Source organism: Daphnia pulicaria, chromosome 4 (genome assembly GCF_021234035.1).
Source record: "Daphnia pulicaria isolate SC F1-1A chromosome 4, SC_F0-13Bv2, whole genome shotgun sequence".
Taxonomy (NCBI): Eukaryota; Metazoa; Arthropoda; class Branchiopoda; order Diplostraca; family Daphniidae; genus Daphnia; species Daphnia pulicaria.
In genome coordinates this window covers 4,615,667-4,685,028 of record NC_060916.1, presented here as the reverse complement: position 1 = coordinate 4,685,028, position 69,362 = coordinate 4,615,667, and the positions used below count along the sequence as shown (strand labels likewise).

The 69,362-nt window shown below is 37.9% G+C and overlaps 7 protein-coding genes across 10 annotated transcripts; 1 reads left to right on the top strand and 6 right to left on the bottom strand.

The window, feature by feature from the left end:
- Positions 1–21,772: 21,772 nt before the first annotated feature.
- Positions 21,773–27,796, bottom strand: LOC124336750 (probable RNA-binding protein 46). The gene is made up of 7 exons (XM_046790538.1): positions 27,719–27,796; positions 23,805–24,038; positions 23,576–23,666; positions 23,374–23,484; positions 23,069–23,310; positions 22,788–22,996; positions 21,773–21,827 (listed from the first exon to the last, which is right to left on the bottom strand). Exons 1-7 carry the CDS (start codon positions 27,794–27,796, stop codon positions 21,773–21,775), a joined length of 1,020 nt encoding a protein of 339 aa, XP_046646494.1.
- An 11,867-nt stretch (positions 27,797–39,663) lies between these two features.
- Positions 39,664–48,640, bottom strand: LOC124337993 (flocculation protein FLO11-like). Its single transcript, XM_046792024.1, has 4 exons — positions 48,448–48,640; positions 46,149–46,278; positions 45,355–45,525; positions 39,664–42,241 (listed from the first exon to the last, which is right to left on the bottom strand). Exons 1-4 carry the CDS (start codon positions 48,475–48,477, stop codon positions 40,080–40,082), a joined length of 2,493 nt encoding a protein of 830 aa, XP_046647980.1. The 5' UTR covers positions 48,478–48,640; the 3' UTR covers positions 39,664–40,079.
- A 3,706-nt stretch (positions 48,641–52,346) lies between these two features.
- Positions 52,347–55,082, bottom strand: LOC124337959 (fidgetin-like protein 1). Of its 2 annotated transcripts, XM_046791988.1 has the most exons (12): positions 54,836–55,082; positions 54,600–54,742; positions 54,363–54,541; positions 54,129–54,311; positions 53,845–54,058; positions 53,588–53,776; positions 53,465–53,509; positions 53,287–53,404; positions 53,116–53,230; positions 52,944–53,050; positions 52,660–52,873; positions 52,347–52,586 (listed from the first exon to the last, which is right to left on the bottom strand). In XM_046791988.1, the coding sequence occupies exons 1-12, from the start codon at positions 55,006–55,008 to the stop codon at positions 52,464–52,466; spliced, it is 1,803 nt and encodes a 600-aa protein (XP_046647944.1). In that variant the 5' UTR covers positions 55,009–55,082; the 3' UTR covers positions 52,347–52,463. The 2 variants fall into 2 exon arrangements, with proteins under 2 accessions (XP_046647944.1, XP_046647943.1); XM_046791987.1 differs by having other exon boundaries at positions 54,129–54,541; positions 54,836–55,081.
- Positions 55,083–55,257: 175 nt separating this feature from the next.
- Positions 55,258–55,860, top strand: LOC124337987 (NADH dehydrogenase [ubiquinone] 1 alpha subcomplex subunit 6-like). Its single transcript, XM_046792019.1, has 2 exons — positions 55,258–55,443; positions 55,523–55,860. The coding sequence occupies exons 1-2, from the start codon at positions 55,308–55,310 to the stop codon at positions 55,765–55,767; spliced, it is 381 nt and encodes a 126-aa protein (XP_046647975.1). The 5' UTR covers positions 55,258–55,307; the 3' UTR covers positions 55,768–55,860.
- Positions 55,861–56,120: 260 nt separating this feature from the next.
- LOC124337976 (tRNA (adenine(58)-N(1))-methyltransferase catalytic subunit TRMT61A-like) lies at positions 56,121–57,463 on the bottom strand. The gene is made up of 4 exons (XM_046792006.1): positions 56,984–57,463; positions 56,632–56,898; positions 56,386–56,570; positions 56,121–56,322 (listed from the first exon to the last, which is right to left on the bottom strand). The coding sequence occupies exons 1-4, from the start codon at positions 57,336–57,338 to the stop codon at positions 56,191–56,193; spliced, it is 939 nt and encodes a 312-aa protein (XP_046647962.1). The 5' UTR covers positions 57,339–57,463; the 3' UTR covers positions 56,121–56,190.
- Positions 57,464–57,767: 304 nt separating this feature from the next.
- On the bottom strand, positions 57,768–64,606 carry LOC124337949 (brefeldin A-inhibited guanine nucleotide-exchange protein 2-like). Of its 2 annotated transcripts, none has more exons than XM_046791972.1 (21): positions 64,292–64,606; positions 64,046–64,233; positions 63,841–63,987; positions 63,601–63,780; positions 63,402–63,531; positions 63,048–63,336; positions 62,745–62,979; positions 62,134–62,678; positions 61,755–62,072; positions 61,537–61,684; positions 61,368–61,476; positions 60,759–61,307; positions 60,542–60,664; positions 60,353–60,480; positions 59,873–60,278; positions 59,695–59,804; positions 59,504–59,633; positions 59,014–59,428; positions 58,573–58,949; positions 58,109–58,494; positions 57,768–58,046 (listed from the first exon to the last, which is right to left on the bottom strand). In XM_046791972.1, the coding sequence occupies exons 1-21, from the start codon at positions 64,416–64,418 to the stop codon at positions 57,906–57,908; spliced, it is 5,181 nt and encodes a 1,726-aa protein (XP_046647928.1). In that variant the 5' UTR covers positions 64,419–64,606; the 3' UTR covers positions 57,768–57,905. The 2 variants fall into 2 exon arrangements, with proteins under 2 accessions (XP_046647928.1, XP_046647927.1); XM_046791971.1 differs by having other exon boundaries at positions 60,759–61,310; positions 64,292–64,605.
- Positions 64,607–64,956: 350 nt separating this feature from the next.
- Positions 64,957–68,142, bottom strand: LOC124337962 (transmembrane protein 104-like). Of its 2 annotated transcripts, XM_046791992.1 has the most exons (12): positions 67,905–68,142; positions 67,620–67,770; positions 67,450–67,557; positions 67,263–67,384; positions 67,014–67,176; positions 66,756–66,944; positions 66,660–66,690; positions 66,387–66,592; positions 66,227–66,320; positions 66,021–66,160; positions 65,718–65,946; positions 64,957–65,643 (listed from the first exon to the last, which is right to left on the bottom strand). In XM_046791992.1, exons 3-12 carry the CDS (start codon positions 67,486–67,488, stop codon positions 65,183–65,185), a joined length of 1,674 nt encoding a protein of 557 aa, XP_046647948.1. In that variant the 5' UTR covers positions 67,489–67,557; positions 67,620–67,770; positions 67,905–68,142; the 3' UTR covers positions 64,957–65,182. The 2 variants fall into 2 exon arrangements, with proteins under 2 accessions (XP_046647948.1, XP_046647947.1); XM_046791991.1 differs by lacking the exon at positions 67,620–67,770.
- Positions 68,143–69,362: the final 1,220 nt, after the last annotated feature.

Below are 69,362 nucleotides of genomic sequence, written 5' to 3'. Positions count from 1 at the left end.
ATCGAAAATACGACATCCCTAAGAATACAGTGATGAGAAATTTAATTTCTTATTGCTCTTCTAGTTTTCTGATCCAGGCGATCCTGGATTTGGATCGCTGCCTGGGGGTCTGGTCGAAGGCTTTCCTGAGACCCTCTGGCGAATACATGAGTAGCCCCCTCCCTCGTGAGCGGCCTTGCCGTGTTGGCTCTGCTTGTATTGGTGTTGGCGGGATAGGGGCTGGTGTCTGCTCTTCTAGTGACAGGCTGTCGCAGAGCACCTGCAGAGTGTCGTCGTCGCTGCTCTCACCTCCAAATTTTCCTTCTTCTGTTTCCTCTGTTCCGCCAACGGCTCCCTCCTCTTCCACTTCGGCGGCTGCTTGGGCTGGCTCGATCGTCCGATGCTGTTTGGGGCCGGTAAACAGCCCCCTGGTGATCCTGTAGTCTTGGGCGGGACGTTCCGAAATTTGTTGTTGAAATTCGGCCACCTGGGCTGGCGTCGGGAAGAAATTTCTTGGAGGGGGTGTAGCGGCGTTGAGACGGTCTAAGACTCGACGGAAGTTGGCTGCGTCTTGTTCCGGTGATGGAACCGGAAGGACCGGGTCGTTGCTTACGACGGCGCAAGGGACGATTGGTCTTCTTTGGTATGCCTCTCGTCTTCCTTCTCTCGTATTTTTAAAAAGCGGGTCTTGAATTGGGCCCGTCCATGGAGCGATCTTCCCCTCCAGGCGGAGCTGGTGCCGCTTGCGTTTCTGTTCGGGCCTAATTTTTGCTTTGGAAAAGGAGCCCGCTTTTGGAGCTCCGCTAAAGTGGAGCGTTGAGAAAAAAAGACGAGAGGGTTAAGTTGTGGAAAATAAATGTGGAGAGAAAAAAGGTCGAGCGAAAACAGAAAAGGGAAGAATTTATCAACGCAAGAGGAGCTGGGAGATTAATCTACGATTTGAATTTAATTTTGATTTGAGCTGAAGAAAGAGTTTCAAATGATTTTACTCTTTAAGAGTTATATATAAAAAAGAAAGAGTGAGATGCTTTAATTTTAGAATAATCAAAGGGAGAAGAGAGTGAACAATGGAATGCTTTTGCTTAAGAAGATGAGAAAGGACTTTACTGTTGAGTGTGTGTGTGTGTGTGTGTGTGTGAGGCGCTCAGATTTTCTGACGCCCCAGGCCGCCACGCGGTTTCTCAAAAAAATGGCGATGACGGCTAGACGAAATGTCGGAATTCACACACACATACACACTTAACTAAATTGATTGGATTTTTACTAGAAAGGGACAGTTTGAGTTGATAGGGAAGCAGAGTTTTTAGATTGGAGTGTCAGTGGGTCTTTTGTTGCCAAAGAGACCCGAACGCTTTGCTGAGAAGTGTTCTCGTTACAATCAGTTACACAGAAATTTTGGTTCAAAAAAATGAGGTTACGAAGGACCATGTTCGGCAGGAAAGTAGTGTGTCAGACTTTTTACCTTACCGAATAGTTGAAATGATTAAAGATGACACTGATTTTAGATTTGCAAGACTGATTGTATTGAGCCTGACTCGTTGTACGAATAGATTAAGACAGCCGGGGCCCGACCCCCTCTGGAACATTACATTGACACCAGGGGGGGAAGGGGCACAAAGAATTTACACAGTCAGGCGGGTAACAAGGGGCCACCTATCGGGGGCCCCGAAGATCGAATTCTCGTAGGTGAGCTGGAATCCGGGTCGTCCGGCCGGATCTCGTCGTCGGCCGTTGGGGATGCCTTTCGTTCCCAACAATCTGCCAGTTTTTCGCTCTTCTTTATTATCATACTATCTCCGCCGTAATCAACGAGTCTATCGAATTAATTTTTTGTTTTTAAAACTTGAGAACCCACATGCGACCCCGACAGTGACCATACACATGATCACGCGAAGATAGATGAGGTTTTAAAAAACACAAATAAAACAAGAGCATGAAGTGTGGGGTGCAATAAAAACACTACATTAAGGAAATTTTCTGGAATAGATGGGTTACCAATAGAATTTTACAGACATGGCCCTTTTTAAAAACCGAAATTACCAATATGTACAATTATATTTCTTATAAAATTATCCTCAGAAAAAATCAGAAAACTGGAATAAAATATCTCTTTTTATAATAATATAATATAATATATACTTTTTAGCTGTGAACCAATTCCAAAGTGAAAAAATTCAAACCCTATCCTTTAAACAATCCCCCAACGGAGGGAGGTTCAATTTTTTTTTAAATGCCAAATTAAAATATCTTTCCTTATTCTTTTAAAAGAATTTAAAAGAATTAAAAAAAAAAACACAACAGTGAAAACAGTAAAATGATGTTTTATTGGATAGGACTAAAACTTCGAAACATATTCCATCCAGTGAAAAAGTACCAAACTGTGAAAAAACACCAAAATTCTTTTTTAAGTTTGGACTCTTTGTCCAGGTTGATAGGTTGTGAAGTATAGTAGTTCGGTTTTGAGTCTATGGGTGAACTTGAAGAAAAAGATCTTTCACTAGCATTGGCTGCAACGACATATCACATTGGACAGCACCTATAGGAACAAAACCCTGTAACCAAAGTGAATAGTTTCACTTTTTTGTTTTGTGTCTTTGGTTTCTTGTTTTCCTCGAACATCGCCTGCGGATCTCGTGAATCAACTTCACCCTTCTTGTTCCAATGACAACAGAATAAGCCGCACGAAACCACCTTAGGGAAGTCATTGAACTTGCCTCATCTAAACTGGGTGTGGTCAACAACAACACTTAAATAATAATATCTCGATTTTATTTCGATGCAATCATTTCCATGTACGAAAAGTAAAATAGATCTCATAATTTTGATTTGACTTGATTGAGCACACTTGGAATGAGGATTATCAGAGTACAGAAAAAGAATCTATGTAATGAAACGGATCAACGATTTCATCGAGATGGACACACGGGAATCAGGTACCCTCTGGCAGATCGTTGTTGGCAACGTGATACCAAAATGACGGGCGGGAAGTTGAAACTTCGTTTAGTGCCAGAGAGATGTCCATTTTCGTCTCAGAATAAATCGGATAGAGGAAACAGAAAGCCACCAATAGAGTCAAGAGATTGGTGAACAGATCTTTGATACATTCGGGCAATATCAATTGAAAATGTGAGCTAACGATGTCCAACTCTTCTTGATAAATAATCAAACTCTCCGAAATCGAGCAATATCCAACGCGGTTGATCATGTCCAACAACAAAAAATTCACACTTAGCAAAAATTTTACCTATTTCAAAGAAGTGCATAAAAAAAATTCAACAACTTTAGGACACAACTTCTTTGGCAGCACAATAGAAATTCTTCCTAAACATGAGCTTTATCCCCCAACGAAGGAAGCTTTAAATTTATCAAATACCAAATTAAAATATCAATCCTATTTTTCTTTAAGAAGTTTAAATAATTTCAACAAAAAACACAACAGTGAAAACAGTAAAATAATGTTTTATTGGATAGTACTAAAACTTCGAAACATATTCCATCCAGTTAAAAAGTACCAAACTGTGAAAAAAACAAAAAAAAATCTTTTTTAAGTTTGGATTCTTTGTCCCTTATATTTTTATCAGTGTCTCAACTATGAAAAATGCGTTCGACCTTCCACAGCATACGAATGGCAAAAGCCGAAATTGTTCCAATTTAGAAACGATATTCAAGCTTCACGTAAGGAAATCAAGATGAGAATTATGAGTATTCTCGAGAATAGATAAATAGTGTTAAAAACCATAAATAAACCATATGTTAAAAATGATCAGCGTAACGAGATCTACAACCCTGCATCAATCTTTTTTCGATATTAGAAAATCTGTCTTGCTAGGGAAGAGCAAAAAACAAATAAATAAATTTTTTTTTCATTTCACGGCAAAATAAAAATAAAAAAAATTAAAATTCTAAACTATTAAAGCGATAATTCTGAAAATTTCAAAATCACTTTTTTTGGCCCATCTTTACCCAACCCCCAATAATGAATCGAATCCCAATTTTGACGGCGCCATCGATCGGCAGATTTCGCGTGGAATGACCCAAATATCTTTTCATGTCTAGCGTTATGCCACAGACTAAGAATTTAAAGACTGAAATCGGTCCCATAAGCCCTAGAGGAACAGCTTTGGTGATGCCTTAGCTTGCCGCTAGGGCGCAATACCATAGAGTTGGTGGTGTTTTTATAGGTATTTTGACTTTTTTCCCCGTTTCGCTACTGATTACGTGCTTCACCCTCACGGGATTTGCGATGTTCTATTAGGTGAAATTTTTTGAAAATTGCACCATTATTATCCATTGCCCTTCACGATGACCCGTGAATTATTTCATAATATTTGAGGAATTTGAGGGTTATTTCAAAAAATGTTTCATTGAACCCAATTTTTCCTGGATTCTAGGGCTATTATGAACCCATCGTGCACCACTGTATGGATCTTCCTACTTCTAAGACACGAAAGAAAGACGCGCCAAATACCCAGCGCCTTCTGTTCTGTATTTCAACAACAAACAGTTTTTCACGATTTATTCTAAAGATCCAAGAAAAAGAACGAAATAAAACATTTTTTTAAGTAACCCTCAAATTCCAAAAAAATTATGAAATAATTCACGGGTCATCGTGAAGGGCATCGTGACGGTGTCACATTCAGAGAAGATAGAGGAGTCGGAAGAAGAGGCCTGGCTCTTCTGATAATGAGGAACCTGAAGATTAAGTAGACAAAAGTTGATCCTCTAACCTGGGTGTCAGGCCTTTTGGAGCTAAAAAGAATCGAAGCAAAAGGCTCATATGTTAATTGAGAGTTCAGAAGACAAGTCTGATGATTAGTCCGATGAAGATGTGCCATATCATGTGAGAGGAAAACATCTTGGATCAAGTTAAAAATATTCAACCAGTAGTCAAATTGGAGATCCTGATGCATCTTACCAAGTAATTCAAGCTGGAAGGCGTCAAGCAAAATTGGTGATTCGAAGCTCTGGAGAAAATTCTGCTGAACCTTCTGACATTGAAGGTTTGGCAATTCAGAAGACCAATGCTTCGGATAGCTCTGACAAAACCTCACTCAGCCCAGAAAATTATTTTGGTTCCTCCGTTAAGAAGAAGCCAACTCGAAATCCAATCGATAGTGATTCCGATTCTAGCGGACCACCAGTTAGAGGAAAAGCAATTGACACTGACACTCGTGAAGAGTCCAATTCTAGTGTTGAAGCAACACCGCGAGTCTATCGTGAACAAACTCGAAGGAAAGCTGCATCATCCACTGAAAGTGAAGATGACTCTGAGGAAGAAGTAAGGGCTAGGATAATTCATCGTATCCGAGATCAAACAATCGACAGTGACGTATCTACCGAAGGTGAAGTTGAAGCCATTGCCCCACGGCTCCCTTTGTCCTCTCGTATCCCTACACCACAAGCGATTCAGCGTGCTCTTCTTGCTACCAATCTTGATAGACATGACTCAGAGAATGATTCAAACATGGATCCTTTTAACGCTACTCATGTAAGTTTGCCGTGATTAAAGCTGCCTATGATTAGACCTTTAATATATATTTTATTTTATTTCAGAAAATATCGAGGAAATCGGCCGATAAAAGATTTTTGCCTCCAGAGCCTCTTGAAGAGGAAGACCAATAAAAAAAAGCATACTCTCGGCTGCAGAAATGACGTGGTTACGTGAAGACCTTCTGTCATGGAAGCGCGTCCGCATAATCAAACCAGGAACTATGAGCCAGGCCGTTTTCCCACCCGGCGTCAAAATACCCGACGCCCTTCGACTGACGGTTGGCAACTGGTCGCTGTCGTCGGCCAAAGACGGAGAATTGGTCATTCAGAACTTTGACAGGCAGCAGCAGGCCACCATTTTGCGCGAGGATCTGCCCGGCTTCCTTTTCCAATCCAATCGAAAAACCAAACACATTTTCACTGCCGAAACGGCCCTGGGACCAGAGTTGTTGGCCGCTTGGGCTCCCGTCTGCTGCCCGGGATCGGGCGGAAGTGAAACCGGACGCTCGGGTCTAGTCAGCAGCGGACGTTTCCCTTCGTCGCAAGTGGAAGCCACGAAGCAGAAGGTGCGGGCTCAATCCCAGGAGATTAACCAGCGCTACTTCCAGGTGGCTCAGGCTCAGCCCAGGGGCGTCGTGGCCTGTGTGGCCACCACCGCAAGGAGGTGGCGGAGCCTGGCGCGATCTCCTCCGCTCGGCCCTCAACGACTTCCGCTCTCTCCTGGAAGGTGAAGACACAACTTTATCGGCTTTCGAACTTCAATCCAACTGCCTGGTCCAGGCACTCCACCACCTCCTGTATGTCATCGGCAGGACTGGACGATTACCTGCAGGAAACTCGACGCGGCAACCGACTGCTGCGCCAGTGCCTGGCGTCATCTATTGGCTGGGCACCAACGGCGAAACGGTTCCCGATTGGCTCAATGCCGTTCAGGTAACTTGATCATGATTCATTTATCATTACTCATTATCGGACATTGATTGGTTGACGACGATTCAATTCAATGGATTTGCAGGTGGATCTGGTGGTTTTGACGTGCTCCGGAAGACGCATATTGCCTTACGACTATTTGGAAAACATCCTGTCGCGTGAAAGCGCGGCCCTCAATTGCCACACGAACGACGACAAGCGCTCTTGGTTCCCCGTGGATCTCGGCCTCCACCTCCTGCCCACGACCTACACGCTGCGACACGCCCGAGGTCCGGCAAATCAGCCCTCCGTTTTCAAAGACGGTCTCTTGTGGACGACCCTATTCACCCACGTCGACAACTGCTTCCTAAACGAGCCCGGATCGACGACCACTTGGCCCCTGGATCCGCCCGGGATGCGGAGAGACCCGACGATGGAACAACATCCGCATCCAGCAGATGGGCAAAAACGCCTCGAGAAAGACGCACTACCTCAGCATCAGCGGATTGGAACTCTACGGAACGGTGAAGATAGAGCTGCACAACTGACAACGGCTGAATCGACGTCACGCGGTATCACGACGGTTCCAATTCCTACCGGATGAGAGCAGAAGGCCAATATGATTTGTGATTGAGGCTTCGTACGATCCCGATACCGCCCAACAAAAACAGCAGCAGCAGACTGCAGCCACCGCTTCGTGTCGTCGACCTTGTCGGGCAAAATTACGTAATAATGTAATTTTACCCCACGATGCCTGTCCAAAATAATCTCCGACGACAGTCTTCATGCTAAATTAAAATATTAAAAACAATCTGAATATACAGTACCTTTTCTTTTCTTGTCCTTATTTTATCTATCCTTCATATCAGTCTTGACAATAAAGTGGTAACATTCGCCATCGGCGAATACACACCCTTAAAAAAAATACAGCACCTATCCAAATTTTGGGAACACGCGAGAGAACCTTATGTAAAAAAGTGATTTTCGTGGCTTCCCAAAAATCAAATTTTGAAAGGAAGACAACGAATGTTTTTTTTAAAAGTAGCCATGGGGGTTGGCTACTTCCTGATTTTTTTAAAGTTTTTTATTGTATATGGCAGGGCATCCATAAATGGATGTAAAAGTTTAGGAATGCATTGTAGAACCCAATTGCAATTTGGTTACTTTGTTGGTCTAAAAGAAGTGAAAGAATTTGCTAAAAACAACGCGAAAAGATTCAAAATAAAGAGCTTCGAAAGCTTTATAAGCTATGCTAATTTTTTAATTAATATTAAATATAATGAATTAAAAATTGACTTTATCATTTTAGTCCATTACCCCCCTTCAATCCCATCCCGCGGTGTTGTCGCGATTTCTCATGTTTTCATTTTCGTAGGAATGAAAACTTTGCCTTTGTTCTATAAGGAGATATTTACCCCTCATACGAATATTTTGAACAAAACCTATCTATTTGTTCATTTTTACAACCCCTAGCAATGATTTCCGTAAAATAAAAATAAAAACCCAAAACCGTTTCTTTGAGTAATCGCTTGTTAAATGCAAAGGGTTGTCAACTCTATTAACACAAAATTTTAAACCAGTTTTTGAGGTAAAAAAACATTGCAAACAAAGGAAAACCTGGAAAAAGAGTAGAAAACGTAAAAAAAGGGTAAAAAAACTTAAAGCATTGGAATAAAGGGTACGAAAAGTCAAGCGTAACACAAAGGAAAAGGCCATAGCGAAAGTGTTTGAGTTTTACGGAATGTTTTCACGGCCATCGCCGCAGCAATTCCATATATCCCTAATCGTATTTAAATCTCTTTTCGGCCAAATGACGTTGTTGTAAAGCTAAACTTGACAATGCCGTTTCATTGTTTTCTTTAAAAAAAAAATTGGGAAACGCAGGAAAAAGGGAACATTTGTAATGAAAAGAAGGATTTGGCCACAAAATTCTCCAATTTTTCTTTGAAAAGGGGGAATAACACGGAATAACCAAATTTTCAAAAGACTGCCTCGGCCCGCCTCGCCCCTTGGTTAATTCCACGCTTTGTAAGTAACAATTTTTAGAAAAATCTGGAAAAATTAGAGTAGACAACCCCTTGGTTAAATGGCTTAAAGAGATAGTGACTGACGCGTTTGTGAACACACTTTGCGGAATCCGCATTGTTTCTTGTGAGTCCGTTTTCCCCTGTGCTTTTGTTAAGAGGAAAGAGGGTGTATCGCAAAACTGATAATTGTAAGTTAACAGGTTACAGCAGGATCCCGGAAATAATTGAAATAGAAAGGTAAGTTAACACGTTTCATTTTTGTATTAATTGATGTTACGCATTTTAATGAAATTACGTAAAATTTAAATGTTTTCCCTAATGCTTACTGTCTTAGAGACCCAATTCCCAAGAGACCCAAACAGACAATCGGCCGGAAGGAAGAAAAGGGGGAAAAGGAAAGTATGAAAAATGGGGGTCCATACTTTCCTCCTCTTTTTTTCAGTGCATAGTTTAGAGCGGGGTTGAACCGTACAAAATTCGTAAAATCGCTGTAGATCATGAACATAAAAAAGTATTTTTTTTTTTCAATTTTTAAACGTCAAATGTTAACTTACCCCATCAGTATTTTTTCAGATATTAGTTTAATAGCTATGGCTGTACGCGATTTTTAAGAAACACCAAAAACCAGCAAAAAACGGTGTCAGAAGATTACATGAAGTAAGAAATTATATTGTAGTACGATGGAAAAAATTACAGTATTTTTTGAAGGGGGGTATGGAAACAAAATTAAGGACATGAAAAAATTCGCAACCCTTTATTTACTTTTCCCTACCTCCTGGAATTGGCATCAACTCTACCAACTTCGCCGATCTAAAGTTGGGCTGTTTGCCGTACATTCATTATGGCACTTCCCCAAAAGGGTCCTGTTAAAAAATATATAAAAAATTAACAGTGCACCAACTTTGCCGGCAGGTACTGTATTTTAAAAAATAACTAATTAATTATCAAAATGGGCTATGGGGACATAGCAATTGCGAACAGACATTGGCTATAACAAGTGCTGGCTGCGCAATGCGTATCCTCAGTATCCGGACTAACTCCACAAAAAATTATAACAAAAACGACTGAATCAATTTTCATTTTCTTTCGGGCAAAAATTACGTAATTGAATGAGCAACTGCTGGGAACATTTTTATGGTAATTTCGAGTACCCACCAAAGGTATTGGATTACCCCCGTCCAAAAGTGGTGTTTTAAACCACGCGAGATAGGCCTAACGGCAGAGAAAAGGGGAGATTGGTCAGTCCAATGGTAAATTTGAAAAAAATGGCCATCGTGCCAAGCCACTAGTGGTTGGTGATATAAAATCACAGGGCTAATTGTGGTAAATTTGAAACTTAGGAATATTTTCAAAATTTCCAACTTTGCCATTGCAATTAAAAACACATGGTTTTGTTTTTGTCCATCTGACGAGGGGCCGTACATAAAGGACGTCCACCGTTAGGGGGAGGGGAGGGGTCTGGATTTTTGGACGGAAATGGACGGGGGGGGGTTAAAATTTATGGACATACATTCGAATATAATACAATTTTTTGAAATGTGGTGCTTAAAAAAGCAGAAGAAAGCCTATTTAACTTTCTCGAAACTCATTTCAGCTGTTTTTGTTTCATTGTTTATTCGTCGTCTGCTACTCTTCCTATAGAAAAGCTGTAATTTACTTAAAAAATAATGCCAATCAAACCAAATGTAATCAAGTCGCGAAATACAGAAAAAGAAATCTAATTTTTACATTTAATTTCGGGGGGGGGGGCGTCACTGTTGGACGTCATTTTGGGGAAGGGATATGAACGTTTGGACGGTTTTTGGACGTAGGGGAGGAGGGGGGGGGGGGTAAAAAATGCGGAAAAAATAGTGGACGTCCTTTATGTACGGCCCCCGACGTGTAATCATTTACGTTTGAAAAATGGAAAATGTCGAACTGTACAGCCACAAGTTGTGAGTAAAAAATTAAAAATAGTGGAATAATTCATCTCAAATCAAACCCAAAAATACTAGGCTCTGTGCCAAACATTTTGATAATGAAAGTTTTTTCCCATTCCAAAGAAGAGAGGCAAAAAGTTGGTTGGAAATGCGAAACCGAATTGTATTAAGCAGGATAGTAAGTTAGAAGAATGTGTCATAGTTGGTCGTCGTAAGAAAATTTTAACGATCATGAGTTTTCTTCCAAATGGTCTCCTTATTCAACAGAGTTAATAGAAGTTGATTTTCATCCAAGAGGTAACTAAACATCTTAGGAAACATTTCTTAGAGTTTTACAAACCCAAATTCTTTATAGTTCAAGATGATAGGTATAAAGGAGATTTAGTAGCTCAGAACAGCGTTGATGAGTGTTCTTCAAACAATCCATCAAACTCAACACAGATAGAAGATAACAGAATGTAAAATAAATGTAATGCAGTTGTAAGAAACCAAAAAGTTTGTTAACAGCTGAAGTTGATTTCCCTACACAAAATGCTGCTGCTGAAGACTTCTTTCATGATGAATTACCAAACTATTCTCACTGCTCATCATAGCTACAACTTAATATGAAGCACGAGTTATCAGAGAACAAAAAGCATGTTATAAAGTTTAAGAAACATAATTTATTTCCAGGTTCAGATGATAATGAACATAATAAAAAAAAGTTACTCGTCAATAGTTGATGACATGAGATCTGAGACGACTTACGAAGATTAGTCTATGAACGATTCACGTACTAAAAATATACCAGAAAAGCCAAAAGCAAAGAGAAAACAGAAATTAGAAGGTAGCAAAGGTGAAAAACGTTGAAATTCAAATTCAGCTACTGAAAATCTACCTGAGAAACTAAAATCAAAGAGAAAACAAAAAGATAAAGGTAACAAAGGTGAAAAACGTTCAAAGAAGAATATAACATATTAAGCTGAGGTTGTTAGCTCATAACCTGACGATTAAGAATAACAAACTGAAACGTGACATCATGAAACCATAAAAATTACATTGCTCCAAAATGGTCAAAAAGAATTTGAAAGATAAATTAAAAACAGTCGAGTCAGTGAAAATTGCTGCCCAAAATGTATTGTTTTTGGGGATGGAGAGCTAAATCGTACGGCCAAATAAAAGATGGACTGTCTCTACCTGCTTCAAGATCAATTGGAAGATACATGTACCCAATTTAATGAAGACCAGGTCATCTATTCCAAGTTTTAAAAATTATCAAAGAAAATATTGCAGCAAGGAAGCATGGAAAACGTTTTTCTTTAGTTCTTTATGAAATTGCAGTGCGTCGCGCTATCGGAATGAACCGTAAAATGAAAGCCTACATGGGCTTATTTTTTTTAGTCAGTGTAGAAGGCGACAAAGAAAAATATGCACAGAAATGTCTGGTGTTTCTCATCGTTTTTCTGGATAGGAGTGGCACTAGATACATCGTGAGCTATTGGCTCACCGAAAGTGAAGCAGAATTTACTGTTAGTAAGCGTGTAAGTAAATGCCTAACACTCGCACTCGAACACGGAATTGAAATCCGCGTAATGGTATTCGATGGTCTTCCATTTAACATAGCAATAGTCAACGTGATGGGGGCTAATATTGGATTTGATAACCCAAGACACAGGATTTCTCACCCATCAACTACTTTATGTGTAATCTATATCTTTCTGGATGCCTGCCATATGCTAAAACTAGCCCGAAATGTCTTTGGAGACTTTGAAGAGATTTTCTTAAACGGATTCGAACATCCAGCAAAATGGAGCCAGCATGTAGTTGAACTATACAACGACCAGGTAGTAGTGGGACTACGAGCAGCTAATAAATTGTCTCTCAATCATATGGATTTTCATAAGCATGAAATGAAAGTTTCGCATGCAGCACAACTTTTCAGCAGATCGGTGGCAGAAGGAATCGATGATGGAAAAATCGAAAGTCGGCCTGGATTCGAAAATAGTGAACCGACTGCTCGAACTATTGAGAAGCTGTTTGATTTTTGCAACTCACGATCACCGTTGGCTGCTAGCCAAAGAGAAGGTCTGTCTCGCCACAACTAATGGCGTTTTCACGTGGACATTTTTGAGCGCTCGAAAAAACAAATGCAGCTACTTTTTGCGAAAATCCGTTTCAGTGGGCGCTAAAGTGTCGCCCAAAATTAACGAGCGTCCAGTCACGCCATTCCACTGGGACGAAATTCGCTCAAATTTGGAGCAAAAATCACAATCTGGATTCAAATTTCGACTCCTGGGTCTAGGGCCGGAGTCAAAAAGCAAATCCAGATTCGACATTTTTTGCTGCAAGTAGAAGGAGACGATGTTGTTTTTTTCTTTACAGACGTTTGGATCATCTGACATTCTGTTCCACTGGTCGAGCAAAATAATTGTTCTTTTCCAGATTTCGAGGCGCTCCAAGTGGGATTTTCAGGAATCCAGCTCCGAGCTTGGTCATTTTTCAGAGCGCTCGAAAAAGCCCACTTGAAAACGCCATAAGAAAAGAAAAAATAAGATACTGTGAAAATATCTACTTTCGGCTCTTACCTAGCAAGACAACAAACAAGAGGTTTTCTAATGTCGAAAAAAGAAAGGTATAGGGTTGTAGATCTCGTTACGCTGATCATTTTTAACATAGGGTTTAGGGTGCAAATGAGCGGAAGTGCCCGTAAAACGCGTTCAAAGTTTGAGTTTTACGGAGCTGACGCGCTGCCCAATCCGTCCAGAAAGGGGGGTTGAGCGGAGGGAACTGCGCGTACCCTTGGAAGAGGGGTGAGTGAAAGGGGGGTTTACCTGGGCCATACTATGAGGTCCCATGTTCCTCCCTTGGCCATCATATCATCGGTGGTCTAATGGTCAGCATCCCGGGTTGATTTGTTGAAGGACCAAGGATTGAATCTTTACCAAATCGAAAAAGAAATTTCAAATAAATTGAAATCTTAAAATTTTTAAAAGACTATAGCACCTGTCACTGCTCTATCATGCGATCACATGTTGCATTGCATAAGTCAATGTCTAAGCTAATGAACGGCTAGCTACCATGCGGCTCTTGCCTTCCTTATTGGCTCATGTCAACGGTATACTATTGGTCAGCAATCCAGGTTTACATGCCAAAGGCATGAGGTTCGAATCTCAATCAAGTCGGTTAGGCAAACTAAGTTCAATTTTTTTTTAAATTAAACCGGAAAAGCTTCCGGTGTCATGGTAACTCATGGTAACTCATCTGCATGGTGTATCATGCATCATGGTAACTCTTCACGACCGCGAAAATATCGTGATGACTGTGGAGAGGACATCAGAAGAAGATAGAAATGACGAAGGATCCCCCTTCAGGGGATGTCAATTAACAAAAAGAGATTCCAATTAAATGAAAAGAAAGAGAGAATTACTATTTGAAAAAAGGTATTAGTTAAAAATGGTCGTCGGCAAACTTGTGTTCTAGGATTTCATACAACTCTTCTATTGGTTTTCGCACATGCTAAAGACCTTTTTGAGACGGACGACAAGCCAGTTGACAATTTGTTGACATACTTCTTACTCCAAGATTACATTCAACACTTGTTTGCTTTAATAAGACTACATGGAAGAGGAAATGACAACACCACACCAGAGCAGTGCATGTGTAACATCAGAAAGAGGCAGAATTTTAATGCCTAGGTGATCGCAGGGTGGGTCAAACAAAAAAAGAAGAGAAGAAAATTAAGAAATACAAATGATTGAATCCTCGTTGTAGCTTTCGTTATTATCTTTATCTTTGAATCTTTCATCTAAAACGAAAAATCTAACTAGGAATTTAAGTTTTTGGTTTTTATTGAGTGTACGGTGTGTGTAAGTTAACGGTTGGTGGTGTGGTATATCAAATGTTGGGCAAAAATAATTAGAAACAGGAAAAATAGTCGAACCTTTGTCTTTTCAATTGGCTCGTCCGCCTGATGTCAATTGATGTTGACTTAGAAATCTGTTGGAAGTTTCAACACTTCAAAATGTAATTTTATTCCAATTTTCCTGGATCGGGATTCGAACATTGTTCCCCTTTCTTGAGAACGCCATGCTGCTGTTAATTTGACCAACCGTTGAAACGTTATTCAAAGGGATAACATCGGTCTGTATGGTATTGCGGTGCATGTTGGATTTGAGCTTTTCAACGAGTAAAAATTTATTTTTTTAAAGATCTTTCACAATCTTGATCAAAATTCGAACCTTTTGGTCCCTTCAAATGGCAATACAGGCCATTGCCCATTAGACAAATAAACAGATTCTGACAATATCCGAATTCGAGTCGACTGTGTAATAAATAGAGCTATGCCTAATGTAGCTACCTTAGCCTTACACTTAAAATAAATTTGACCAGCATTTTGAAATTAAATCAATTGTCAAAAGAGGTATCGAGAAAAGCGGCTACATCAGTATTCGAGTGCCATACTACTGCATGTGGTATGAATAGGCTACTATAAGCACTATTCCTTCGTTATCCAACAAAACTTAAAAATATGAGATACAATAAATGCCATTGATTAAACAATCAAAATCCGAATTTATCCGTCTCGTAAAAATATTGGGTCTGAAAATCTTGTAGATAAAGGGTGGGCCTGAAAGAAGTGGGCATGAATGACTTTGCCTGAATTTCGTGCATCTGTTTTTATTATAGAATACCTGTGTTGCACTGCAAGGTGAAATATTCAGTTTCATTTAAGTTTAACTTCTTATTCTTTTGGTTTGAGACCCACCTTGGCTTTCTGGCCTTCTTTTTCTGCTGGTGGATCTTTTCTTTCTCTTTCTCTTCCTCATCCTCATCATCATCACTTCAGATCATTGTTCGACATTTCTTTCAATTTCAACATCCCCCGTTCGATCTATTAATTAAAACAAATTTCATTATATTAGGTTGTTCCACGTATAATAGATGATTTGGATGGTATTAATTCCATGATAGCCAATGATACGTAAACTAGAAAATTTTAAAATGAAGTGCACAATTGCTGGTTTTCTTAACGACGACTAATTCAATTTGTGTGATTTTTTGCGTTGGGAAAAATACAAGAAAGTTGAAATTTCCAATCACATGAAAGAGATCCTTTATCTTTATTAACAAATGGTTGTGGTGACCACCATTTGAGTTAAGGGAAATGTAAGATTGATAAAAGTAAAAATTTATTAGTAAAATTGATAGATTTGAGGTATTGCTTGCTGTCGCTACAAAATAAAATAAAATTTTTCCTTTCAGGTTAATTCCTCGGCGCTGTTATAGTTACTTGAAAACCGTCGAGAGATTGCTGGAATTTAAGACTGATAATTGGTGTAGAAGTAGATAAATTAAAAGAAAATATCTTGGCTCCCTTCTTTTCTGTTGCCCCGTTTCCTAACTAACCACTTACCAATGCCCGCCGTGGTCACTCACCCACTGTGAAACCAGGAGGATGAGGAGGGTTCTAGACGAACGGGGACGTATACATTTGGAGGGTCATTGGTCTAACCCGAAAGCCAACTATGACGAATCCCTCCCTAGCAAATGGCCTCGCACTCTTCAGTTACTAACTAGTTATATTTGTCTACAAGCTTCATCGCCTGCTTACATAAATGAAAATCGTTTGGCTCTGTAAGTAATAAGTAAATTACAATAAATATGTGGAAATTCCACTTACCTTATCTTTTAGAAACCCAGATTGCATTAATGTAATCTCCAATGCCCTGAAAAGGAATGTGAAGAAATAGTTCTGGAATAGAAATAATAGAAAAAATTAGGACAAATATTATAACAATCATTTTTTTTAGAATATGAACAACTTGAAGAAAATAGATCTTATACCAGGAAGATTCTGAGTAAAAGGATTCAGAGGAGGAAAGGAATTCTAATGATGACTTGGAGGGTTTCTTCGTCGGCAAGAATAGCGAATAAACCCAGATGAAATATAGCTCTGCTATTTTCTGACAAACCAATTCGGCATATTGTATCACCCTGTTATTTGCGGTTGCAACGGCAAATGCTAAAATTTGCGTTTGCAACAGCTAATCGAGATAATCAGGTTGCCACTGCAACTGAAAATGCTATCAATTAGTGATTGCAATCGCAAGTAACAACAAGTATTTAAGATATTTGATATTATATCGCTCACTTATTGGCTCCAATCGCCATTAATTTAAATTAAATTATTTATTTGCGACTGCAGTCGCAAATTACAAAGTGATAGGGCTATTACGTAAGACTTCTGCTTATTTGCTGTTCCAGCCACCAATAACTTTAATTGCGACTGCAATCGCAAATTACAAAGTGATAGGGCTATAACGTAAGACTTCTGCTTATTTGATATGTTCAAACTACTAATATATTAACTTGCTGTTGCAATCGCAAATATCGAGGCGATATAGAATACTTATTCTGGAATAATTGTGTTTATTTTCTGTTCCACCACTAATAAATTTATTTACTGTTGCAATCGCAAATAACAAGGCGATATAGAATAGTTATTCTGGACTACTTGTGCTTATTAGTTTTTACAAACGCTAATAAATTTACTTGCTGTTGCAATCGCAAATAACAAGGCGATGTAAAAATCAAACATCTGGAATGTTTGTGCCTATTCGCTGTTCCAACCACTAATATGTTCAATTGCGATTGCAATCGCCATTAACCATTATTTGCTTTCGAAACCAACATAGACTACGCGGAGTGTGCGTTTATTTCCCGATATTTTTGTTTGTATTAGAGCTAATGAACATTTCACTGAAAGCATGGCTGACGCTTTTCCGAGAGGAAAACAGTAAGTAAATTCAGCAGTATTTAAATAAGAATTTAAGAAGAATTTTTAGGAATTTCAACGATTAATCATATTGTCTCGTGTATATAATAGAGTATATCCATTGCTTGAAAAATTCTAATCAAAAAAAATTTGGAGCTTCTAACTTTTTAACTCCTCACTCTTCGTCAACTGTTGCAAGATCGGTGCTACCAGCCAAATTTATTCTTCCCGAAAAAGGTATAAATTTTAAAACAGACCAGCAGATTGGAAAGGTTGAATCTGCTACAGTGTATGCAGGCATCCTTGGAATAGTGTCAGTTGCTGTTATGGTTTACAACTTTGACAAATTGTCACACATACATTACATGCTAACCAATTTCTGTTGCAAAAGAAAACAGAGCTTGTTGCATTACATCATCCTAATATTGTAAGCTGCTTTGGCTTGTATATTGAAAAAAACTTTTTGGTTTTTGCCCTCTCAAGCAAAAAAATTACGGTTGATGGCATCTGCCATTCAATCAACTGGTTGAGGCACTTGGTTGATACTCTACCTCCAAATTTTCTCCAGCTAGAATTGAAGTACTATTATTCCTTCTCTAGTTTCCAAAATTGTTTCTAATGATTTCATATCACATTTCAGATATGAAGCAATTTTATCAAATTGCATGTGGGCACGAATACTTCCATTCTAAACAACTCGCACACAGTGATCTAAAGGCTACAAATGTTCTTGCGCATGCCCAAAATGAAAACCACAGTGACTAGACATTCTGGTTATGTGACATTGGTAACACACACAATCAAATAACGGCAAAGCTCAACAGTACGATCAACAAGAATCGTCAAGCTGTTAGAGGAACCGTAGCCTTTGTCCTGAAGTTTTTTTGTGTCTAAAAAAAACATTAAAAGCCACATAATTGCGTTTGCTACGGTTATAAATGAAATATTGCGTGGGCATCTTCAGCACAATTGGTCGTCAGATTTCAGTGTTGGAACTTCAGAAAAAATTTCGTGTTTCATCATTGATGCTGTGAAACACAGTAGATGACAAGCAGTTTAAGAATAATAAGAAAATATAACTTTGTGCACCCTATTGCAGAAGGCGTGGCACCAAAAGAGCCCGACAAAAGGCCACGCGCAGAATTCATTCGTATTTTAATCGAGAAATTACTTGTAACTTTGTACTACACTGAGTCTCATAAATACTACATTCACAATTTATTTATCAAATTTAGACAATTGTGGATGGCGATGACGCTGTTGGTAGTATAGGGAAATCGGGCCCCAAAAGTGGGTTAAACTCTAACAAATGGCTAATAGATTTCTTTTCGTAAGCTTTGTTTCTACCTGTGTAATTCTCTTCTATGTAAAACTCTCGTGATAAAAATTCGCGGGAAGTTATAAAAATACTTGTTGATTTTTTTTATAATTCTTGTATCTCTTTTTTATTTTGTAAATAAATTAATTTTAAAAATAAATAATTGTAGGAAATCTTTTATTATTTAGGCACACAAATTTTGGTGCAATTCTGGGAAAAATAAATGTGTCAAATAAAAAAAAACGTGATTCCGTTTTTGACAAAGTGCTTACGGGAAAGTGGCAAATTTTAAAAACTGTACAGCTAATAAACTAATGCACATACAAATTCCCCCCTGGTTTGATTGGAAGTTACTTAGTAATTCTTTTACGGCCATATTTGTTTTAGCAGTGGACGTTTGTGCCGTTTTTGACCATAATTTTGCATATTTTCCCAAGCGTTCCGTAATAGTGATTACTAAACACTGATTAACACATCCGCTTGGTTTTCTGCTATTCAAGCCGCTTTGGCTTCGTTTACTTTTTTCAAAGTGTCCCCTTCAAGTATTGAAATTTGTGTTGAAAAGTGTAGAGATATGTGGTTGTTTCAATTAATAATTTCAACATGGAATCTGGCACTTCAACAGCCAAAAAATGTGCAATTTCTGAATTCATTTAAGAAAAGGATGTATTAGTTTGTGTTACAAGAAAAGGTTTACGAAGTCTAATACAAGCAGCAACCAAAAAACCATCAACCAAAATACTTAAGAATATCATTGAAAACTGTAATGCACATGAGAAGTGTCGGAAGAAATATGTGACAAAGAATAAAGTTGTTTTGTTAAAAATAAATTGGATAACCACAGAGAAAACTTCTGAAAACTTTGTTTTATCACCTTTCGTCTCTTTTTATTTTCCCCGTTGGCTCCACCCTAACCTAGGCATTGGATCTATTTTCAATAAAATTACATCTACTACATTACACTCACATTGTACACATCACATCCCCAGGGTAAAATTAGGGAAAACCGTCTTTAACTGACATCAATGTGGTATATTCCGTGTTATGTTGAGATGAGTTGGCAGTCGTCGAATCATTATGATGTGCTCGAGGTGGTAACCGACATAGTCCTTTGTTTGGTGCTGCTGCTGGGCTGATAAAAGCAGCTGGCAGCCGATTGGTTGTGGTAGTAGTAAGGGTACTGTAGATAGTGGTGATTGAAATGGAGGCTAGTCGTCCAATTGATGTTGGAATGTCACCTCCAATGCCCTAACAAAGGAATGTTTTGGAATAGAAAGTAATAGAAAAAATAGGATAAGTATTATGAATGTCCGACGTACGACCCGTTATCTATTATTTCGACACACTATTAAATGACCCTTTTATTATTTTTAAAAAAGAAACCTAAGGTGTATTTATATTTTTTAAAAGTTGATTTAGTCTGATTAAATTGATTGAAAAATTACAACTCAATCAATCAAGTTTCAGGTCAAAAGCTTTCCTTTAAAAATGACGTTGGAAATGATCGCGTACGGCGTAGTGGTTAGCGCGTCGACTAGACTATGATGAAGTAAAACAAATTGATGGATGGTATCACTAAGACAGTCATCACTTCCCCAATGCGCGAATGTTAGTATCGAGTGTGGATAATTCTTATCACACCCTCTGTGAGATTGATAGCGATGAGAGTGAAGCTCGAGTTTACTACTGTAGCCTATTAGGATACGGTAAGCAGCAAGGGAAAGTTATCGTCAGTTATTTATCTCATGGAACATAAACCGGAAGCCACTAAAGTCCCATCATGTGAAGAGGAGCAGCATATTTTACCTCCACAATCCACCCGCCTTTCTGATTTATTCCGCCACCAAATCCCAATCAGTGGTCATTCCTGTCACCATTTGTTCCAAGGCTAGAAGACAAGGAAAAAATTCTAGGATTTACTAACTCCACCACGATGTCAAGAATCGGAAATGGACTTCTTTCTGCCGTCTTCCATTGAAGACTGTGATATCCTGAACGTAATAAGCACCTCCGAGGAAGAAAAGCTCTTACCCAGATCCAGTTGTTTCAGTCCAGCACAGAGTCTTCCCTATCCATAAAAAGTGAATTGGCGTCGTTCGCCATGCAAGAATCGGGGAGCTATTTCGGTGCGGAATCTAACGATCGGATTTTAAGGCAGAAGAATAAATTTTTAAACGGTGATGTTCTGCTCGCTGCCTTGTATTGTATTGCCCTTCATTTGTGTTCTGTTCTACTGTCATTAAAATTAAAATAAATAATCTAATAAAAATCTATATGCTCGCGATTTATTACGTTTCGCTGTCGAGAGAGTGCCAGTAACATTATTGTTTTTTGGAGACCAAACACCAACACACAAACCACGACCTCACCAACACTAAAGCAAAAAAACACAAACAGAAGAATAAACACAAAAAAACAGCTGCTGGCTGGCTGGATCCGTTTAGGAATCCTCTGTGCACGACTGAACGGACTTTTTCTTCAAATTTTTTTATGGCAACGTCGGCGATACACCCAAAAATGTTATTCCATTTTCCTCACTTTCCCAATTTTGACAGCTAAACAGCTGTCGGAACTTAATGTGTATATCGAGGTATCAGAATCCATGAAGAAGGTTTCACCTTTGTTGGGACGTGTATTTCATGAAACCTTTGTAATTACATATAGTAGTAAAGACATTAAATCCTATAAAAAATTAATTTTTATTTACTTTTAATATTATTTGACTTTTCATCCTAGGAAACAATTAAGGAAAAGTAAAATATCATACCAACGCAATACATATATGTCACGGATGAAGTGAAGTATGAAGAATAATTGTATGAAGAACATTGCCAGTTCTATGAAACGACGTTTTGGTGAAAGTCCACCAACATCACAAAACAGACGACTGTCGTCATGGAAACATAAATTTACGGAACTTTCACCAAAACGTCGTTTCTTAGAACTGGCAATGTTGGGTCTCAGGTCCAGTTCCCGAAATCTGGTAACTTTTTAGAAAGGGACACTGGGGTAGTCACTTTTGTAAGTAGTCGTTCGTGTTCCGTTGGTCGTGTTCCTCCTTTATCTCTCTCCGTGGGTCCGGGAAGCAAACGGAAACTTATTTTTAGATCCCGAATTAAAGAGAAAACACCTTGGACTAAGCCCAAGGGGGTGCGTAACGCAAAAAGAAAAAAAAAGATGAAAAAATCAATTTATCAATCTTGTCCAGTTGTGTCCAATTACTTAAAGGACACGACCAAACTCGTCCCGTCGACTGTGTGGCCATGTAGAGCTTCTACTGCCTTCACGGGATCATCCCTGTTTTCGTAATGAACGAAAGCGTAGTCTTCAAACTTTTCGACCAGCTGAATGGGGCCGTGCTATCCGAACAATTCTTTTAGATGTTCCATGTTGCTTCTGTTCGAAATGTTTCCGACATGGAGTACCTTTGTCTGAAAAAAAGTACGAAAAACATTAAGAAATTAATTGACAAAAATGCTTTTGGAACCTAAATATAAATTAAGAAATTTTCTTCTAACCTTTAATGATGAGTCATTTTTTGTTTTTCGCGCTGCTTGCGTACCCGCACCGTGAACGATATTGTGATGTTTTTCTTCATTGAGATCAGCCCAATCGACGATTATGTCTGAATCAAAAACTTTGATTGTGCCATTTCTTAGATGTTGTTTTGCAAAAGCAGCGGACTGGATCGAGTCATACTCCAGAAGACAGAATCTCCAGTTGGGCTTAGTTTCCGCCGAAATAGCATTCAATATGCCTTCTGATGAAGGGAATTAAAATTATTCAAACGTGCCGGGTCAAATTTATGCCAACCAGGATAGTTGAACTCGGGTACTAAAGGGCCCTGATTGGGGGTTGCCAAGAATAGTGCCTATGGTCGTCTCGGCGCCACCGATAAAAAGGTCAGAAACAAGCCAAAGTAATTGTTTTTCTGTCGGTATTCAAGGTGATAGTCAGAAAGATGTTTGCGAAATATTTTTAGTTGTTAACGACGTACCGGAGAAATGCGTCGGTTAACCCGAATTTTTATGGTCTTCCATTTTAACTAAGCATCATGGACTACCCTGCCTTGGAATTTGTTGAATTTTTGTGGTGCTCCTTAAACTTATTGATGAGTTCCTTAAAGTAAACTAACCTCATCAAAGTAATTGTCAGGAAGTTCAAAAAGTTGTGCCACACCAAAAAACACTCAGTTTTTTTTAATATTCTGAAAGAGTCATTTACATTTAAACGTTGTTGTAAGATTTATCCAAAACACCACAAAGCGTAGAATTTTAAGATAGATCTGTACGATCTATGAGATCAAAAATTTTAGGGGATGCGTAACGCAAAAAGAAAAAAAAAATATGAAAACATTCACTTGTCACTCTCGTCCAGTTGTGTCCAATTACTTGAATGACACGGTCAAACTCGCCCCGTCGACTGTGCGGCCATGTAGATCTTCTACTGCCTTCACGGCATCGTCCCTGTTCTCGTAATGAACAAAAGCGTAGTCTTCAAATTTTTCGACCAGCTGAATGGGGCCGTGCTCTCCGAACAATTCTTTTATACGTTCCATGCTGCTTCTTTTTGAAATATTTCCGACATGGAGTACTTTTATCTGAAAAAAAGTACGAGAAAAAGTAACAAATTAATTGGCAAAAATGCTATTATAATCTAAATATAAATTAACCTTTGATGATGAATCGATTTTTGTTTTTCGCTCTGCTTGCGAACCCACGCCGTCAACGATCTTGTGCATTTTGGCTTCATTGGGATCGGCCCAATCGAAGATTATGTCGGAACCAAAAACTTTGATTGTGCCATTATTTAGCTGTTGTTTTGCAAAAGCAGCGGACTGCATCGAGTCATATTCCACAAGATAAAATCCCCAGTTGGGCTTAGTTTCCGCCGAAATGACATTCACTATGCCTCCTGATGAAGGGAATTAAAATTATTCAAACGTGCCGGGTCAGGATAGTTGAACTCGTCATGTACCTGATACTATGCTGAATTGCGTCTTAATGTCGTCTTTATCCTTGCTTTTCGGAATATTACCGATATAGAGGCAATTCGGGACGTTTGCATTGGCCTGCATAGCTCCAGTTCCTTTAATAATCAATCAGTTTAGCTACGAGAACATGCAAAAATAATAATTGTTAATCGTTAATCGTCTTGAAAATTGATAAATTAATTATACCAAATCGATTGATACGGCTACGGCTTCCATCGTGGTGAAATTCACGTAGCCAAAACCACGGCTGAGGGTCGACAATGGATCCATTACTAGTCTTAGACTCCAAATTGATCCACAGTCTTCAAAAAGTGGCTTCAAGCATTAAATCACTTGGAACATTTCAAAAGAAAACCTAAAGAGAAGACATATTTTTTAAATAATAATAACAATTAAAATGATTGGGCCAACTTACTTCACAACACTGAGGTGGCTGGGGACCGATCCAGGTCAGAGGAGGACCTCCAAATGTTGTTTGTGCTTTGGTCACTGTGACAACGTATGAAAGAACTATATCCAGTTCTTGAACTCCACCAGTTCTCTTCGGGATGACTGAAGTGGCCAAATCTTGGGAATCCGTCTCCAGAAGGGGGATACATGTTTTGTATGTTTGGGAAACAGAATCCAGGACCTTAGGGATAATTTTATACTATGACAAATTAATTAACTAAAATTAATTAAGAACTAAGTAAAACAAAGTAGAACACCAGAAACCACCCCCCGCAGCATCTCCCAATCGTAGGAATTGAGAGGACAAAAGCATCTTCCAGTCGCAGCCTTCCAAGAAACACTCTTCCGCCCACTACTCCCACCAGAAACCACTTCCCGCAGCACCTTCCAATCGTGGGAATTGAGAGGTTGAGTCAATGATGGAGTGGGGGATTTGATTTTGGATTGATTGGATGGGAAACAGTCGTCAACTTTTTTCGTCTTTACAATTTGAACGAATTACAGAAGAGGATTCGGAAGAAGAAGAAATAGCCTAGTTGCTAATTCCAATTTGGACGTATCACCACATAGAGGAGCAAAATTAAATGTTATTTTTTAATTTCGAGAGAAATTATCACATTTTATTGTACTATCAAAGATTTTTTTTATAACGTAAATTCAATAATCTATCGGACCAGTCCGAAACAAAATTCCACGACCAAAAATAGGATAAATTAAATTAAATTAAAACAAAATTGAAATGAATGAAAAGAAAATAGATTTATTTCAAAACAACGAAAAATGTTTCACCTGGAATGTGAGAAAGCAGTACGAGCCCGACGATTTGACGCTAATGGATTTTTGACGCTTTAGAATGGATTTTGTGAGGTACTCGATACATTCAATCACAATATCCACCCCACCCGAATCATATTCTTTTTTTTCCAACAGTAATAAAAACAACTCAGAAAAAAAGAAGGTGACCGTTTTAGCACGTCCCACTGGAGAAAAAAAATTCCGGGCCTCAAAGCATATCACAAAAATGTTTTTTTCTTTTTCTCTCTAGCCTATAAAAAAAAGGAGAAGATATGGGCGGAGTGTTTTTTACACACACACAACAACAAGCATAGAAAGAAACTGTTGTCGGTTTCTGCGGCCGGGCGGCGGCGGCTTTCGTCGGCCCTTTTTTCCATTCACTCGATACATACGGGGATGGACGGATGGATGGATGCAAGAATAAGACACAGTTGTAACCCAAAGAACGTCTCCAACTCTATGACGGAACGGTTTTACGAGGCTAAGAAGGAAGGAACGTTAGACAAGACTAACATCAGTCAACCAATCTACCTTTTTTCTTTTCGTGCTTGAACGGATTTTACTGTTACGTTTTCGTGGATTATTAGCTTTTAGCGGATTTCATTTCGAACTCAAGAAAAAATTGACTGTGCAACAAGTGGCCGATGACTGGACAAACTATAATAGTATAACGGGATCAACATAACATCCAAGACGAAAATAGCCACGTGGTTCGTGAGCAACTGTAAAACGTCAATCAATCGAGAGGGATGACACAGAAGAATCATGAATTCTTCATCGAAAATTGATTGAAAAATACGTAGCTGGAGCTATTTTGCCAGCTAAGGAGCTTTTGATAGATTTTTCAGCTGGGTATATGTATTACCAGATGAAATCTCTCTACCCTTCTATATGCAGCTGGAAGAAATTGGAAACATCAAAAAACCTTATTATCCCTTCTTTTGGTAGGTCTATATGATCATTTTTAAATGGGATTTCATGTTCAATATATTGAGTATTTTTCTTATCACATATTTTTTTTGTTATTTGGATACTTTAGGATGCTGAAAGATTTTTAAAATAGGCGTTTTCAGAAAAACAACTACATGCAAAAGCCTCACCAACCCTGATCCCCTCACAGAAACACTTTTGAAATATGTTCGGATAAAATCCATTTTTCAACACTACACATACAAGATGTTAGGGTTACAAGTTTACATCTTACTAAAACAATGGATTTCAAAGTGAGCTGCTGTTTGAGGTAGATGGGCAGTACACTGACGATACCTTTGATTCAGGGAAAGAATTTAGTGACTCAGTTATTTTGTTATCGATTGATTGTGCTGATTATACGTCGATCATGATAGGCACACTCTGTACGAGGATTCTTCAGTTACCTGTAAATAGCACAGAAAGAAGGTCTCGAGATATTAAAGATTCTTGGGTCCAAATTCGAGATTAAATAAACAAAAAAAAACATTGAAGACTTTTGAAGGCATTTAACAGAATAAGCAAGTAGCTCAAGAAGTCGTCAAATTCGTCTGTTAAAGCAATGGTGTGAGTTTTCTTTGTTTTGTTAAGGTTAATAGTCAGCCCATATAATTTGCTTTTTTCTTTAGGTTGGGGCGATTGCATTGATCTGATCAAAGGACGTCGTATAGGCAACCAATTCGTACCGATTATCAAAATGGTTCAGTACTTTCTTGGCGTCAAATGCGTGAAAGGAGCTATGCTTGTTGGAGATTGTGTAGCGTCGTCGATGGCCATCATTGACTAGAAAAGAGCTGCCGTTCTTAAACAGTCAGATGTATATACGATAGATATATACGTGCTGGATTCATTCGTTTCTTTGGAAGCCTACCCGGAAGCCTCCAGTCAAGGAAGACCGCTAGCATCGTTGGCCTCTGTCTTCTACAAGCTGATCTTACATAATGCCGTTTGCTGCTGTAATTGGATGCCCATGTCGACTCGCGCTTTATGGATAATGAATCCTGGTGATCGTTATCACCAACATTAATTTTCGCATTTTATGTTTTATTCAATCTGAATATTCTTCAAGTTCTAGTTGTTAACAATTGCAGCGATATGATTTTACAGGAGCTTTAGTTCTTTTCGGCGAAACTGTCCAGGATGTCATATTTTTTTTAGAATATTTTTTCTTCGTAACTCTCCTCAGTCACTATCTCTAAATAAGATTCCTCTTTGGAGTCTGAGGATTGTGCCCCGAAGTAATGTTCCCCAGATTCTTCTTTAGAATTGTTTTCATCTTCTCTGTAGGAGATCAATTCTGGGGGGAGTTCGTAATCTAAAGAAATATTTGAAACTAAAGGTAATGTTTGTACCAACAATTTTGTTTCTTTTGCAATATTGAAGCAATCAACATATTTTTCGCTAAGAATAGTATAAGGTTTTTAACAAGATTGCTGACGTCGTCCACGTTGTCTGATTCTACTTCGGAATTTTTGTCTGCAAAAAATGTTGCTAGGGAAAATTAATTTTTTACTATTTTACTATTTAAATTATCTGTGCTACATTTTTCAGCCAACTCTTCTGACAATGAGTCAGTATCCAGTTTCATTTTCTTCTTTCCTTGGTTATCTAACCATCTCTGCTTACGTGATTGTCTCCTCAGCTACTTTCTTTTAGGTTTCTCCTCCTACCTCTGCGTGCCTTCACTTTCCTCATTTCCTTTTTCACTTTGCTCACCCTTGTCGTCACCTTGCTCATCCTTATTGACTTACTTATCATCTTCTAAACCTTCGTTATCCACCTCTAAACTTTCCCTTCTTCCTTAGATGATTTAAGAAACTATCTTCTTCGCTGAGAACAGTTAAATAGTATATTTTTTTAACAAGATTAAATGTTACTTCAGTATTTGTAACATATCGAGGAATAAAGAACATTTTCATTTTATTTTACAATGTGATACAGGATTGGTTTAATGTGCTATACTTTCAACGCTCTCTCTTTTTTCCACCTTTACCATTATTTTTGTTACCTAATATAGTAAAATTATTTATATTATCATAGTTTTTTTGCAAATTATTAAATTGGTATTTTCCAAATATGTATGAGTATAAACATTCCCAACATAATCTCTCTTACCGACTTATTAATGTTGAATTTGCTTTTTGATACAGTATCAATATTCACACCTTTTTGTTTAAGCGTTTCAGATACCATATCTTGCAACTTTGATGTCAATTTTTTTGGACACAAGTAAAGGAGATTTGCAGGAGATTTCTTAAGATTGATATTTAAAAAGCATTTATTATTATTTGTTATTTTTACTCTACTATACTACTTTATTTACTAACATCTAACTCTTTCACTTCTTCATCATCATCATCACGATCATTATCGGCGAGAAAAATGACATGTTCTGTAGGTGAGTGTTTATCAAAGACCTTTGAGTGGGGGGAAATCTAAATCAATAAATGTAAATGTATTCGAAATGACTAGATTTTGCTATAGAATTGTCTTCATTTTCAGCAAATGTAACACAAAAATCTGCGAGGGGTATATCATTCTCGAAAATTTATTTTTCCGACTATAAACAGTCACTTTCCCACAATGTCCAAATTTTGTTGGGCAGAATGGTTGAGATTCCTTTGTCTACGGAAGTATTTGTTTTTTCTGTTAACAGGTGATATATAATTGTGTTGATTTCCAGCATTGATTTAATAACAATTTTGTTCAAATTAAGAATGTCTGGTTGAAAAGCGTGCCCACACGATTACGTTACTAAAATAGAAAAGCTTGTCAACAAAGCTGTTTCGTAAGTTTACAATTTCATTAAAATTACGTTTACAATTTATATTTACATATTTGTCAATTTGACTAGGGATGGAATTATGTAAAAAAAATTCTTTAAAATGCCAAACACAGTCGGCATGGGTAGTGGTCGCTCCTTGCAATCAGCTATGAATTTACACGTCGATAAAACAGAAGAAAGATGCTATGGGTTCTCAGGGTGGTTATTACACCCCTTTAGTGACGCTTGTCCATCGCATTGCTTACGTATACACTAAAGGGAAGCCAATCTTTATCTGCTGTCTTCACCCAAGTGGATTTGTGGTTAGCAGTTTCGGGCTGGTAATTTTTTTCCTATAACCATCATATTTTGCAATTTTCCTATTAATTTTTTCTTACACTCTCTAATAGATGGAATGTTTTAAATCTGTTGAATCATATTTGATTGACCTGCAAGACATTTATTTGCTTTTCCATGGGATACGTATTAGAAAAATGGGAACAGAGTCCGAGACAACATGCATATCCTGTCAACTTTTAAAGAATGTGGTAAAAAAAATATACGAATTAAATAAAATGTCAACATTGAATAAGACTTTTCTTTCAGATTGATGACCAAATTCCTATAGTAGATGGAGTTTGTGGTACGAGAGGTGTTTTATTTTCTTTTAAGGAGGATTTTTACGAACGGAAGGATCACGGTACTAATGCTATTAGGGGTAGATCTAACGCTTGCCCAGATGAAACGCTTGACGAGTTCAGTGACGAATTCTTCTTAATGAAATGAAATAATTTTTATTTCTGAAAATTTTTCCTTTATGAAGTCACCAATAAAATATGAAAACTTTGGAAGTTATCTAACCCACTTCAAAACATTTTTCTTGCAGTCCTTGTTGCATTCATTGTTCATCTTCATCTTGCCCAAGTGATGTGTGCCAAGCTGTTGGCGAATCGACGGAATGTAAAACAATTTTAACGAGCAAAAATGACTAAACAATGATGGCACACAGCGACTTAAATGATGATGACACACAGCGAGATGGCACACAGCGACTTAAATGGTAATGGCACACAGCGAGATGGCACACAGCGACTAAACACAATCTACGTTCGTTTTTCGTATTTTTGTCAAAGAGATTGGAGGAGATAAATGGGAGAAGACATTTGAATGTAGTGGGAATTGATAACCAGCGTTGTCCGAAAGGCCTCCATATTTAGACGAGGCCAGATGGCCAGCTAAGTGGACTCCTTTCAAACAGGCGTTGGTAGCTATCTCCAAATTCCTGGCTCCTATGATCAAATAGAATTCGTCAATAAGTTGGTTAACGAATCCCGCGTTTGAGGAAACATGTGCACGGATGAATTGGCGTTGACTTCTCGCTCGGCAATGATCAGAGTAGGTCCGGTTAGAATGGAAGCAATCACACCAGCAATCCGAGTGAAACACTTGTAAATGGAATTTTCGGCTTCGATTAGGGAAAATGATCAGTTGTTAAATTTAGTAAGTAATCGATATGGAAAAAAACGATAAACTCACTAAAAGTGGAGTAGATGTATAGATAAACGATGCCCAGTTACACCACTGCAACAATGTCTTATGGAATGTCAAGAAAAGAATTTTAGCTTACATCACGGACTACGTTATCAACGAGGAAACCCCCTACATTACAGACCATGCTCTTGTGATAATCTAAGAGTTCTAATACAAGAGTCTTTTATTAGCACTGTTAGATTCAAATGAAGACAAGCTTGATAGCAAGCTAGCAAAATCGATTGAATTGCACAATCAACGGGCAAAGGAACAAACCAATACCAGAAGTAGCAATGAAACCACTCAATTAAATATTCCTAAAAAACGTCAATAATCTAAAGACAGAATGTCAGTAAACTTGGTTTTTAATATAAATCTGAAAATTCCATGTAGAAGCTCGTTTGAGATTGTCTTGAAAGTGGAACATATCTTCCAGCTAACTGTGGTGAACCAATGTTCACCTCCAATCTCTAACAATCTAATTGGATACCTGTCGAACAAAGTGATTAACTTACTAAACGTACTTAAACTTTTCCTTACATTGCAATCATATGTTACCAATTGTGGAAATCCTGGTAAAATGGAGCTACCTCATACCTGTCTAGTCAAAATTCTTGTATCTCGCCATTTCAAAGTCAGATTTCTTTCATACTGCAGTACTGCAACTGAACAATTTTGAAATGAAGCTTCTCACAGAAACAGTAGAAAAAAAATTAACAGAGGGGAATGGTTTGTAGGCAAAAATTTAAAGTCAATGAAAAAAATATTAATAAACAAGAAAAGAATACAAAGAATCCATTTCTACTCACTTTAAAATATATTTTATTAGTTAAGACTAGGCTTCAGTCGGTTAATTGACGTATTCAAAACAACCTGAAGACTCTTGTTCAAGTTGATTCAAAATGTGTCCTATTATTCTACGTATCATTAGAAGTTGAGTGTTTGTTAACTGATCATGTGCTCTATTGCTAGTACTGGACAATCTATGTTTATTGACCTAAAAGTGCCTTTGTTAACAACTGTTATGGGCAATTCTTCTCTTGCAGTTGCCATCAAACAGTCACAAGTAAAAATTCGACAAATAAACTATCAGGTAATCATGTTTAGTTACACTATAGCCAGATATTGAGTACAATGCTAACATTATTAACATGTTTGTATAATTCACAGACTATTATTCACTTCCAATCAAACAGCATACACACAGCAAGTCAATAGTCAACAAAAAAGTACTGCCGGGTGATCATGTGCAGTTACACTAGCCAGATATTGAGTACAACGCTAATTTTATTAACATGTCTTTCTTATTTGCAGAGTCTTATGCATTTTCAATTCAACATATACACGCAGCAAGTCACAAGACGACAAAATAGTTAATCTCAGGTAATCATGTGCATCTGTGCCAACCAACCAGATCCAGCTATGCCAAGCTCTGAAATTCCTGTCATTTTTCAATCCTCTGTGATGTGCTGATCTGAAATCTATCTCAGGTAATTCATTGTTTTTCTACATTTCATTTTCTAATATTTATTGTTCTCATCCTTTTAGGTTTTATACCTGCAGGCTGAATCCAAAATCCTGTTGACAGTGTTAAGAAAAAAGATAAAAACCAGTGTTATAATGTTTTCTACACACAAAGCCTATATTCCGTGCACTGCTCATCGAACCATTATTACTGAAGATGTGTATTTACTACGACGACTACTGGAGAACGGCATAATCCTTGACGTCAGTTAGCTCTACGAGTATCATCACATTAATGGAGACGTCATCAGAAAACATGTAATTGGCTTTTAGTGTTAGACAACGTTAGAAAGAAATCAATAGAACTGGTTGGATCTGAACAGAATCTATCTTTTATTCAACCTAGACATACAATAGTTAAATTTGTTGTTTATTTTGGCATCCGTTGGAAGGTTAGGATTACTTTCAATAAGGAAGCTATTTTAAGTAATGAGTAACGCGTCTGATGGTTCCATGTCCGTATTGTTGTGGGCTAAGTCTTGCAGGAACGCAGTGTACTGATCGGCTACTTTTTCTGTTTTCTCACCGCCTCCCTTTTTTGGACGTTTGTAGTTTTTTTTTAATGTAAGATCTTAAATGGTTTTCGGAAGGAAGACAGAATTCCTTTGGATGTTGGAATTGAATTCTTTCCAGCATTTGGGCGGGACTATTTTTTTTGTGTTCTCCGCAATTGTAGAGATTTTTTATCTCAACTTTATACGGCTCAAGATATTACATCTTAACTACTTGTGGTCTTTTTTCCCACCCTTCGTTGAAAACAAAATCAGGTTCGAAATCTTCCGGGCATGGGGGTAGTGGTAGGATGCCTCAATTTTTTCCGAAACAGGACTGAAACAAATTTTCCCGTCGCTCTGAAGTTGGAGGGCTCTCTTAATGGCGCAGCTCTCAATGTTTCTTTTTATTTCTTTCTCTCTTCTGAATTTTCTGTAAAGAGTTACGGAACAGTTTTCGAGTCCTCCATCTAGCTTCACGGTTTTGAATGTCTTTGTCACGCATCACAATTATTCCAGTTGTTTTACCGATAGCTGTAACCTCACTATAATCCATTTTTATTCCAGTAGGTGACTGGATCTTGGTTGACAAATCAGTAGAAGCAGCCTCGTTTGATGTTGTTGAAAACGCGAGTGTAGTGTCGTGTTGTGATTCATAATCATCAGTTTCTTGTCTAATAGGCGCGGTACTAAACTACTACTGCACGTTTTTTTTTCAGCAAGACTAACCTTAACCGTGGTAACTTCTCCCTGATCTGAATAGAACAACAAAATTATTATTGCAATAGAATCTTCCATGTAAATATTCACTACCCGAGTGTTTGAAGACTTGTATTGAATAACTAGCATGTTGCTGTAGTCAGATGCGTAGTTGGTTTGTAGAGATGTTAGGTTATGTGGAGGTTCGTCATACTTGAAAAGAATATTGTTTGACCGCCCCACGAATTTCTTCAATTTTGAATCGAGCGAGGCAAAATCTGAATCAATCCTAGATAATTTTTACCGATTTAGCCTGACGAGCTCAACGCTGCAGTAGTGTAGCCCTTCATTTGACTTTAGCGCTGTCACAACTTGCAAAGGGATGACACAATCGTGACCTAAAAAGCAGGCATGCGAGTTCTCTGCACCTATGGCTTCATATTGCTGCCCACTAGACTATATGAAAGGGCCTACAGTATGTCCCTCGGTCTAAAGTGAAGGCCAGGAAAGCGTAGCGTTGACTGTCATCCACCAGGAACTTGAGGGAGAGTGATAGAAAATGGCGAAAGGCTGGGTGAGATGAAATTTGGTACAGCGTACCAACTTCGCCCACTTTTAGCATGGCGTCTTATGGCGCTACGCGACTTCAGTTTTTATTTTTTAATTAGCAACCTAGTTACTGTAATGTAAAGATTTTTGGAGGGAGGGGGGTCGAAACAAAACAGGGAACATGAAAAAAATGCACCACCCCTTTATGTACATTTCCCTGCCCCCTGGAACTGGCGCCAACTGTAACCGCTTCGCCGAGCAAAAGTTGTGGCAGTTGCCATGCGTTTCTTATGGCACTTCAAAAAAGGGCCCTGTTTAAAAAAAATCACAAAAAAAAACGCTAGGCCTAAGCCCTTATAGTTTTTAGGAAAAGTTGAAGAATAAGTTCATCTACATTTTAAGTACTTTAATTTCTAATCTAGTTAAAGTTTAAGGGTATAAAAAATAAACAGAAAAACGGCAAAATTTCCCCACAATGTCTACCACTAGAGAGACTCATCATCAGGGGAAAATTTTGCATTTAGTATGTAATGCAATGTCATGTAAATAACTACTGATGTAATATAACTACAATCAAATACTTCACATTCCCTCAAAATCGGTGACACTCGTTATATCTGGATGTATACAATTGCTCGTTGCATTTTTAGTTGGTGGCCTAGCACTATAATCTAATTCACATTCTGAAGAAGTTTTATTGATTGGCCTTGTTACAACACTTGGGATTTCACAAGAATCTGATGAACCCAAACTATCAAATTGATTGGCAAAGTTAAAAAATGAGACTTGTATTTTACTCTCCCAAGATTACGTTTCCTGGTAGCCATAGTTAAAGAAACAATGTTTGCGATCCCTGTTTTAACAACAATCAGTTGAGTGAAAAAAATATAATTTTAATTTTAAATACCAGGTCTGAACGAGATATCTGCAATTATGATTTTTCCAATAAGAAAACAAAATTCCGGAAAATAAACCTAAGGTCACTTTTCTTCTTTTTGACTGCTGTTTTTATCTGTTTTTTCGTCGCGTGATGCGTTGCCATATGCATTTTTTTATTTTGTGAAAAAAGATGACAAATGGCGTACACATAATTATATTTCTAAAAATAGCCATCTTTTATCACGTAAACTTTAATGTGGTACGCAGCTCACATTGAAATAAAATTGCGTTTGCAAGCATGATTCATGACCTTCACATGTTTCAAGTTCATAAAAGTAAGGAAATGGTAAGAAATGTTTAAGTTATTTTAGAGAAAGGGGACAGAGATAGAACGATTAAAACTCAGTATTCAGTCGCATTTATTAAGCAGTACTACACGTGTTTCACAAAGTGCTAAAATTGGAATTCGTTCTGCGTCCATAAAGCCAACATTCGTTAGTTATCAAAATTTTTTTTTGGTCATGAAATTTACTTGACTCAGCTGAATTTACTGAGGATGTTCGCAACGAAGTGATTCCACAATGTTGGAAGTCGAATGAAGGAAAATGTTACTGGCCAACGAAAGATCCTCAAGGAAAAGTTCGTAGAGGTGAATTGCTGAAAACTACTTGGCCTCAACATTCCATACACAAAATTTTCGCACACTGTAAGTTTTTATCGTTTACGTTTTAATAGTTCTCATATAAATAAGATGTGGTGCGATGTGATTTGCAAGAGTCTTCCGAATCTGAGAGTGTAACATAAGCTAAATCAGGAGAAGAGGAATTTGGAAGTCTTCATGGGAAACGGCGTTCAACTCAGGCTTCATGTGGAAATAGTATTTTACACAAATCCCTCCAACCTTGGACAGCACAGATAGTGAGATTCAGTTAGTTAAGCCGCCTTCCGTCTCACCAGCAAAGTAAGTTCGTCCGGCTCCGAATGCCTGTTCAAATTTCTTTAGACAAAAGTGTGGAATCTGAGGAAGAAGACAATCATATGTCCAAGTAGAAGAAAACTAAAGGTTACCCTTTAAAATTCTTTTATAACAACACAGCTATTAATTTCCATTATCCTGCCATTTCAGGTACGGATAATGTAACAGAGACAAAGGGGAAACAATGGAAAAGAAATGTCATAGTTGAAAAAGAACCCGAATGTGAAATGTGTTGCCTCTACTCACAAGGAAAAATTGTTCATAAATTACTGAAAAGGTAACTTTTTTCGCCTTGGTCTTAGGACAACAACTTTTTCTCTGTTATTCATATTTGATTCTTTACTCTTGGGCATTAAACGTTATGTCCGAACTATTGCAGAGTATGTTGTTGATGTGAAGCTAGAACAGCGAGATCAATGGAAAATTCTCGTAAGTCTTAAAGATCAAGAACGATCATGCTCCCAGCAACGATTCAAACGATGCTAGACCTAGTGGTCATAAACGGCGCCTTGTAGTCAATAAGGATTTGAATATGCCACCTCATAAGATGGAAGATTAAGTATTTGAACAACAATTTGATATGTCTGAAATAAGAAAAAATGTTGTAAGCCGCCGTGTGTCTTTGAATGCCATCAATGTATTATAAAAATGAATCTCTTTTCCTATTAGATCACTGTGTTAAGAGCGTTTGGAGGTGTCGACATAAAAAATAATAATGTGTCATACGTTGGGCATGGAGGGAAACAATGGAAGATTCCCTAACGGTTGAATTCACATGGGCTTGCCAACTGAAAAAAGGAAGCAAGAAGGAGACGGGTCTGTTTCTCTATAAATCTAAACTGCCGAAAACCATCTTCGGTAAATTATTTTGTTTTCAGCATTTATGTTTTAAATAGTTTTTTTATTATGGTTTTCTTATCGTGATTTCTTATATATATATATATTGCTCCAATTTTTTATTTAATTAGAGACTATGAAATATGGTGATTTTAAGGACGTCAAATTCTTACACTAGGGGGTATCAGCCGTGATTACGTAAGAAGAGTGGGAGATCGTGTGTGTTTGTCTGTTACCGTAAGCTACCGGCTTATTTGTTTTTGTTAATTTGTGTGTGCGGAATCTCCTGGCTGATTTATTTTTTTTAAATGTGTGTTTATGTGTGGAGTCAAAAGACGGATTTATTTTTTTGAATGTGGGTGTGTGTGTGTGTGGATTCCCTCCGGCGAATTTTTTTGTTTTATGTATGTGTGTGTGAATTCCACCGGCGGATTTTTTTTCAATGTGAGTGTGTGTGAGGATTCCACCCGGTGAATTTGTTTTGTTGAATGTGTTTTTTGGCTTGCTGGAGTAAAACTCCCGGGTGGCACTGGGAGTTTTTTTAAAATTGAAAGTAGGAAAACTCCCTTTGCTAGAGTTTTTTTTTTTAAATCGAAAGTAGTAATACTCCCGGGTGGCACCGTGAATTTTTTTTTAATTGAATATTTAGTTTTGAATGTTATTTTGAATTTACTTACAAATTCTAATTTAATTTTTTAATCGGACTCTATCTCTTCTTCTGCTAGTTCTAACTCCCTCCACTGTTGTTTGGAATGCTTACGGCTAACCGTTCCCAATTTCTCCAATAGTTCTGCAGACGTATTTTTTCCCCTGGTAATCTTTCCAAGCTTCCCTGAGCTCACTCTGCCATGTGGTAGTATTTAAAAAAAATATTTTTATGTTTTTTACCTTTGCCATGAAGTCAATTTTTCTCGCTTCTTCTTACATTTGATCAGATTCGGGGAATTATTAGCCCCTTCCAGCTTTATTGAGTTATGGTAGCCTAGTATATCCAACCGTAATTCAGATTTGTTTCTTATTTCTTAACTGTACTTCTAACCTTCACCGTTGTTGTTTGTTCGGCGATGTTGCATGCACATAGACCAACTGCGTGGTGGCCACACGGTGCTAGTTATCCAGGTGCTAGTAATCCAGTACAAGCTTCACGAGGAGATCGATGTTGTTGGGTTGGCTCCTGGTGTAAAGTTTACGCAATTTCACTAGGAAATTGCCTTGCGGAACGTGTCACTCGAGGAGGGTGGGTAGGATCTGGACGAACCCTTTTGGCCAAAGGCTCGGTTGGCTGAGTGTCTACTTCCTTCTTTGTTTTCCGTTTGCGGCCAACAACACCAACCTGTGTTGACACAAAGAAAACTTGACACTTGAAGTCAAATACTTCATTGTTTTTCTTCATCTGAACGTATTCGGCAGGAGTTAGCCTCGAAGGCAAACAAGAACGATGAACCAACCTGTTGCAATCGAAAATTATTGAATACGTTTATTGACATAAGTTTTGTGACATAAATTAAATATAGATCCATAGTTTTTTATGTGGCCTGAATGTCGCCGGACAGTTGCCTGAACGTCTCCCGTGCAAAGGCACTTTCAGGCCCTGGCCTGAATGTTGCGGGCCTGAACGTCACGGGCCTAAACGTCCATCATCCATCGAATCAATAGTGCGTTAAAGAGGCAACATAATAAAGACGACTCTGACAATCAGCAAAGAGACACCGAATTTGACAGCTGAATTCAAATTTTTTGAAATTTCTTGTCATAATATTGGCATTTGTTGACAAACAAATGAAAATAAACTCCATAGATTCTTCTAAAAGTTAAATTAATGAAACTAACAATATATCACATAATAGTCTTATATCAGGGAATATGGTTGATATGAATGACGACTAAAGAAAATCTTAGTGATATCTTTTAGTTTGCATTATGTAGTCATCTTATAAGCCAAGGGTTCATATGAATGACGAATAAAGGAGATCTTAATTATAAAATTTTTAGTATGAATTATGGTAGTCACCTTATAAGCCAACCATATGAATGACGACTACAGGAGAGCTTATTGATATCTTTTAGTTCAAATTAAGTAACCATATTCTGGTCTTAATAGTATCTAAAAAGTCATCTAAAAAGGTAACATAAAGACAGATTTTGTCTGGACACAGCTGTCTAATGAAGGACATTTTTCAGTCGAAAAAAGCGAAGTCGAACCAAAAAAAGTGACATTTAGGTCATCTTTTTGCTATTTAAGCCGCAAGTTAAGCGCGGAACGTGGGAACTGTACTACAACTGATGAATTGTGCTATAATAAGCTTAACGCCGGCTCTGACAGAAAAGATTTTATATTGCAAGTCTACATACTTTCAAAATTGTTACGGCCGACCTGGCCAACCTTGGTTATATTACACGCACACGATGCAATACAGAAATACAACGCGATACTTAACCAAATGTTTACAGTGCAACACTGTACAATGTTTAGTTCTCTGGATCTGGTTCCTTTCTCTATCTCTTTCTTTCGACTCGCCCGTTTTCCATTCCTGCTTGTACAACTTTGCCTTCCCCGAACTCTCTTCTTTCTCGTTTTTTCAACGTTTAGTCCTCGACGTATGAGCTGCGTTACTTCACCCGACCAATCTAGTCATCTCCGGTCTCCTTTATGCGACCTCTCTTCCCGGCGCGTAACACAATGTAACAAGGAGGACGTTTGGTCTGTCTCTTGTTTGGTATACAATATGGGGTGTATATATGTTGAAGAATCCCACCAAAACGGGTCAAGAAAGCAAATGTCTACAGTGGCAACAGTAACACAATACAAGACAAATAATGCGCAATAAATATATATATCATTCGTGTCTCCAGAGGACTTATATTTATATTTGCGGCACTATTCGCCTCCGAGTCTAAATCCAGCTTCTCTTGCGGTTCAAGAAAGCAAAGTCGAGAGATTGGGCGGATTGAATATATTGATTAATATAAAAGACAATTTGATGACGTAGTACTTCGCTCCTTCGGGTCTCTAATGCGGGCAATGTGACACAGTTCAGTTTGTCAGGCAAATCGTTAAGACTGATAGGACGACATTCTTTTTTATCAGGGCTGCACTTCACTAGAAGCCGGTCGTTCAAAATAGCTGCTACTTCACACAAAAATTAAGCGTACTTGCAATCACCTCCTCGCTGGGGAAGCGTAGCTTTACTCTCTCCTTTGAAACATTCGATAAAGAGACATGAAGCTCATTCACTCTTATTAAACTCTCAAGAGCCCCTCTCATGAACCCCAAATGCGAAGCACATAGCTGCTGGAATTTCCATTTGATGACAAATGATAAAGTAGTGATAAAGTAGTGCTTACTGATAAAGTAGTGCTTCCGTGAGGGATAAATCTTGTCTGATCTAACTTACAGGCAAAACTAAACTCTTTCTTCACGCCTAAGAAATTGGCCCCATCATCAAAATGAATAAATTCTGGCTTGGAATTTAAGGAAAGGGATCTCTTTAGCATCAGTAGAAAATAATCAATTGAAAAAGATTTCGCTAGGTTGATGACTTAATAAAAACACGGAATCCAGGAAACCAAGCTTCATTTCTGCGTCTTTTCTCGTCTTGGGCCAGAGCTCAATTACTGTTTCGTCCATTCGAGGCCTCACCCTGCCATATCAAGGGCCCCGTATGGAAGGGTCCATACTTATCGTATATAAAACGTAGTAACCCATATTATATGGCAAGCACGGCGGTGTTATCGGGTATAATATTAGTCAACAAACTCAATATGCTGTCACAAAGATTATAATTCGTTTTAACAAATTTTGAATCGTGACTACTTTTACACAAAATAGATTATCATTTATCATATATATCCCATTAGGGCAAATATTCTCATTATTTTATATATATTTTTTTGTTCATGTAAAACTAATAAATCTTATTGTTTTTCTTTACGGTAGTGTAAATTGTTCTTGCTTCTTTTATAAATTGCAGTTAGAGATTTACAGATATTTAGAGTGACTGATTAATTGATGATCCGCGATGTTTTTGAGAATTAGCAAATTATTTGACGATTGTTAAATTATTTTTCAAGGTAACTACGTTTCAATCATTTAAAAAATCAAATCGTGAAAATGAAATTGGTATAATTTAAATCTTTTGTGTTCTTTTCATTAACCCGTTTCCGTGGTCGATCTGGCCGTAGTTGATTCGGCAACAGTCGTTAGTGTGGGGTTGGAGTGGATTCAGTTTATTCCGTAGTAGAAGGTGGAACAGTTGTAGTGTATTCGCTGATAGTTGTTGATGTTGGGGTAGAAGATGCAGTTGATTCCAAAGTAGAGGATGAATCAGCGGTAGTTGATTCAGTTGTTGATAAAGTAGACGATGAAGCAATGGTGGTTGATTCAGTGACAGTAGTTGACGTCGATGAAGTGGATTCTGTTGATTCTGTAGTTAATGATGGAACAGTGGTAGTTGATTCGGCGACAGTCGTTGAAGTTTGAGTAGTCAATTCTATAGTTGAAGATGGGACAGTTGTAGTTGATGTTTGGGTAGTGGATTCAGTTGGTGACATAGTAGACGATGAATCAGCGGTAGTAGATTCAGTGACAGTCGTTGTCGTTGGTGTAGTCGATTCACTTGATTCCGTAGTTGAAGATGGAACAGTTGTAGTTGAGTCGCTGGCAGTAGTTGATGGTGGGGTAGTGGATACAGTTGATTCCATAGTAAAAGATGAATCAGTGGTAGTAGATTCAGTGACAGTCGTTGACGTCGGTGAAGTGGATTCTGGTAATTCTGTAGTTGAAGATGGAACAGTTGTAGTTGGGTCGCTGACAGTAGTTGACGTTAGAGTAGTAAATCCAGTTGATTCCATAGTAGAAGAGAGACCAGTTGTGGTTGATTCAGTGACAGTTGTTGACGTCGATGAAGTGGATTCTGTTGATTCCATAGTAGAAGATTGATCACTGGTAGTTGATTCGGCGACAGTCGTTGAAGTTTGAGTAGTCAATTCTATAGTTGAAGATGGGACAGTTGTAGTTGATGTTTGGGTAGTGGATTCAGTTGGTGACATAGTAGACGATGAATCAGAGGTAGTAGATTCAGTGACAGTCGTTGTCGTTGGTGTAGTTGATCCACTTGATTCCGTAGTTGAAGATGGAACAGTTGTAGTTGAGTCGCTGGCAGTAGTTGATGGTGGGGTAGTGGATACAGTTGATTCCATAGTAAAAGATGAATCAGTGGTAGAAGATTCAGTGACAGTCGTTGACGTCGGTGAAGTGGATTCTGGTAATTCTGTAGTTGAAGATGGAACAGTTGTAGTTGGGTCGCTGACAGTAGTTGACGTTAGAGTAGTAAATCCAGTTGATTCCATAGTAGAAGAGAGACCAGTTGTGGTTGATTCAGTGACAGTTGTTGACGTCGATGAAGTGGATTCTGTTGATTCCATAGTAGAAGATTGATCACTGGTAGTTGATTCGGCGACAGTCGTTGAAGTTTGAGTAGTCAATTCTATAGTTGAAGATGGGACAGTTGTAGTTGATGTTTGGGTAGTGGATTCAGTTGGTGACATAGTAGACGATGAATCAGAGGTAGTAGATTCAGTGACAGTCGTTGTCGTTGGTGTAGTTGATCCACTTGATTCCGTAGTTGAAGATGGAACAGTTGTAGTTGAGTCGCTGGCAGTAGTTGATGGTGGGGTAGTGGATACAGTTGATTCCATAGTAAAAGATGAATCAGTGGTAGTAGATTCAGTGACAGTCGTTGACGTCGGTGAAGTGGATTCTGGTAATTCTGTAGTTGAAGATGGAACAGTTGTAGTTGGGTCGCTGACAGTAGTTGACGTTAGAGTAGTAAATCCAGTTGATTCCATAGTAGAAGAGAGACCAGTTGTGGTTGATTCAGTGACAGTTGTTGACGTCGATGAAGTGGATTCTGTTGATTCCATAGTAGAAGATGGAACAGCTGTAGTTGATTCACTGACAGAAGTGGATATTGGTGTAGTGGATTCAGTTGATTCCATAGAAGACGATGAATCAGTGATAATTGAATCAGTGACAGTCGTTGACGTTGGTGTAGCAGATTCAGTTGATTCCATTGAAGAAGTTAGAGCAGTGGTAGTTGATTCGGTGACGGTCGTTGATGTTGAGATAGTAGATTCAGTTGATCCCATGGTAGAAGATGCATCTGAAGTAGTGAGAGCGGGTGTAGTGGTTGAAGGTGAATTAGTAAATCTGTTTGTTGTGCTTGAATGGGGTATTGTAAGAGTATTTGGAGTAGTAGTTGGAGATATTTCTGCAATTGTAGTGGGTCTAAACTGCTGTATAATGTTTTTTATTAAATTTGTGATAATTGTAGCTAGCGATCGTGGTTCAGAAATTAATGTTGATGGGTAAAATTGTGCTCCATGTTTACCTATATTACGGAAAAATTAAATTAGATTTGAGGTAAGATTGAATTTTGACAGAGAATACTTTTAAATACAAATTTTGTCGTGGTACAATTCTCACCCTTGGCAATTCCACCACCCACCCCCTAAATTATTGTTTAAAGCCTATTAAAGACTATTATTAGCCTAAACTACAGCCTGTTTTAGCGTTACAAAATAAAAATTATGTATTTCGGTTTAAGCAACCGTTTTGTAGAGAGCAACTAGTTTTTCGTAGTAAAAAGCCGTTGATTAAACAAAAAAAACACGTTAACGTGAAAAACTCTAGCGTAGTCTAGGTTTGCATTTTTACACGAGATTTACAGTAATTAAAAACAATTTTCAGTAAAATTTCGCGTTTTTTCTTAAGAAAGATAAGCCCGCTGTATCTTTTTGATTTTTAGTTCACAAATTGCTTACAATCCTAGATATTATTTTTTCCATGAAATTGCAAGGAGGTAATTACAGTGTTTCAAAAAACATGGCTGACCAGGTAATTCAAACCAATATTTTTTTATTTATACTTATCTGAAATAATTGACAAAATCAGAAAGATACAGAGAATCTATTAAAAGTTTCCAAGGTGAGACACCACAATGTGTATCTCGTAGGGGATTAGCCAATACTTGGTCTATGGAGTGTAGTGGAGAAAAAGAAATCATTAAAATAAATAATATTGTTTAAATAAAAGTAAGAAAGAAAATTGTAAAACAAAGCCATTCAAATAAATAAAGTAGAAGCAAATAAAGCATAAAGAGAGTAGTGCTTTTCCATGCCCCTAAAAAGAATTGGAAATATTCTGAACAACCTTAATCCCTGAGGGTAATATTCATTCTTATGAATATACCGAAGGTTTAAAGTTTCTAAAGGGCCTTTAGCCACTTCTGGTATGTATAGGGCTTATTCACATCGCGAAAATCCGACTTCCAGAAATCTGGCAACGCATGATATTTCTAGTTTTTTTCGTTTACATGGCAAAGGCCATAAGAAATCTAAGTGGCTTCAATAAAAACAATCTAGTGTTTTTAATTCGGAATATTTCTTCAAAAGAATTTCACAGTGCTCTAGGTAAGATATCGGTCGTTAATTTGATGTATAATTTACTAGGACTTAAAAATTGTTTAGGGCTAAAAATTTAAATGTAAAACTTTGTTTTGGTTTTTTTGAGGGAAGAACGGGGAGAAGAGGGAGAATGGGAGGGAGGAGGGCGTACGAAAAAAAAGGGGACCCACGTTTCCTCTTCTCCCCCATTCGTCCCATTCTCTCTCTTCTCCCCGTTCTTTTCTCAAAAAAAACAAAACAAAGTTTTACATTTAAATTTTTAGCCCTAAACAATTTTTAAGTCCTAGTAAATTATACATCAAATTAACGACAGATATCTTACCTAGAGCACTGTGAAATTCTTTTGAAGAAATATTCCGAATTAAAAACACTAGATCATTTTTATTGAAGCCACTTAGATTTCTTATGGCCTTTGCCATGTAAACGAAAAAAACTAGAAATATCATGCGTTGCCAGATTTCTAGAAGTCGGATTTTCGCGATGTGAATAAGCCCTATAGCACCTTTAGAGTTTAGCAGCCTGGAAAGGCTAAAAAAACCTTTTTCGGATAAGAATCTTCAGATTGGTCCACTTTCATACCAACTGGTTTGCTTGTATGTAATTTGAGTTTTCTCTGGAAATAGTTATAAGTTATATCACTAGTTTTAAAAAACTTTTTGTAAACTTCGTGGCGTATTGAATTAAAATTCAAGAAAGGTTTTTTTTTACTGTGTGATTATATTACTCATTTTATCTTTTAACATTGGGTTAAGTTTTATTCGCTCGTCCATCTTATTAAGCCACGAAACCCTTTCTGTGGCTGGGGGAGGTGGTGGCGAAGCCCGGTTGCATCCAAAACGCGCTAACATTCGTTCAAATTTTAAATGTTAAAGTTTGATGTGCTCTTTCTATAAGGTATTTTCCCCATTTTTAGCAGGTTATATTTTCCCGCTTTTGTTTGGGATCGTGGAAAATTATTACAAAATTTTCAACTTTCAGCAATTTCAAAAACATTTTTCAGAAATATTTATTACTCATTAGTCATTACCTAATGCCAACCTGATCCAAATTTTAACCCTAGTCCATGATTGTGGCATCTCATACTAGGCCAATAAGGCTAAATAATGACACTAAAATTAATAAAACTAAAGGCGATGCAAAACTGTAGTGTTTTTGCGAACCTTGACCGGAGGCTTAGCCAGAAGGCATCTAGTTTAATGTAGGCTTGTGCTTTTCGATTGCTTTTCCATCAACGGAAAATATACTAAATACGAATTGGGTGGTATTTCACTATTCTCCTATGAGTGATAGAACTATCAAGCTATATTAAATATTATTTACTATTAGAAACTTTGCAACTGTCAAAAGTTTATTATGTCACATCTAAACTTATTTAAAACTTTTAAAATATATTGTCACGCGTGTAATTGCATAAACGTTAAATAGTCGAAGTATTCCTAAGAAATGACGCTAAACTGACGACTATTAAAGACGTATGGCGAGATATAAGATCACCTTGAATCCCTATGTAAATGAGCCCCCCTTTATTCCCGTGTGTAGTTGTTGTGTGCCGTCTGTCCCTCTGTTGAGTCTGTGTTTAGTTTGGTGTTGGGCACTGTCGTCCAGTCGCATACATGGTAACGACAGTGCAAGTACTTTTAAGGAGATTGGGCTCATAGAGTAGATGAGAGAAAGCCACAGCCTCATGAAACTGCACCACTGATTAGCAACAGCAGCGTGAAACCCACGTTCAAACCCGCTCCTGAAAACATAAGCTATTGTATATACTCTGCTGTGAGTTATGAGTATGGGAACGATTAAAAAGGGAAAAGAATGAGAAGCAGGAAACATTGAAGGAGTAAGTGGAAGAGAAATTTATACAGCCCGAAATATTTTACGTAGAAAGAAATCAATGGAAAGGTTTTTTGTGATTTAAGGTAGCTGTCTAAGGACTTCCTAAGTAATCACCATTAATAAATTAATTTAAAATTAAAACTTACTTCTAAATTACTGATAACTTTAATGTTATTTTTCAAATATTTTTCACGATAAAATTTACCGTAATTAAAGTAGAATAAATCCATGGGAAGGAGCCTGTTGTGCTCAGTTTCAAAAGGCTTGCGAATATCAATATATGCATTTTGGTGACTAGAAGATGCCGCTGCTGGTGCCAGAAGCCATAACCATCTACTGTCGCCAAACAATTTTCTAGAAAATTTCATCCAGCTTTCTGTAGATTATATGGAAAAAAAAATTGTATTTCATGTTATTCATGCTTCAAGGGGTGGATGTTTATTAATCGATAATCAATTTTTAAATATGTTGTAAGTCTGTTAATAGGGCTCTTCGGGATCTGTTTTCTTTAGCCGTTTTATCTGGCAACGCAGCATGGCTCTAGACTTTTTTTAGCGTGAGAACGAGGAGAAGAGGGAGAATGGGACGAATGGGAGGGAGGAGGGCGTACGAAAAGAAAGGGGACCCACGTTTCCTCTTCTCCCCCATTCGTCCCATTCTCCCTCTTCTCCCCGTTCTCGCGCTAAAAAAGTCTAGAGCCATGCTGCGTTGCCAGATGAAACGCCTAAAGAAAACAGATCCCGAAGAGCCCTATTATCCCCCTAAGCATATTTATCGTAATACTTTTAACTGTCATAGTTATAAACTGTTCATAAACTGTTTATAAACATAAATTTCAAAAAATATACTCATCAAGATAAAATAATCTTTACTTTTGTGTTTAAGTCTACAAGATATAAAAAAGGTATCGATGTAATGAAATGGCACCTACTTTTTAGAGACAGAGAAAAACTATTAAAATAAAAATGTCTTTAATAAAACCACAAAAGTTTATCTCACCAGAATTAAGGTAACCTGCTGTTCCCAGTGGAAGAAATTCGTAATAAGGCAATAACTGCCGGGAATCTTTGTCACCTGTTTGTCCAAGATATGTTGGTCTTCCATCTCCCATCCTCGGTGCTAACACTAACTAAGCAAGAATTTTTTATATGATAATTTCCCAAGGAAGAGCGGATGCCTGCAGTTCATTTCAAAAGAACCACTTGCGCATTCGAGGGGTTCACCACTAAACAAATCTTCGTACCCCCTACCAAAAGTACAGAAATATTGATCCAATCTAAACAAACGTAATTTAAGCAAACTACGCAGATTACGCATTTTGTAATCCAAAACCTGAGTGAACTTCTCGTGTGCATTTTTCAAGAGTGACGCGCGCTGTGTAGAATATGTATCGTAAAAGATATAGTTGAAAAATATAGAACTTCATGACTTCACAACTTTTTTATTAATTAATGTTCTGTAATAAATCCGAATAAATCATTTTTATCCAATGAATTTTAAAAAACAAATTCCCCCTTTTGGGTTAAACGCAAAACGTGAAAAACAAGAGACCTAGGCGAGACCGGACCCACCCTGGACGACAAGGTAGACAGCGTTTACAACACAAGTAGATATTTAACAAGCAATCCAACACTCAAGCGCACCAAATCCATAGACCCCCCTTTTTTCCCATTCCGCTATGGGACCTAAAAATCTGTAATAATTCAGGCATATCCAGTTTTCTACTCCGGATTCACCTGTTTTTGCAGAATTCAATTTTTTTACTTTTGCAGAAGCCAAAGCTACGCTTTCCTGGCCTTCACTTTAGACCGGGGGACATACTGTAGGAGTGTAGGCCCTTTCATATAGTTTAGTGGCCAGCAATATGAAGCCCGAGGTGCAGAGAACTCGTATGCTTCGGCTGTCATCCACCAGGAACGCGAGAGAGAGTGATAAAATATGGCGACTAGGCTGGGTGGGAAACTGGTCAAAATTGCACTTTACTAGATTGGGAATAATTCGGCCAATCTAATCCGGAATGTAACTTCCTTTTGGATTGGTATTTAGGGATGGCCGAGCAAACTTTTGGGAGAATTTTTTTTTTTTAAAAGGTTAGCATTTACCCAAAAAGCGACACCAAAGACCCCCCCAATTTGTTAAAATTTGAAAAAACCCAAACTTTAACATTAAATATCTCCCGAACGGCAGTGAATATTTAAATTCTGTAAAAACAGGTGATTTCGGAGTAAAAAACTGGATATGCTTGAATTATTACAGATTTTTAGGTCCCATAGCGGAATGCGAAAAAAGGAGGGTCCATGGATTTGCTGCTCTTGAGTGGTGGATTGCTTGTTAAAATAAAATATTTTAAATAGCGGGAGTGCAGTATTGACATTCAGGCACTAAACACTTTGTTTTCTTCATCTCTGAAATAATTCAAATAAAACTGCAAAACATGCGAAAAAAATCCCCTGCTCAGAATTTTTTATTCTATTAGGTTGCTATCTTAACTCTATAAATATGGAACGCGAAAGTGACAAAAATTTAACTGCTGAAAATTTAAAAATTACTGCTCAAAATTCACTCTACTCTCCCCCCGACTTCTAGCTGGCGGTCCAAAAAATTTCGTTTCTACGCCTCCTTCTGGGAGGAATCATAAGATATCGATTGAAATCCATGGTCGCTTAACAATTGATTTGCAATGAGCAGTTGATTTTGAGCAGTTAATTTTTTTGTCACTTTGACGTTCCATAAACAAATATCTACAGTCCCTAAACAAAATTTTTTTCATAGAGGATTATTCTCTCGATTTCCCCATAAGTGTTAAACGCGTAAACTGGAATGAACGGTCCTACACTCAGAATTTCACCAGAATTTGTGGTAACATATTTTAAGTATTCAATAAAAATTAATTTGCTTACAGATAGAAACAAGTAAGCTAATAAATATCATTTAATTAAATTCTGATCGATTCTGATTTTCTTATTCTTATTACCACCTTTTTCCCGCATGAAAAGGTGCGCTTAAATTAAAATTAAGTTCTACTATCCTTTCCTAAGCAAATTAAGCGAGTTTTTTTTTGCATTTTCTAATAACAATCCTCATTCCTACATAAAGAAAGCTGGAAACCCATACTTATACTAAATGCGATTTTTTATGAACTAAGCTAACTAAGTTCCCATGATTATTTTTATTTTGACTATAGTGTACGAAGATTACAGGCTACTCAGTTGCTGTGACCTGTTTGCAGCCCATATACCAACGTGACTAATATTAACCAATAGGCCTATAACATAAATAAGTTGCTTGATAAGTTTACCAGTAACAGAAGAAACGAAATAACGAACATCTCTGATGTATTACTGACTTTGGGTTCCCGGATGTTCTAATTTGACGCACGTTTTCGAAGCAAACAACAAAACAGTGTACTTTAATCTTTTTAAATCTTATTTAACATTAAAATTGAGAATGGTAGTGATAAGGAATAGACGGTACGATGTCATCCGCTTCTACACTAGTCTTCGACTGTTTCGTTCATGGAATATTTAGGTTAGATTTATGTGTTTTCAAACATTGTTTGCATGTATTTTTTAAATATAAAGCTACGTGCTTCTACGTTGGTTTGAAATGTATTGCACGTTATAAGATGCTCCGAATATTACATGAATATGAGAGCATCGTGTATACTGGTTTGGAATGGTTATTCGTGTTTGATGCATGGCAGTACTCAATTTCCGTAATATTCTATAAAATTCAACAATGACATTGACATTTGTCGTTGAAAACAGCGTGAGAAAATCTTAATCCTAGTTCTCGACCAGCCAAAATTCTCTTGGAAATTGCCGGATACACGACGTGCAGAATGACGTGCTTCTTTTTTTTATTTCCCTTATAATTGTTTATTTATATTTATACTTTTTAAGGGTACGCGGAACAAGTTGGATGCTATTTCCAGTAAAGCGAACTCGGTCATCAGTCATTGAGTAAAACGGGAAAGATGTCGCAAGGCAATATTTTATCATTCTTTATTTTGTGGGAATCTGCTAAATAAATTGAAAACCTAGTCCAGTACCGGTAGTATTGTTCCGTTATGGTCGCATTTTTCTTTTTTTCTTTATTTGTTTTTCTATGCGTTTTATTCTTTTGCATAAAAAAAGTTATAGCATAATATTAAGCTATAGTTAGCTAATACATATGGCAATTGAAATGTCCCGGCAAAAATACTTGATCCACAGCCGGCCTGATCTCAGTCCCTAGATGATACGCTGCGTCCTTCTTTTATGTATATTTCTTTGCACTCTCTTCACATACACACGTCCACCTTACCTTGCAGAGTCTAGGCTACGGAGTATTACAGGCTACGGAAAATAAAGATTTCTATAAATGTGCAGAGCGGGAGGACAAAAACATCCAAAATAAATAATAAACAATAACAGAAATTATTAATTAAGCTACGTGATGCGTGAATTGGAGAATAAGTATAGCCTAGTGATCCTATTTCTATTTAAAATATGGTATTCATACCAAGTTTACAATTTTTATGCTGACGAGTGAAACCGGATGGCAACGATTATGCTCTAAATTCTTGCAGATACGCGAGCGAGAGGCTGTTGGGATCCTATTTATTGGCTTGACGGCCGACCTTCGTGCTGTGCTCCAGTCCTGTCTCGTGTCCCGGTCCTGTTGAATTTGATTGAAATCTCTAGATTATTGAATCCCACGCGTTCTCTTTCAATTCTTTTAATTTTTTTGATTCGCTCAAATGCAAATCAGTTCTGGCGATCTCACTGGCCGAAAAGAGGTTATGCTTGAATTGGTCGTGGCTGTTGGTGACTCCTTTGAACGGAGAGCACGCACTGACCAATAAAAGTGTTTACTTTTTTTCTCATTTTCATCATTTTAAAAGTCACTTGGTTATTAGTAATATATATTTTTGATTGCATAAGTGGGTCCTGTGTATAAAGCATGGTAGAATATATAGCAGTGTAGAATCGGTAAAATTTTGAAAAGAAAAATGACAAGGCCACCAGGAGGTTCAATATAGCAAGTCTCGACACTGGAGTATCCTCCAGGGGATAGATTTTACCAAGATCTCTGGCAGAGGCTGGAAAACTGATAAAGGCACCTGTTGGAATTTAAAGTACTTGTTTTTCTTGTCGCTTCTTCAAAATTTTGATTTCTTCAACAGTTGAATTATCCGAAGTGGAATTAACTCTTTCAGTTGTGACATTCGACATTCACCTCCGATCTCCGAAGTCGCCTCCGAAACTATTATTGAATCCTGTACCGCTTCCTCCAACCATTTCTATTCCGCATCCTAAACAGCAAATGGCCCAACAGATGATGGGACTTAATCAGCAACCACCTCAACCAGATCCTCCAATCGCTCCACGCATTAATTCTCCAATGAATTCACCAGCTCCATCTCCAATGGTGAGAAAGAGGGATATTTTACTATTTGTTTGCATGTTTTTATTTAAATTTTTTTATATCAGATGGGCTTTCCCTCTCCTCAGACAAGTAATGGGGCTTCGCTACCCGTGTCGCAATTTAATCAAAGGAGTGTCCAGGATGAACGCGGTGGTCAAGGCCATGGTGAACATCAAATGAACTTAGTTCCATCAAACAAAGAAAGGCATATGATGAGACGAAGCGTGGATAGACACCGTATGAGAAGGCAAATGGATGCTGTGCCCTATCCGTCCAAAGAGGCTTACGATTCTTATGTCGTGAATAATTACCGCAATACGATAAAGTTTATTGACATACACCCCTCATCCAGTATATACCACCTGATACCACCACGACTGCTGCCGCTCCAAAATACGAATACTACGTCCCACGTTATTGATTGCCATGTATTATTTTTTCAGGCGTATAAGTATAATATTTATGGATTTAAACCAGTTTCTTTGTTTAAATGTCAAGTTTCAGCTATCGCTGCCAGATCGCTGCTGTGGTCTAGCAACAGTGAGTATTGACTTGTTTCTCACTTGATCCAATTTCGACGACAATAATACTCTGGCCATAGCAACAGTGATATAGGTTATTCTATCAATATGTAAGTAATCCTGGTTACCATGGAAATGCATCAAATCAAAACTCTACAATGTGTTATACTATTCGGGTATTGCTGTTGGGTGTATAGTTTCAAGGTTGTTGTACTGTTTGCATCGCATGCGCAAGGATTAATCATGTTTCCTTCCGAGTTCGACGCGTATTGCTAGAGATTTGTCAAGTTTCATTTGGTTGGTCAATGTCATAGTGACAAGATGGGTTTTAAATCGTTCATCTTTTCTTTGTTTATACTATCGTTGTTAAGGCCGTCATTTCAGCACAATGAACAACTTGTTCAGCTGATTCTCAGTTGGGAGGACGAAACTTGTCCTGGAACGGTTGTCGTTTTTGATAAACACTATTGGATGGAGGAGCACGCTTTGATTGACCAATTGGTTCTGCAATACTCGCGACCCCTTACACTTTTGCAAAGTTTCAGCAACTACGGACTGTTGCCGGATGACGATTCGTGGACCGGTGCAGGTGGGTCTCCGTTGGAAACACTCTGTAACAATATAATTATTTTCAATCGCTATCCGGCTGATTTAACGACCGTCTACCGCCAATTGACTGCTCGCTATCCCTACATTGGGCAAGTCTTGGTCGTAACCCCAAGTGCGTCGGAGCAAGTCGAACGATTCCTTTATGAATTTAAAAATCACAAAATTATGTTGGTGATCAATCGACCTTGGCGTCATTTGGAATTACGCAACTGCTGTTGGGGTCCTGATCGTCGAATTCGGCGCGTTGATCTTCTGCCGGATTCAAGCGTTCGCTGGGAGGAATTTGGGCTTCGCACTTCTAGCAGGATAGCTGATAACGGACCGAAAGATGAAGATCAATTCACTGACCCATCTGTTTAGCTCTCTATTTAGTACTGAAAGAAGTTGAGTTCTGTTTGCACGAGCCTAAAAACAGAAACACTTGATTTTGATGTCTTAGTAAACAAATGTTTTATCTAGGTAGCAATCAACATTGTAGATGTCGCTGTTTATCTGAAAAAATGTATCGAGTATCTACTAGAAAAATTACTATTCAATTATATATTCCAAAGTTGATTATAAATACACAAAAAGAGACGGAAAAGATGAAGAACACGGATGAGAACGTAGAAGACGAGGTATTAGAACGCGAAAGAGGATAAATTTAATTAGATTGCGCGAAAAGGAGGAAACTGGAAGATAGAAAAATCCCTTCCAGAGACAGTGTGGCATAGTAATGGACGAAATCATATTTAATCTTTTTTATTGGTTTATTAAACACGAGGAAGGAAATATTTTATTTCGCTGCACTGCCGTAACGCCTGTTCCAGTCTTCGTAAAGGTCTAAATCTTGACTGGACACGCTAGCACGAACCTGACATAAGGCTGCGTCGAAATCTTCGTTGGTTATAGGGCGAACCTTAAATACGTATTATTTTCCTTTTACAAAATTGCTACGTTAAACACACACATTTACAACCGTAATAACAAACCTGGTCAGGAGATATGTGCTCAATATCACCCAGAGCAATGGAACGAATAGGTCCATAAGCAGCTTCTTTGCACAAGTGGGTCATATCTGCACAGGAATAGCCATCAGTGCGATTGCAAATATCAGCAATCTCATCTTCGCCCAGAACATGACGCTGCTCGGCCATTAAAAGATGAATAATTTGTTTTCTGGCTGTGAATTCGGGCAAGGGTATACTATTTAAAACAAGATTAAATTAAAGAAACTAGGGTAACAGCGAAAGAGCAACATTCTTCGAATCCATACTATAATCGTTTAACTAATCGGCGCCGGGCAGCTTCGTCTAACTCCTGCGGTCGATTTGTTGCACCAACTACTAAGAGACGATCTTCCTGGCTCGTCGTTGCTCCATCCTTTAATTATAAAAATGTTGTGTATCACTTCAGCCTATAATGAAAATATTGGCAGGGAAATATACCAGTTGGACGAGGAATTCCGTTTTGATTCTGCGCGAACTTTCGTGTTCCGATTCAGACCGCTGCGATAGTAAAGAATCGATTTCATCAATGAAGATTACCGAGGGTTGATTCACTCTAAAAAAATTTCAGTTAAATAATCTGAATTATGACTTAAAATTTGTTTTGATAACCTTGCAACCGCAAATAGTGCTCGGACCATTTTTTCTCCCTCACCAATCCATTTGGATGTCAATGAAGATGCGCTGATACTGAAAAATGTTGATCGGGATTGACTGGCAATGCATTTACCTGTTAATTACCGAATTTTTAGATCTATCTATTTGTCTCTAAATAAGTGAATTAACGTACCGATTAAGGTTTTCCCTGTACCAGGTGGCCCGAACAATAAAATACCTGCAGTTTACATACTCTTTAAAAGCTGCCAAGCAAAATAAATGTCAAGTAGAAAAGGGAATACATAAAAAAACTTACCTCTGGGAGGACCTCTAAGACCAGTGAAAATATCTGGTCGCAACATTGGCCAAACAACAATTTCCTGGATAGTTTTCTTGGCGAATTCTAGACCGGCTATATCGTCCCAATTCACTGGCGATCCATTATCCATGATTTCATTCTCAATTAGCTCTACCATCCGTGGTTCAATATTTTTCAACCTTTCGTCTGTGAATAGTATCTAGTTAACTTCTAGTTTAAATAATAAAACAGTTTTTTAAAAACACAAGCTTTACCAACAACTTTTTCTTGTTCATCATTATTCCCAATTTTTTTTTTGTCTACACCGTTGTTTTCGCCCTCGTTTGATTTGGCATCTTTAATAGGAAGAATGAAAGGGCTATTTAAACCACGACGTTGGCCAAGAGACTTGGGACGGCAACCATAGGAAGGCGCATTCGAAGTCGAATTATTAGTTCCTCCCGCATTTTTTTTCTTTTGATCAAAAATCTTTGAGAATAGTTTTGAATTGGTTTTCATTAGTAATTTAAATTATGTAAGTGTATGTCAGTAGACTTACTAATTGTTCTTTGGCTGTACGGAATGGAATATTAGGTTTAACTGTCTCATCAACCTTTACTTCAGATTTCACAGGGTACCTGATCTGGGGATTTATAGTTGAATTTTTCTTTGCTGTAACATCCTCAGCTCTTCTTTCAGACACATTAAAACATTTCACTTGCGGATAAACTATTGGAGGTTTCTGTGTTGAATTGGATTTAAATTCTGGTTCACATGGCTTTAGTTTAGTAACCTGTAGTTGAGTGGATTTTTCCTCTTCATTCTTATTTTTTTCAAGTTGTACTGAAAATTCTAGTGTTTTCTCAAATTCTTGAATATTCTTCATTGTTCCTTCAGTTTTACTCAAGTCATTTTCAAGTGTCTGGAAGATACTTGTGTTACGAAGATCTTTTAGACTCCATTGTTTACTCTCTGAGATGTTTACTTAAAAAATTTAGTATAAGCTTGGAAACTAAAATCTTAGATTTACCATTTTTAAAAGAGCTTGCAAGTGCCAAAGCACCTTTTGAATAACTGTCTAATCCTCTAGAAAGGTCCTGTTCATCCACAATCTGGAAGTATTTGTGGATGTATGAGTTATACAGAGTCAAAGAAACTGCAGGATCTTCATCACTATGAGTATTTTTTAAAAATTAATTAGGTAACCAAATAAAAAATTAATTAGGTAACCAAATATAACCAATATTCTGAGATAAATAAACATACATATCTCCAGAGTTTGTTGAATAATAGAGCTGGGCTGCAATTTTCCGTTGTATGTCAGCTTTCTGGCTTGGGTTGAAATTACCACTTGTGGTTTTAATGTCTTCAAACATCAAAGACTCGAAAATATGTTGAAAATTTGCATTTAATTCACTCGTCTGATTCAGATTCGACATTGTGTCCACAAATTTATCCTGTTTGTTATGTTTCGTATTTTTGAAGCCGCATGGTTTTGTAACCAACGTTGCAATGTAAATTTAAAATTTATACAACTGATTGAAATAACGGGACGAAATCGAATAAATTTTATTATTTTAAAAGTTCAAAAATAAATATATACATGTAATTCTGGGCACTAGTAAATTTAAATTATTTAAATTTTAATTCGGCAGCATTTGACATGAAACAAATTTGGTTACTGTTTAGAAACCACCTTCACTCCTTTAGATCACAACATTTCTGTTCTATTATCAAAATGGCTTCAACTGCTGGAACAGTTATTAAATCTGGAGTTAAACAAGTGAGACCACTGCTATCTGTCGACAATGCCGAAGCTCGCAAACGGGTCCTTAATTTGTATAAGGCCTGGTATCGTCAAGTCCCATACATAGGTAAATGATCTATTAACAAATTCGTCAATTCTATTGCAACAAATTATACCATTTGACTAAAACCCTGTAAATTTCGCAGTTTTGGAGTACGATATTCCGAAGAATGAAGCCCAATGTCGCGCTAAGCTGAGGGAAGAATTTGAGAAACACCGACATGCTAAGGATGTAAGAGTTATTGATATGTTGGTTGTAAAGGGCCAAATGGAACTCGTTGAAACTGTGAAGCGGTGGAAGCAAAAAGGACATGTTATGAACTACTTCAGGACACCCATCAATCCAAAACCCAATGATTTCTTGTCTAAATTTATTGCTGGCAGTGCCTGAGGATGGACCTGTCTGAGATACCAGAACATCTGTATAGCCATCTGTAAGGTGGAGTTAGTGTATAGATAATAATAAAAGAACAGCAATGTTGAAGGAAGAGAATTTTCATATTTTTCTTTTTTAGTATTAGATTCACAATATTTGCTGGCAGTTATCACTCCACCACCATGTAAAATTTTTGCTGACAACATAGGGACTGAATTTCGGATAATAGAGAAACCTGAAATGGTTTAAATGTACATGTCAATAATTGAAGAAAGGTCATTCAGTACTAGTTGTTTTGATTACAATTGGAATAAAAACCCAAATGCAATTGGAGTAAGTAAAGTATATTGATGTCTTTTGTAAGGTTGAATATTGATTGATGATGTATTTTCAGAGATGATTAATAACTTTACACAACAATCTTTTAATACAAGTTCATCATGTCTGGCACTTTTCTGACTGACGCGGCCACGTAGCAAAAGTAAGATAACCGGTGTGTCCTGCCATTTGTAAAGCTGGAAGTACCGCTCTAAATTTGCGATCATCTTTTTTCTGATTACCTTCACAGTTCTGTTCGAAAAATACACCATAAGTTAGGTACTCACACATTTTACACGAGCTAATTATAAATACCGTTTCTGGGGTATTACAAAAGGAGAAATTGTAGTCATCAATCTCAGGTAAGGTGATGTTTTTTACTTGGTACTCTCTCTGGAGGCATTCCATTGTCTCAATATATTTGAATCCTTCAGCCAGCAAACCTTCACATGTCTTTTGAGTTTGCTCAATACATGGGGAGAAGGTACAGATTCTTCCTCCTGGAAATCATAAAGGATGATTACATACATCATGACAAGCAAAATCAAATGGAAAATAAACCTGATTTTTTCAAAGCCTTGACAGCATGAGGAATTGCAAGCCATGGATTTGGAAGGTCTAAAAAGACTGCATCAGCTACATTTTCCAAGTCAAAACCATCCTTGCAGGCATCTCTCTGTTTGGCAGTAACAAATGGTTCCCATCCATGATCTGAAAATTCCTGTGTCACAATCTCAACTCTCTGTTGATGGAAATCAAAAGTATGCAAATGACCAGTGGGTGCAATAGCTCTTAAGATAGCATGAGAGAGAGATCCACTTCCAGTTCCTATGATTGATAAAATGTTTTGATAAAATTATTGGGATACTTATTCATTCAATTAAAAATTTCAATGAAAAATTGCACATAATACCTGATTCAACAATAACCGAGCCAGCTTTTAAATCCAGTTGCATTACAATCAAGCTTATATCAGGTGTGTAAAGGATTTGAGTCCGATGTTTAAGGTTTAATGTCCACAGTTCAGGTGTTGGATGAAGAAGATAACCCCAACCACGAGAAAATTGCACTTTATGTCCGAACTTTTTCCCTACAAGTTCCTGAACTTTTAAGGCACCATATGCAGTTTGAAAAATGTTTTCAACCATATCGCCTTTTTTAGTAGCAATTAGGGGTTTAACTTGTAAAGCATACATAGCTTGTGGATTTACATAAATAATAACAGTGTCCCCCTCTTCAACTACACATTTGGTGTTGGCGAAGCTCATTTTCTAAATGATCTTATTCTTTACCTTTCCTAACTAAAAAATGTGTTTGTATTTCAATTTTTCTTCAAGAAACATCCAAACACGTGTATTGGGATACTGACATGAAGTTTTACTTCTTGGGCACCAGATGGACTGGAGTAAGGGAAATGCAAACTTGGCGCGACCATGGCGCGACACTTAAAATGCGGTGGAAAATAATAAAATATAGCAAAAAAAAACAAAAAAAAAACAGCTAGTATAAAAAAATCTAAACTTTAAAACACGGAATGGAGTCTGGGCTTATTATGTCATAATCGTTCATTTCATTCGATGTTTACGACGTTAGGTTTAAAAAATAAATCTAGTTTTTGTATTATCTTCTATTCTAATATCGTTTGTTTTAAAAGTTGTGTAACTTCTGAGTGTCAGTAAGAAAATATAACGATCTAGTAAACTTCAAATTCTTTTTATTTCTTTATCAAGGACGGTGAAGTGATCACTCGATACGGGAACTGGAGGTTTACATATGAGGGAGCAACTAGGGGTATAAATTTTCAAAGTACTAAACAACACCTAATAGATAAATATTCATGGAGCGGCGGCAATGACTCGGAATACTTGACCGACTTTGAGAAAAATCTTTCTAAGCAATGACCGCAATTCCGGTTTTAACTCGAAAGACACCAACTCACACAGAAGCTGATGCCACCAACTGACGTGCGTTTTAAACTAAAGAAAAATATACACACATTAATTAATAACAACCCTTGATAATTAAATTTAACTGTTACCTTTTCGTCAGTCAGTTGATTTATCTTCCACAGGAAAAGGAGCATAAGAGGTGACCATGCATCACGATGGCTCTCGGTCTCAAGAGTAACGTAGTACTCGAGGGCGTCCTTACCCAAATGTGTCAGTTTATCAGCTACCTTACCCCATTCGTTTTGTCGCCCTTCGTCGTGGTAAAGGCGGAAGAGGATGCGCATAGCGCAAGCAAGACTTTGCGTTTCCTGTTTCAGCAAGTTTGGTCGGACAGGTCCTCGGAATCCTGCCTTCCATAATACATTCCTCTGCGTCGAATTGGTGTTGAACTGGCGAGCAAAATTATGCGACTTTGCTAAGCAATCGACCATCAGCAACAGGTGCTCTGTAGACATGAACTGAAACATTCCTTGATCTATAAAAATAAATAGAAACAAAACGTTGTATAAATACAAAGATTGTAGAAAAACAAAACAAAAATATCACGTAATACCGAGATCAAGGTCTCTTTGGCTAGCCGAAATGCTTTTGGCAGAGGCGAGCAAATCCGCATCTTCTTTGCGAGTCGTAGAAGGGAAAAAAACGATGTTGTCAATGGTATGGATCAGCTCCAACTGGACTTGACACTGAACTAAAAGACCATTGAAGAGTCGCTGTGTATCTTTGACTCCACTATCCGTTTCAGCTGGCGCCGAGTGAGGGCTCCACGTCAATAGGGCATCAGGTAATGTTAAATGGAATATGTCATCAACACAACCACAGATTCGTAACCAAGAAGCATCACCCAGTTTGGGTCCGTTACTAATCACAAGGTTTTCCAAGCAATTGACACCTGAGCGCGCTAGTTGCTCATTTTCCTGGGTCACGCACCTGCAAAAAAAATGTAACATGTATTCTATAAAAATACGATGAGCTTATGCTATTAAAAGCTTACCACAACAGCTGAGCGATAAAATCATCAATAAGCAATGAACCGATCAAATCAAAATATTGCGTGATAACATCGACCATGGCGTAGAGGGCGTGGTTACATGTAGTAGTAAGCCAGTCGGATTTTTCAGACAACTGATCCGGCAATTTTGATTGGTTGAAGATTCGAAAGATAACTTTAAATAAATCCTTCCACCAATGTGACCGGAACGTTGAACCGTATTGTTTAGCCATTTCGAAGAGAACAGTTAGAGCGCGAGTACGCACGTCTAGTTTGCAACGTCCGATGATGCAGCTCAACTCAAACAGAATAGGAAACCAACCACGGACCCATAGGCGTTCTTCCTCGGGAATTAATCCCAAGTTTGTCACAGCTGAAGTTAATTGGCTGTTGACCATGTCGTCTGCCAGTTGGGCACCTTTAAAAAACACACAGATAGTTTAATATGTTGTAAAGTCAAGTAAACTTTCAGTGCATTTTTTTTTTCATTTACCCCCATCGCGAAACAGAGCTGGTTGGTCGGCAACATGCCGACCGCACAGCCTTATCAAACGGATAGCCTCCATGTTAGTATCTGGGAAAAGTGGATTGCAGGCGAACTCGCTTAGGCACTTGACGCAATCCTATCGTATATCCAAGATTAATACAGACTTTCCAGTGGCATTATTATGATTGTATAATTACCTGGAAGCTATCGATCATTGCCGCCATGTTAGTTACGTAAAGTTCTGTTACAATTTTATTTATTGTTTGAAAAGCCAGCTCCACAATGGCTTCGTCGTTGTCGGATGCGGCTGTAAGATTTGGAATAAAAGAGCATGAATTGATTCTTAAAATATGAACATTTCTATCATACAATTACCTAGTAGAAAGACACAAAATATGTTCTTCCATCCTGATTTGATATTATCTGATTGGCTATGAACCATTTGGGTGACACAACGAACCACCATATCGCGAATTGTGGGTGATCGATTACGTTTCATGATGTGCTCAAACGGCCTGAGAAAATCTTTTTGGAATCGAAAATTTGCCAGTTCTCCCTTTTCAATGAATTTCATTGCAAGTTGTCGAAGTGAATCGACTGCGAAGAAAGCGATGTTCTCGTTACTACTCGTTCCCACTTTGTTAAAGTGGTCGCCCAAAACCTCCCAAATACGCGACCATTGCAAACGAATACGTCCCATATTGTAATAGGAGATTTCAACAATTTTCTGCAAACTGAACATGCGCGGCTGCGTAGAATGGGCCAACTCTTCAAGTGAGATCTATTTAAAAAAAAAGATGTTTGAAATATCACAAAATTCATACCGGAGGCTCAGAAACTGTCGATAATAATTACCTGGCATAAAGCGCGGACAAAATCGACAATAGCATTTCCGTCCAACCGGGTAGAACCAGTGAAGATCCGATCCACTGCTACCACCACGCTCTGAGAAATTGTTTCCCCAATGGACTCTTTGACACTAGCTGCTTTCAGAAATAGATATATGAAATATTTTAGGGGAATGTTTTTTTATGAAATGCTTACGTTCGAGGGAGTTTATACTGACGCTTGGCAGATCAGACAGATGTAGATTATTACCCGAAGAAGAGATACCTGGTAAGTTCAAATTCAAATTCATGGCGCCCAAATTCAAATTCAAATTGTTGCCTTGACAAAGAACAGAAACAAAAAACAAACTTAGGCCACATATACGGGACAAGACAAACAGTAAGCCACATATAAAAAGCCAAAATATTTTTACCAGCTAAATTGGCACCTGTTGGTGTAGTCGGAGTTCCAGTAATAAATTGCGGTCGAACTCCAGTGCCTATCAGCTGAGCCAACTCCAATTGGCTAATACATTTAAGTATGTCAAGCCACGAGTGTCCCAGGTAATTTCCATCAGTATGGGCGACTGTAATGAGAGTCTTGATCGTATCTATGTTTTTAGTTTTTATCTCAGTGATCGGAGAGTTGGCAGTCAATAGAGTAAAGCGGGCCAAGGCTTGAATGAAAGCATCTCGTTCAAGAGCCATATGAAAGATGCAGGCTATGCGGATGGCACAGCGAATACCATCCAGACACAGAGTTGACACTTCCAGATCATCGCAATCTTGTAGTCCTACACTGAAAGAGGCTAGAAAAGGTGTCCATGCAACTTTGAACATGGGTCGAACATGCTCCGAGTGCGTAGCTGACGTAAAGGGCGAATGAACGTGACTGACAGACTCCATTAATTGGCGTGCAGTCGAAGACAAAGCTTCCATTTCCATGTTCCACAAAAGACGACGTTTCTTTTCATTCGCTGTCCCTGCTAATTAATTACTAAAAGTAATCCCTACTAATTGAATTCTTTCTTACTGAGTAATACCTGACTTGCTAACTTTGTTGCCTAAAGCGTTGGACGCATGAGCCTTCATTTTGATCTCGTTTCCAGCGATCTCATCGTAAATCTGACTAAGATACTCTTCAGGCAGATCCTAAATTATCAACATGACAGTGATGACGGGAATGTAAAATAATGTTACGCTACGAAACACCTTTGAATCGTTGATGCCACGATTGTTCTTAATGAACTGTTCCTTAGTCATCTTGTTCTTGACTTGTGGGGAATGAAGATCTGTCGTTAGCATGATGATTGAATATGCCAGAACGTAGGGAGCATCAGCACTGGCGAATAGTCTAAGACTGATAACAAAAAAAAAAAAAAATAAATGTATACTCAACATCACATAAAAAATATCATTAGTTAAGAAACCTTGAATTGCATTCACAATAACGAGCAGCAAACTTTTCCATAAGCCTGTCAATTTTTTGGGCTTCACCGGGTAGTCGAAAACCCTCCAGAAAGTGACGCAGGGCACTAACGAAATCTTTTTCGTTGAAATCCAGTAAATCAACGTAGGCGTACATAACCTCCTTATTAAACTTGTCGGGTTCTCCAAGAAAGTCGCCGACTACTGTTTTATCCAGTCGTTCCTCCGTCACTAGAAAACGCGCCACGTCAACTGCTTCTTCCCCAAGAAGCTTCTGCGACTGCAAGTATTGCAAGCCTCTCCTAGATTTCCGATTAAACCTGTAAAGGAAACATCGGCATTACAAAAATTCATTTCAAATAAGAAGGACGAGAGATTTACAGCACGATCCCCTGTTCCCATATTTCCTTTTGCTGCTTGATGGCTTCAAATTGTTTTGGAGTTGTCATAGTGCCGTTGACGTAATTTTGGCTTTCATTTTCATCTGTGTGGTTTTCTTTTATTTTCTCGGCGTCTGTGTAAGAAAGTACGTTATAACGATAATGATTTTTTGAAATACTTGTTGTAAAAGACGAACCAATGTTGGATTGCGCATTAGGATTGACATACAGCTCACGACTCCATTCAACCATACACTTCAAAATTGTCACAAGGCACTCGAGGCCTTTTATCCGTAAAGCCTTTTCTTGAATTGGCGTCGTCCTTAGGTCTACAACATGCCGCCCTTGAGCGATCTTCGACAGTACATTAACTAAGCGCTCAAAGATGTTGGCAGCAGACAAATCGCAGTCGTAATTGACATACAGGTCTACCACACTCTGAGCGTCGGCACAGATACGCGTTAAAGCTTGCATAACTAGCCAGTGGTGGTCAAAAGTCGAACCAGGATTTTCTAGAATGTTGAGAAAGATCTCCCGGAAAAACACCTAAAATCAAATCAAGAAACACAAATAAATTAAACTTGCACAAAAATAATCAGATGAGCTACGTACTTCAATTTGTTTTTTAAGTTGTGCCTTAAAGTTGTTCAATAATGCGAGAAAGAGAGCTAGGGAAAGCTCAGCTACTTCGGTTACGCTAGAGGCTCCGTCGCGACTGAGTGCTACGCACAGGCACTGCCGGACTACAGATAGAAAAACAGGATGCTCGCGAAAAACTGGGCCGGCATTTTGCACCACTGATAAGAGAAGTTGTAGAGACAAAAGTTTGGACCGCAGCTCATGAGATCTAAAAACAAACAAAAAACGTACTAGTAGAATATCCCAAAATGAATAACCAGGTTTACAGATACATACTTCGGATCTGGAATGCCGTCGGGCAGAGGTTTCATGGCCAGCCGACAAAGTGAACGAAATACAAGATATGCGTCTTTTTGCAAAACGTGCGAGAAGCTATTGGACGTCCCAATCGGTTCTAAGTCTCCACCACTGGAACTAGTGCCACCAATAGTGTCAACACTGTCTTGCGAGGGCACTCGGGGCAGCGATGATGAACACACTGAAATAATAGATGGAGGAGCTCCTCCGTTGCTCTGACCTCCTTCGCTTTGCGTGTCTCCTTCAACTTCTTTTTCAGCGCTGGCATCTAATATAAAAGTTGAATTACCAATATGTAATAAACTTAATGATTATTTTTAAAATGTATCAAACCGTTGACGGCTGTTGCAACGATGTCGTCAACAATTGAAGAAACTATTTCGATAGCTTCTAGTTTAGTTTCTCCAACTTCGGCTTGTTCCAGATTGTTTTCCTGATTTGGGAAGGCTGCTTCTTCTTCAATCTAAAAATAAACAAAAACAAAAAAACAATCTAATCAATCCATCAAATGAAATCAATTGTAGAAACTCACAGCCTGATTTTCCATTCTCATAAAAATAACATTCAACATTTGTGTCAATGTTGCTTTAGCAGTTGTCTGATTAATCAGATTTTTGCTAGCCAGATAGATATTGTAACAAGTTCGAACTGCCAGAAGTAGAGTCCCTTCATGGATTTCCACATGCTGAGATGTGACTACAGTTAATAAGGCCTGCACAAAAAATTAAAATTAATAGAGAATCAGACATTCAACATTGGAATAGCTTTTTACTTTAATGATTTGCAACTGAACACTTTCTTCAGTAGGTGTTCCAGTGAAACAGGCGCATATGGTTGCAACCACCCTGTCTATGAGACGCCGCTGTGGATTATGTGGATCAAGTGATGTTCCACTTAAATGGCCATAAGCAATGAGTTTCTGAATAAAGATGCAAAATATAGTCTTACAATCATACAAAGTTAGCAATGCATTTTACCTGTAAGCAATCTAATGCAATTACAACAACCCTTGGAACTGAGCACTGGCAAGCTAGTTCAAACGGGAGGTAATGTTTTTCTGCATTGATTACATTTGCAGAGTAATTTCGTGGAAGTGGAAGAGCAGCAGAGGTGCTATTTGAACTCTTTTCATTTTCTTCATGTTTCAGTTCCTCTTGTATATCCTCTGATGGTGTAAAACAAAATTAATTTGGGTTCAAGTTAATTCATTATTTAAAACTTACCTAGTGCTGTTTCACAAGCTTTCCTTAATTGAGCCAAGTGGCTTCGTTTGACTTCTTTGTCGGCGAGAATCTTTTCCAAACCTTTAACAATAAACATTTTGCTGAGATCCCCGGAAAGGATACGCATGATTTTCACGTGCACAAATGATACATTATTATTTCATAAGTAAGTACAAACAGCACTCGAACTCGTGGGTGAAAAAAATGTACACGTTTGCAATAATATTCCTATTAGAAAAAGCCACACATCACTAGAAGGAATACACAATCAGTTTTAGACCAGCTGTTTTTGACGTGTCTTGTCATCAACTCCAGCAAGGGTGCCACGTATATATATTTGTCACGTTGCAGCATGGATTCGGTATTTTGTATAAACGGAAACGGACAAAACGGTAGAGGGGGAGCGAGTTTTCTCCCTGGTAAAAGCGATAATATATAAGAATTATTTAAAAAAAGGTTCGTGAGATTTAATCTCAATTCTCTAAAAATCCTTCGTTTCTTATGTAAGAGGAGAGATAGGAGAGATACAATTTGTTTGGGGGACCTCATTTTTGTCCTGTTTTGATTATATTCTGGTTATACTAATTTGTGTCGTGTCACATATTCTCTTTGGTAATAATTCATAAACTCAGCTAATATTTAGATTGTAAACATTTATCACGTCGTTGGAAAAAAATCTTTGCATTTTATTCATTTCAGAATAATTGGGTTGCACTTGAGCAACTAAACACAATCACGCATACATGACAAATGACAACATTATAACACTGAAAGAACTAATGTTAGTATGACATGAGACTTAGTCGTTAGTAGTCCTTGCGTCAGTACTAGTCCCAATCAAGTCAGGAAGAGAAGTGCACTTTGGAATAGATAAAAAAAGAGAACATACGACTATTTGTCAGCCATCAAGTGGTTATAGGTGACAAAACCAATGCTGGCACAGGACCAAAGCAGGACGAACAACACAAAACAAGTATGTCTAAAAGGTGAAGCGAATGCGTTACGTACTGGTTCTAAAAGGAATTCTTTCTTTATCGCTTTTCGAGCGTAGAAAACCAACAATGCGGGTATAATATACTGCACTGCCGCACCAGCGTATGAGCCCGTGATTCCTACCAGGAATGAAATATCACTGGTGATAATCGCTAATACAGTTGGAGGAATTAGAGCCAAGAGAGGAAAAAGCAAACGACGAACAAAAAAATTGTAATCGGCTTCGTTTCGGCGCAAGAATAGTTGCTTTAAATTATTGCGCAGTGTGATTGTAATAATAGGGAAGGACGTGCTGAGCGTGAATACTGGAAACAGCGTCAGAAAGTAAAAGAGAGCCTGTTGGGCTGCAGTGACTGCCTCTATTTAATGGTTAACATGTGAAAACAAAAATTAGTCATCTCAATTGGAATTCTATAAATGTAGTATTTCAAACCTTTAGGCATCACAGCGTCAAGAATACTAGCGGTAAAATTGCTCGCGGGATCAGACGGACATCGATTAGGAACAAAGTTGAGGGTATAGAGGTCTTCCAAATGAGGGAATGCAAACATACCCGTGAAACCAAGCAAGAGGTAAAATCCAGCGATCATGAAGTAATCTAAGGCTAAAAGTTTGTAAAGGCCGCGTTTTGGAGAGATGGGTGTTACCAAAGAAGGTAACGACTGTATATATTTAAAAAAAATTATTAGGCCTATTTAACATTGAAAAACATATAATTTTTAATTTATGTAGTTACATGATGGCACATAAACGAGTAGACGCAGGCGCCGAAGAGGTTAGGCAGACCATTTACATTAGCTACAGGAGGATGGCCCTGATTCTCTTTTGGTGAGCTGAGCAATCGTACACAAGCCAATATGATCATTGCAATAAACGCTATTTAAGAACGGAGAAATTAAAAAAAAAATTACTATAAAAATCAGATGTTAAAGTTTATCTTACCAGTCCAGCGAACCAGCCCAGTCAAAATCTGGAGGAGCAACGTTTTTTGAACATTGAAAAACCCAAATGCCCCAATCAGGAGCACAAAAATACTCTGGTAATGAAACGATATTTCAGAGATTAATATCTGAATATTTAAATAAAAACATGAAAATCATACTAAGAAAAGCCTATATGCATTATCGCGAGTGAGATCAGATCCTTCCCAACAAGCCACAGTGCCGTTAAGTGTCTCGTTGCAGGGTACATCAACTGGGAAGTAAGTACACGCAGTGTCACGCAGAGATTTGCCAACTGCTGCTCCGTAAATAGCCAAGTCACCGTATAGATAAATGGTGATGCAAATGAAGAATAATATGGTGCCACCTTTATATTCGCAAACAAAAGACAATTTAAAAAAATCTTCATACGGATTATTAATATTTTTATTTACCTCTGTTGAAGAACAAGTGAGCTAATTTACCCTGTAAAAAAAAAATTGCGTCAAATGTTTTTTATTTGATATGTTTACTTTTGTTTTGTTAATTACCATTTCAATGGTTTCTTGAATGTCACACTCTTCCAAATCATTATCATGCGGAAGCACAATAAAATCCGAATTTTCGTTGATAACAGATGAAGTTGTTGGATGATCGTAATCTTCAGATTGTATGACTGAGGAATATAAATTAGGGCTGCTACATAAAGACCGCGTCTTTCGTACTTTAACTCGTTCTAACTAAAACCGCAAAAAATTCTAATGTATGCACATAACAAAATACTAATAAACGAATTCAACAATCAATACCAGACTTTTAGCAGGAGATTCAGACTCATCCGAGTCTGAATCATCTTGAGGGTAACTCGAGTGTTCTATACTTTCTTTTTTAATTAACTGTTTTGCCCGCTTACTACGCAAAATGGCATTTGCAGCGGCCATAGATTCCACCACGAAAGTTAGAGTAATATAACTGAATGTAATCCATAATTACTGACATCTTCTGATAAAACTCAACATCCATACTTATTTATTAATAAATAATTAACAGGTTTTTACCTGATGGCTGATAAAGCAAGAATAACAGAAAGACTGACAATCCATCCTGCATTTGCAAAAGCAGCTGGCAAAGTTAGAGCACCAGTTCCCACAATCAAATTAAAAACATAAACTAAGCCTATCTGTAAATGTAGGGAATAATGTTTTAATTGAGTTAAAAATTGCAAATCAGTCTATTTTAATTTACAGATGGTGGGTATGTGGAACTTTCTGTATTTCTTGCCATTTTGTCCAATAACAGGAATACCAATTGAAACCATAAGTGTTCAATAAACTGAGCAATCTTTTGGATGACCTGCATAATAAAATTAGTTTAATTAAAATAACTACTTGAATGATTTAAATGAACTTAATTACAGTGTATTTTCAGGCTTAGGCTTTTAGCCAGATTACTAAGATCATGTAATGGCATTTGGAAAATTTTACAATACATAGCTTTCATCACTTAGAAGGGTATTTTTATCCAATCATTGTGACACTATGACAGTATGAATATGATTGCATAACACTAGAAACAAGTTATATTATATTATTATAATTTTTTAAAGAAAAACCTGACTTTTATATTAGATAAAAAAGAATTTTGAAATATAATCAAGAACAAGTATGCAATAGAGAAAATCTGAAAGGATATTTTATTACCTTAAATTCCCAGTTTCAGTACAAAAAATGAAGTGAATGGATGAGTCAGTGCCACAAGAAAGAAAGAATATTAGGAACAAAAAAGTGGGTGGAGCACTTGTTCCAAAAATCTCAAGTTACATTTAAAAATTTCAATGGCACTAAGTGGCAAATACAGATTACAACGCAATTTTTTCCAAAAAAATAAATAAATAGAATGACGTTTCCCTAGATGTTGCCAAATCATAATTTTTGAACCCGTCCTCGGCGTCCTGCCGACCATGTCCAACTTTAGTCATGGCCAACAACCATGGTCATGGCAGAGCCATAGACTCCTGGTCGGTTCACGGCTGTGTTGGCTTCCCTATCCCGGTTTTAGGGTAACAGTAAGCCGATTTGGAAACTTTAAAAAGCGCCTCTAGTGAGTGTGTCAGCTACAACGTCCAGCTACTTTTGAGAGCCTAGATGGCTCTTTTTAAAGTTTCCACTTCACAATTCTGACAGGCCCCGCCCTAAAATCTCTGATAATCGGCTTACATTTACCCTTAAACTGAGATGGGGAAGCCAACACAGCCGTGAACCGACCAGGAGTCTATGGCTCTGGTCATAAGGCGTATCAAGTAAGTTATCCGAGCAATCGCGATTCCATAAGCATACACGGGAAAAACCCTCTACCGGGAATCAGTTCGAACTAAATTTCCCGTGTCAAAGTCAAGTCAACAATGAATTTTCAGAAAAATCGAAATTTTGAAAAATTAAATGCTCAACAGCATCAAACACTTCAATGACATGATGACATAAGCCAATGGTCGGAATGGATATCTCAATGGTGATCTAATGGTCAGCAGCCCAGAATATTATTCAAACAGACTCAGGTTCGAATCTCGATCAAGCGAAATTTAAGAACTTTCTGTGATATGGTAAAAATTAAAAGTTCGATGGGATTTTTACAGCAAAAAAAATTAAAAAAATTACGTGCGATTTATTATGATTACGATTTCACTTTTAGATTTAATTTTTTTTAGATTTATCATAAAAAAATTTATTCGGGAATAAGACCGCGGCAAGAATTTGTCGAGACGTTTGACGTCTTTGTTGAGACGTTAAGAAAATGGGCTTACGTTACAGCTTAAGTTTGGCCTCCAGCAATACTGTCATATTCAACCCGAAGAGTGTACGTCCATTGAGGGCAGCCTTAGCATTCAAGGCATTATACCTATGTTCACTTTTTACCCTGAACTGCATCAAATTCACACGCAAAACCGGGGTGTTTTCAACAACGAGGACTGCTTTAACAATGGCTGCTTCAACAGTCGCGGGTTTAGATTCGTCGTCAACGAAAATTTCAACGTGAGTCGCAGATTCACCACCAGTAAGTTCAAGGACATCAGCAATCTAATCACGAGGGGCATCTTCAAAATCAGCAGGAGCTTGAACATGGGCAGCCTCTTCAAGACCAACAGCAGGTTCAAGACCGTC

Coding starts and splice junctions, on each gene's coding strand:
- LOC124336750 (XM_046790538.1), bottom strand. CDS start 27,796: ATGGTATCTGAAACGCTTAAACAAAAAGGTGTGAATATTGATACTGTA. Junction 24,039..27,718: donor AATTCAACATTAATAAGTCG/GTAAGAGAGATT, acceptor AATTTGTCATAG/TATAAAATTATCCCTAAGGT. Junction 22,997..23,068: donor AAATCGATTCATCATCAAAG/GTTAATTTATAT, acceptor ACTTTTTTTCAG/ATAAAAGTACTCCATGTCGG.
- LOC124337993 (XM_046792024.1), bottom strand. CDS start 48,477: ATGTTCGTTATTTCGTTTCTTCTGTTACTG. Junction 46,279..48,447: donor TTTCGTTTCTTCTGTTACTG/GTAAACTTATCA, acceptor ATTCTTGCTTAG/TTAGTGTTAGCACCGAGGAT. Junction 45,526..46,148: donor AGCAGGTTACCTTAATTCTG/GTGAGATAAACT, acceptor TATAATCTACAG/AAAGCTGGATGAAATTTTCT.
- LOC124337949 (XM_046791971.1), bottom strand. CDS start 64,418: ATGCGTATCCTTTCCGGGGATCTCAGCAAAATGTTTATTGTTAAAGGT. Junction 62,980..63,047: donor GACGGCATTCCAGATCCGAA/GTATGTATCTGT, acceptor GTTTGTTTTTAG/ATCTCATGAGCTGCGGTCCA. Junction 60,279..60,352: donor TTGTCCGCGCTTTATGCCAG/GTAATTATTATC, acceptor TTTTTTAAATAG/ATCTCACTTGAAGAGTTGGC.
- LOC124337962 (XM_046791992.1), bottom strand. CDS start 67,488: ATGGCAAGAAATACAGAAAGTTCCACATACCCACCATCT. Junction 66,945..67,013: donor AATCTCCTGCTAAAAGTCTG/GTATTGATTGTT, acceptor TTGCGGTTTTAG/TTAGAACGAGTTAAAGTACG. Junction 65,947..66,020: donor ACTCGTTTATGTGCCATCAT/GTAACTACATAA, acceptor AAATATATACAG/TCGTTACCTTCTTTGGTAAC.
- LOC124337976 (XM_046792006.1), bottom strand. CDS start 57,338: ATGAGCTTCGCCAACACCAAATGTGTAGTTGAAGAGGGGGACACTGTT. Junction 56,899..56,983: donor CTCGGTTATTGTTGAATCAG/GTATTATGTGCA, acceptor TATCAATCATAG/GAACTGGAAGTGGATCTCTC. Junction 56,571..56,631: donor CAAGGCTTTGAAAAAATCAG/GTTTATTTTCCA, acceptor TATGATTTCCAG/GAGGAAGAATCTGTACCTTC.
- LOC124337987 (XM_046792019.1), top strand. CDS start 55,308: ATGGCTTCAACTGCTGGAACAGTTATTAAATCTGGAGTTAAACAAGTG. Junction 55,444..55,522: donor TCGTCAAGTCCCATACATAG/GTAAATGATCTA, acceptor TAAATTTCGCAG/TTTTGGAGTACGATATTCCG.
- LOC124337959 (XM_046791987.1), bottom strand. CDS start 55,008: ATGTCGAATCTGAATCAGACGAGTGAATTAAATGCAAATTTTCAACAT. Junction 53,777..53,844: donor TGAACAAGAAAAAGTTGTTG/GTAAAGCTTGTG, acceptor TACTATTCACAG/ACGAAAGGTTGAAAAATATT. Junction 53,405..53,464: donor TACAGGGAAAACCTTAATCG/GTACGTTAATTC, acceptor GGTAATTAACAG/GTAAATGCATTGCCAGTCAA.